General features: G+C 42.7%; 1 protein-coding gene across 4 annotated transcripts; it reads left to right on the top strand.

Annotated features, from left to right (window-relative positions):
* Positions 1-3695: 3695 nt before the first annotated feature.
* Positions 3696-47634, top strand: IL1RL2 (interleukin 1 receptor like 2). 4 transcript variants are annotated; one of them, XM_038550921.1, is made up of 11 exons: positions 3696-4091; positions 4709-4777; positions 5680-5914; positions 8400-8595; positions 16643-16802; positions 20723-20797; positions 28112-28241; positions 29008-29144; positions 30889-31032; positions 39940-40101; positions 41683-47634. In XM_038550921.1, exons 2-11 carry the CDS (start codon positions 4720-4722, stop codon positions 42045-42047), a joined length of 1662 nt encoding a protein of 553 aa, XP_038406849.1. In that variant the 5' UTR covers positions 3696-4091; positions 4709-4719; the 3' UTR covers positions 42048-47634. The 4 variants fall into 4 exon arrangements, with proteins under 4 accessions (XP_038406849.1, XP_038406850.1, XP_038406848.1 ...); XM_038550922.1 differs by lacking the exon at positions 3696-4091 and adding an exon at positions 4163-4383 and having other exon boundaries at positions 20726-20797; XM_038550920.1 differs by lacking the exon at positions 3696-4091 and adding an exon at positions 4163-4383.
* The last annotated feature ends 13636 nt before the right edge of the window (positions 47635-61270 follow it).

The following is a 61270-nucleotide window of genomic DNA, read 5'->3' as shown; positions in this document are numbered from 1 at the left end:
GCTCTGCTACTCTTCTGAATACACATCATATCCTTGCCTGAGGAGCAAATAGACAGAAGGTGAAACTCAACCAATCTGGGCTCAGCAGTGCCTCCATCACCCATAGATTGTTGCTCTACACCTGTTCTCAGGATGAGGCAATGAATCTGTGGAGGAATTTTTTCACTTCACCAAACTGTTGTGCCCAAGATTGCGAATCTGAGAAACCACCAAGGAGTTGACACTGATGCAAGTACACGAGTGTTTATTTACAAGCTCGAGCTTGGGTCCAAGTATACTCCATACAGTAGAGCAGGGGCTTGGACCCCGAAGTGGGTTACAGCTGGGTTTTTTATGGGCTGGTCTAGGGGATTTTCAGAAGGGGTGGAGGAATTTTTTCCATTCCAATATGGGGGAAAGGGTAGGAGGCTTTCTTAAGATCTGATATGGGATTCTCTGCCGAGGGCATTCTGAGCTTTTCCTGTAAAGTTCAGCTCTTATTCCCAGGGTCCTAAGATGGCTGTACTTGTGCTAATGCTAAACTTGAGGTGGAATGGCCTTAATTTTTCTCGGCCTCCACAAAACAAAAGAACAAACCAAACCAAACGAAACCAAACAACAAAACAATTGAAAAGAGTCCATTACTCATGGCTTGTGCTTAATGGCATAAACTTCCAAGAATGTTCCCATTGCAATTGGAAAAGCCTGGAAAGAGGAGGAGTCACTGGGAGGATGAGGATAAACTCCGTGCTCATCAAGTATCTGTTGCTGTCAGGCACTCTGCAAGGAGGTTTTTATAAATGTTACCTCTGCAAAGGGGGGGGGGGGTCTCATCATTCCTACCTTCCAGATAAGGGGCGCTGCTGGGGTTTGAATTTTGGTTCAAGGAGAGGGCAGTGAGGTACATCTGTGCCTCCTTTTGAAGGCAACTGCAGGAGACACCAGGGGTGGGATTTATTGAGTTCTCTGAAATCCACAAGAGGAAGACCAACAACGAGGGGGGTAAAAGGGCAGCACACACAAAAAGAAGTTTCCTAGAAAGACACACAAATGGCCAATGAACATAGGCAAAGATGTCCCATCTTACTAATGATTAGAGAAATGTAAAATAAAATCACAAGAGAGCTTCTACATCATTGGACTGGCAAAACTGGCAACATGGAAAAGGCAGCCTGACATTATCAACTACTGACAAGAACATTGAAAGAACGAGAACTTTATCTTCTGAAGAATGCTAATGTGGATAAAATGAAGGATTTTTCTAATATAGCCAAAGATGCATCTACCCAATGATGCTGCAATTTTAACTTGCTAGATAACTTCTCAAGAGTCGACACACGAGAACATTACAAAAATCTTTACCACGGCACTATTTTTTTTTAGAGGGGGGGAGGCAAAGGGAGAGGGAGAGAGACAAAAACTCTTAAGCAGACGCCTGCCCTGTGTAGATCCTGTCTCTGGGCTTCATCTCACAGCCCTGAGATCATGACCTGAGCCAAAATCCCAAAGTCCCTAGTCTGATGCCTAACTGACTGAGCCACCAGGGGCCTGACCACAACACTATTTTTAAGACTAAATATAAATTTGAAACCGTACCCAAAGGTATGGTTTGAAACATAAGTTGCAGTACATTCATACAATGGAGTATCATACAGTAGTGGCTTTGCATGAACTAGAACTTCTCAAAACATTTGCATGTCGTACTTTATATTGCTTAAGGGGTACACACTCACACACACACATCAGAATGGTAAGCGCAAAATAGGATAATGAATTTTTGGGTGGTGGGAGAGACACGTATACAGGAAACTTGGTCACTGTGATTTCTGAGGCTGGGTCTTGCTTACACGACTTATGACTTGTTTTGAATTACTTAGCTGTTAACTGTTGCATGATGCACATTTAAAAGGAACATTTTAAATGTGAAAATCAGAGAAGAATAATCAAGTGATTGAATTCAGGAAGTTCCTGCATAAAACAGCAATTTTCTCATGGCTGTAACAAAGCAAGCTTAAAAGCTCCATAAATAAATAGTTTGCATTTCTTCCTCCCCCTTTCTCATTAGCGAACAATATTCTGGAGTTTCTCCAAGCTTTTAAGGTAATTGAGATCCTAGATATGTGTTTTGGTTTTCCATTGTTTTTAATTGTGAAGTTTGTAATCCTGCCCGCATCAGTTCTGCCTTCAAAGCCATGAGGTTCATTCTCCCTATATCAGGAAACACAGTTGGCATAGAAACCGTCCCCGAAAGTGTAAGTTTCCATCCAGAGCCTCAGCAGCAAAAGGAAATGCCAGAAATGTCCCATGAAAGATGCTTCGAGGGGGGCGCACGGGTGGCTCAGTTGGTTTAACTTCTGCCTTCAGCTCAGGTCATGTTCCCAGGACCCTGGGATCCAGGAGCCCTGCATGGGGCCCCCTGCTCAGTGGGGAGCTGGCTTCTTCCTCTCCCTCTGCCGCTCCCCTTGCTTCTGCTCTCTCTCTCTCAAATAAATAAAATCTTAAAAACAAACAAACAAAAAAGAGGCACTGCAGGGGCCTGGGCAGCCCATTGAAACTTCATAAGCTTTGGGGCAACTATACTGATTGGACTTGGCACTCATGCCTATACTCAAACTATTAAAAAAATAAGATATGACACAAATTTGTTCATAAGGTAGAAACTGAAACAATGAAAATTAAGAAAAATTTGAAAATAAACTTCTAACACTGCTTGTAACAATAGTTCCATATGTGTCACTTGTCAATTTTTATAGTCACACCTTTGTTTTGTTTTGGGTGGGGGCATGAACCTTGCAAAATGTGTCTGTACAGAGGAACCTCACTGAATGCAGATATTAGGGGAAAATAATAAAGATCTCCATTTATAGCTTAACAAAGGGGTCCTCAAAGTGTGAGAGCTCCAAGGATCCTCAAGATCTGTGAAATCAAAACAATTTTCACAGTAATATTCAGACCTTACTTGTCTTTTTAATTCTCATTCTCTCACCTGAGTAGAGTGGACTTTTCCTGACATGTTATTTCGGTAAGAGCTTTGATACAAAAGGAGGTATGAGAATCTGTCTTCTATTACGTTACACATCAAAGAGATTTGCAAACACTAAGTAGGGGTATGTGGTAGCATGTAGAAAAATATCCCTTTTCTCAATAGTTCTGTTTGTTTTGGAAAGGTCAGTTGTTTTACATAAAACGTACACTACTTACAGCAACATTTATGTTAAGTTTATTGTTGTTATTTAAAATAAGTATGAAAATAAACGTTCCAAATGCTCTCCATTTTAATTTCTAATATAGTAAATATTGACAGATACAAGCCACATAAACAAGCACTTTGGAATCCCCAGTAATGTTTAAGAGCCGAGAAATGTACAAACAAACCACTGGCCTCGAGCCTGTCACAGAGGGCTCTGCTAGTAATGCAGTCGCTGAACTCCTGTCCTATTTCTGCGGTTGCTTCTGTCTCACCGTCTCTAAAACCACCACCACCACCACCACCACCACCACCACCACCACCACCACCACCACCACCAGATACAGCTTGACTGGGAATGTGCGGAATGGAGATCACATGTTATACATTTTTTCTAAGTCCCAGTATGGCCCTGGGATCTCTCTGGGGGTGTTTCCCGATGGCCAGGGCAACAATCCTGGTTGATATCATCGTATTTGGAAATTTCAGACAGGACCAGACTTTGGGCTCCAGGTGTTTCAGGATCACACTGGGACGTCTGCTTTACAGGAGTGAACAGCACGACTCAGGCAGATGCACGCTGCTCCTTGGAAGTCATTTGGGACGGCTTCCACTTCGGGGCATCCTGTACAGGGCGCGCAGGGCACGCAATAACTGCTCAAATGGGGTTTGGAAGGGAAAGAATTCATCTACGGGGACTCTTCGGAATAGATGCATGCGGACATGACTGCCCACGGAAGACCTGTGAGGCGCCAGAAACCCAGGTAACACGCCTCTAAAGCCACTTCTTCGTGTGATGCCACCGCTCCTTCCCACGCTCGCCCTGCCCACGGCGGCAAGGAAGCAGCCTGCACGCCTGGGTTCAGGCCTGTGCGCCGGCTTCTGCCTCTGCTCGGGATCCTGCGCGCTCCGGCCCGCCGGGCAGGTAGGCACCTGCTGGGAGCGTGGGCTGAGCCGAGCGGGCGGGGCGCCCACCCTCCGGGGGGCGTGGAGGGAAAGAGGCGGCGGGCAAACGTGTGCGCGACCCGGAGGCCAGGGATCGGGACTGCGGGGCGCCCCGGGCCGGCCCGGGAGACCTTGGGGAGGGGGCGGGGGGCGGATTCCCTCTCCGGGCGAAGGTGCGCAGCTCGGCCCACCTGCCCGGCCCGCGGCGCTCCCGCTCCCCCCCTCTTCTCCCGCCGGCCTCCGCCAGGTAGGCTGAAGCTGGCTTCTTGCAGGTGAGCGGCGGCGGCGGCAGCGGACCCCGGGGCGAGGGGCGCGCCTGCCACCGGGTGCGCTGCGGCGCGGCGGGGTCGGGGCGCACCCCGGGCCCAGCCGCCCTCCCGCCCTCCCGGGCCGCTCTGCACCCCGGCCCCCCCCCCCCCGATCCCTCTCCAGGCGGGATTCTGGGGCTCCCGCTCGGGGACGCGTCGGGGGAGTGTGCGGCCCAGGTCGGAGGGCTCCCCACCCAGAGGGGAGGCTCCGGTGGGCTCGCCCCCGGGACAGGCCTGGTCGCCCGCCCCGCCGCGCCGCCTCCTGTCGCTCCTTCTCTCTCCCTTGTAGCCCGACGGGGGATGCTGGCCCTGCTGCTCTGCGGCGTGTCCGTCGCGCTTCCGTCCTTTGTCCGAGCAGGTAGGTTCGGCTGCCCCCGGCCCCGAGGCCGCCCGCGGTCGCCCGCCCCGATGCGGGTTCGGTGCCCGGCGTCGGATGCGGGCCTCAGGCGTCACCGTGGGGTTCCGAGGTGACTTGGCGGGGGTGCGGGCGGGGGTGCGAAGAGGCAGGTCTGGATGCCCGACGGCCAGAACACTACTTTATCTGTGGCCGGAGGTCATTTTACGCCCCAGGGTAAAAACCAAGAAACCATCGCGCAACAGGTTTCTTCCGAGAAGATGCGCAGGGCAGTGCGATGCTAGGCAATCCCGGAGAAGCGAACTTCAAAATGAGCCGATTGTCTGACGCTCCTTTTCGGGACGGGGGACTTAACACCTTATAGTCAAGACAGGGTGAAATAGGGCAGCTCGGGCGGCTCAGCGGTTTAGGGCCGCCTTCGGCTCAGGGCGTGATCCCGGGGTCCCCGGGATCGAGTCCCACGTCGGGCTCCCTGCGTGGAGGCTGCTCTCCCTCTGCCTGGGTCTCTGCCTCTCTCCCCCTCTGTGTGTGTCTCTCACGAATACATAAATAAAACCTTAAAAAAAAAAAGACAGTGAGAGCAGAGCAGAAAGAAACAGGACGAGGGTTCAGAACAGGAGCGTTTACTCTGACAGGGAAGGATGAAGGGGTTTGGGCTTCTAGGGAGGACGGGCAGGAGAGAAATCATTCCAAGTGGGGAGGATGAGTCAGCGTGTTTTATGAACACATTTGAAGGCCTTCCAATTATGCTTTCACATCAGCAGACTATTTCAGGCAATTCCCACACTGAGAAAACTCCCCAATAAAATTTCAAATTGGCTAGAAAATTAAGGAGGCATTTGTTAAGACTAATCATCAGTAACACTAGAGTTCTCGTTCCTGATTTTCCCTCTTTCTTCCTCTAGACGCGTGCAAGAATGTTAGTATGCAAAACGAGGCACCTTCCGCAGGCCAGCCTTTTGCTTTTAATTGTACATACCCTCCGCTGACGTCTGGGAAGGTACATGTGACATGGTACAAGTATCCTAGCAGAATCCCAATATCCAAAAACACACAGTCTAGAATTCACCAGGAGCAAAACTGGATTTTGTTTCTCCCCCTGACCCCGGAAGACTCAGGGATCTACCAATGTGTTATAAAGTAAGTTTCTCATTTAAAATAAAACTCTGTCTCTCTGTTTCATACATGTATATGAATATGTATAATGTATACATATTCATATAAATGTATAATGTTATGATTATATACATATACAATTCTTTTAGGAGAATTCTTAATAAACATAGACAACTCAATGAGAAGATTAAAATAGAGTTTTATAATTGTTACCAGACGATTGCTAGTGAACATGTTTTAGAACAGATTTGTAAATCAGTTGTTGGAACAGGAGAAGCATCTTTTCCCATTAAAATGAGGCCACAAGCCAGACTGGCTTGCAAACCTGTTTCTCCCAGTGTTATTGCTGCCTTCCTTCTTGGAATGCCAGAAGTGTGTGTGAGTCGTGCAACTAGATAGGAATAAACCTCCTTTGAGCACCTTTTTTTTTTTTTTTTTTGAGCACCTTTTTTTGTAAGGGTTCTGTGATAGGAATTTAACAGCGACTAAGCATCAGCTATGTTCCAGCCCCCTTGCTAAGCCCTGTGCTAGGAAGCAGTGTAAGTGAGGAGCACAGGTCTGGTGGGAGACAGGTGAGGCTGGTGGGGGCTGTGGTGAGCCAGAAAGCACATGCCTCACCAGTGGTCTGTTCCGCTCAAGCCCGTTTTCTAATTTTTCAAGGGAACCTGGAAATTGTGTGTGTGTGTGTGTGTGTGTGTGTGTCTGTGTGTGTGTAACTTTTCAGTAAGCTTTGTGTGTGTGGCTTAAATAAAACACATCTGTGGACAAATTCTGGCTGAGGGCCTCAGTTTTGTTACCCTCCCTCACTGATGTGCTCATCCTTGGCAAATTATTTGATAACTCTGAACCTTGGTTTTCCTATCTGTAAAATGGAAGTATTGCCAGCCTGATAGGGTTGAAGGGACAGTTGGCTGAGATGATGTATGAAATTGGTACTCCAGAAAGGGGATCTTGCTCTCTCCCCGCTGCTTTGTCTCCATGGGGTTTGCCTCTGACTCTCCGTGGTTCACGAGGGGGCATGGTTGCGAACCCGTTTCCTGGCTCCTCTGCACAATTCCACTCACCATATGGATCAGGATGCTGATGTCTTGTGGAGGTCTGCAGTCCTGTTTGACTCTAGATTATGAGAGCTTGAGATGGTATGGCACGCAAATTCATCTGGATGTCTAGGCTGCATTTAAAATACTTAAATCTGGGAGCTGTGAAACCAGGAAAGAAAGCCTTTCATAGAAAGTAGACATAGATGCTGTCTGTCATGGAAGAAACACGGATTCTCACAAATCTTTGACATACAGATCGATGCATACTTAGTAAACTGCATATTTTTACTTTGAATTAATTTCAAATTCACACAAAATTTGCAAGAATAAAGAAGTCTCATCTACTCTTTATCTAGATTCCCTTACTGTTTAACATTTTGCCACATTTACCTTAAAATTCTCTCTCTCTCTCCATATGTGACTGACCCCTGAGCAACGTGGATTTGAACTGCACAGGTCCACTTACATACAGTACATTACTATAAATGTATTTTCTCTTCTTCTTGGTTTTCTTAACATTTTTTCCCCTCCAGCTTACTTTATCATAAGAATACAGTATATAATGTGCATAACGTTGAGAATATGTGTTCATCCATTGTTTATGTAATCAGGAAGGCTTCTGGCCAACAGAGAGCTATTAGTAGTTTGGTTTGGGGGGAATCAAAAGTTCTATGCAGATTTTCACTGGTGTAAGGGATCCAGAGCCCCTAATACTTACATTGTTCAAGGCTCAACTGTATATGTAGATTTACATGCAATATTTTTTGAACCATTTTTTCCAAAACATGTAAGTTGCATGCATCATGTTCCTTTTGCCTGGAGTGGTTTGATGGGTACTTGCTATCAATAAGAATGTTCTCTTACAGAATTGCAGTAGAGTTATGAAATTTGGGAAATTTAACTGTCATACAATATTTTTTGTCAATTCTCCACTCATATGCTAATTTTGTCAATTGTCTTGATTTTTCTTTATCAATGTTTTTTTCTTTCCTTTCTGGTAAGGGGGCCAATCTGGCCTCATAGATTACATTTGGCTATCAGGTACTTCCATTCTCTTTCCATCTGGAACGGTTCCTTAGTCCATTCTTCAAGACATTGACATTTTTAAGGGATATGGGCAATTGTTTTATATTCTATCCCTTGATTTGGGTTTGCCGGATACCTCTTCATGAGTAGGTTGAGATTGAACCTTCTCAGCTGGAAAACCACGAGGCTCACGGTGTCCATTTGCTCCTCACTGGTGGTGTTTAGCCTGACCACTTGGCTAAGGTGTGGTCCAGTATTTCCGTAACAGAAATATTGTTTTTATTCCTTTTGTAATTAATGATGTGTGAGATGGCATCCTGCCTTGCTTGAGGTAGAACATTCTCACCGTATCTTGATGATGATGTGGCCGTGTTTGAGAATGAACGGCTTCATTTGACTTTGTGGTTGAGTTCATGAGGTTTCAATTTGCCATTTTCTTACAGCAGTACAAACACCTGTCACAGAATACACGTAAACCTAACTGTGTTACGAAAATACTGGTGTGATATTTCTGGAAATGGTCAACTGATTTTATCAGACGAATACAAACAAATATTACATGCCGGAAGGGACGATAGTCTTACGTGTCATCTGAACTTCCCACAGAGTTGTGTTTTGGATTCAATAACGTGGTATAAGGTAAAGAAACAAAATAACTTTCCTCTTGGTATTTTTCTTCTTCCTTAAAACTCACTTGCTTTTTAGTTTTAAGTCGTATCTCTTAAGGCAGAACTGGTAAAGAGATTTGTGTATCTGAGACATATTTGTTAGGTGATTGTGATAATTTTACTCTGCTAATTATTGATTTTAGAATTTGTGGTTATTACAGTTTTATGATATTTTGTTACTTGTATTCAGCTCCTCTCCACAATTACAGTTTTCAGACCATCCTCAGTTATTTTTTTTTTCTGAATAGATTAATTAGTTTGTTTGTATGGGTGCTACATGCCCATGATTTAATAATCAGAAAGTATAAAAGTGTGGCAAGTGTCCTTCCCGCTTCTGAGCTCTATTTGCCCTGAACCCATCACACCTCTCCTAACACATGGCCACTGTTAATAGGTGCTTGCATTCTCTGCATTATTTTTGTATAATGCTGTACAAGCAGTGAAACTGTGTCCTTGTCCTTCTAGTTTTACACAGAGAACCCTAAACCTACCTTTCTGCACCTTGGATTTTCACCTTCAAACATTCTCTTTTCTTGGCTCTACTGGCAGATGATAGTGTCTAAGACATAATCCTAGGCACGGAGGAGCACAGGCTGGTTATTACAGATTGGATTCGTTTTCCTGTCACTCTGCTTGTTAGCACTTGCCCATACAACCATCTGGGTGGTGAGGTTCCTCTGTGGAAAGCTTTTATCTACCGATTCAATTTCATTAATGGAGATAGGCTTATGCCAATTTATTTCTTCCAGAAGGAGTTTTGGTAAGATTCCTTTTTTGGTAGGAAATCACTCATTTCATTAAAGATTTCAGATACTCCGGCATACAACTTTTATTATCATTGCTCTTTTCATGTCTGTTTCTGCAGGTAAGATTCTTCTTTTAATCCCTATTACAATGTATTTCTCTCTCTTCACTTGATTAGTCTCATAAGAGAGTTGTCAGTTCTATTATTTATTTTCAAAGAATCAAATTTTGGCCTTATGCATCCTATTGTATGCTTCATGTTCATTTACTTTGTTTCCACTTTCCTGTCTTACAGAACCATGGCAATGAGTATCCTTATCCCTGTCTTTTTAAATTTTTTAAGATTTATTTATTTATTTGGGAGAGAGAGAGAGAGAGAGAGTGCGCAGGGAGGGGTGGCAGAAGGGGAGAGAAGGAATCCTCAAACAGACTCCATGCTGAGCAGGGAGCCTGATGGTGGGCTCAATCCCAGGATCCTGAGATCATGACCTGAGCTGAAATCAAGAGTTGGTCCTTTAGTCAACTGAGCCACCCAGGCACCCTTTATTCCTGTCTTTTAATGCACATCTGCCAATGTAAGAGTTTTTTAGGGTACATATTGCTTAGCCTTCTGACTGTTAGACTGTAGGGTATGTATATGAATGAAGTATTCAATTTTATTGATGCTACCAAGTTACTCGACAATATTTTATATCAGCTTATACTCTTCCTGCAATATTCTGGGCTCCCTAACACCTTATGTAGAACTTTGCATTATAAGGTTTGTATTTTTAAAAATCAGTTTGATGGGTACAATTGTTACCTTATTGTTGTTTTAAATTGCTTTTCCTTAAAAAATTTCTTAATTTTTCTTAATTAATTTCTTAATTAATTTCTTAATTAATTCCATTAATTATTACTGAGATTGATCAACTTTTTCATGTTTACTGACCATTTTTGAATCCTCCTCTGAACTTCTGACTCTTATCTTCCGCCCTACTTATTTTTTTTCACTTTTCTTACCATTTCATCACCGACTCACAGGAGATTTTATATATTTGTGTATCCTGGGCACCAATATTTGGAATGCATGAACATTTTCATTGCAGTATAGCATATACATAGAAAATGCATAAAACAAAAATGGCCAAGCTTGATGGTTAATCAGAAGGTGAACATACCTGTGGCTACGCCTTCCAAAGATCAAGGTCAAGAACTAAAATACCACCAGAAGGCTCACTTCTGCCATCTTCCAAAAACAATGCCTCCCAACCCCCCTGACTTACAATAGCACAGATTAATTTTGCTAGCTTATGAACTTTATTGAAATTGAATCCTGTTGTTTGTAGCATTTTGTGTCTGGCTTGCTTGGCTCTGTAGTAAATTTGTGAAAATCATCATTTGAAGTTAGAATTCGTTTGATCATTTTTTTAGGGCCGTGCTTTTAGTGGTTCGACCAAACCACGTGGCCCTTTCACATCCCAGTTGACCACTTGAGAGTTTGGTGAGGATGCTCCTCATTGTGGAGCCCTGGCTCTAGCTTTTGTCCCTGACACACCATAGATCTGTCAAAAGCCTGGTCTGATCAGTCTGTCTGCCATCACCTTCAGAATCACTGGGGAGAGTTAGTTCTAAATACCTACTGTTCCATTAATGAAAAGTTCATCTTCATAGACTTTGTAGTTACCACCTGTGCCTTCTCCACTTGCAAGGCTAATAATACCTGTCCCTTAGGTATTAGCTTTAGTTCAGTAAGTTTCTAGTGAATAGGTGGATGGCTTCTGAGTTCTTTCTACCTCCAGTATTTTTCACTTTTTACTTGAGCAAAAATTCACTTTACAATTATATTTGTAGGAGTCAATATAACCTTTTTCCCCCAACACTTCCTTGTGTATCAACTATTGGGCCAGTGGAAAAATTACACAGGTATTCCTTTAATGTGTGTCAAGATATATTGTAAACACTCTGCATACTCTCTCTCATTACCCTCCTATTAGCCTTGGCTCTGACCACAATTTAATTATTAACAATAATCCTGTTCAATGTGGCATCTGGTTGGCTCAGTTGGTGGAATATGACTCTTGATCTCAGGGTTTTGAGCTCAAGCCACATGTTGGGCATGGAGTCTACTTGAAAAAAGAATTTTTCCTCAAAGTATTCTTATTCTGTTCAGAGGGTGTTGACTTCCAGGCTACAGTCCCCTCAGCTTCAGTTGGCTCTGACTGTGGCATTACCCTTTTTCCAAGTCCTGCTTTGGCTTTCTCTGATTATGGTGAGTCTTAGTTCTTCTCTGTGGCTTCTGTAGACTCTTCCTCAAGCATCCTGTCTCCCACCTTGCAGCCTTGCCATCCTTACCTCCTGGCAATGGACCCTCTTGACAGTAGGACTCTTATGGAATTTTTTCCTCCTGGCCTAAACCTGTTGTGGTCATAGATTTGAAAGCATTTGACATTTGTAGAGAAGTAAATTTTTAAAAAATGATTTTATTTATTTATTTATTCATGAGAGACACAGAGAGAGAGGCAGAGACATAGGCAGGAGAAGAAGCAAACTTCATCAGGTTTCTGCAGGGAGCCTGATGAGAAACTCAATCCTGGGATCATGGGATCATGACCTGAGCCAAAGGCAGATGCTCAACCAGTGAGCCACCCAGGTGCCCTGAGAGGTAGATTTTTAGAACCAACTTTGTTACTACCTCAGTGTTAAGAGGAATGGATTTTTTTTTTTTTTTTTTTTTTTTTTTTTTTGCCTTTTTTAAAAGCACTTGCTTGGACTAATCTTCTACTCACTGAATCAGATTATCCACGGATGAAGTTCAGGCATTTTTATTTTTAAATCTTTTTTTTAAAAGATTTTATTTATTTATTCATAGAGACACAGGCAGAGGGAGAAGCAGGCATCATACAGAGAGCCCGACGTGGGACTCGATCCAGGGTCTCCAGGATCATGCCCTGGGCTGCAGGCGGCGCCAAACCCCTGTGCCACCGGTGCTGCCCGGCATTTTTATTTTTAAAATAACTGCTCAGGGGCCCTGGGTAGCTCAGTTGATTGAGCATCAGGTCATGATCTCAGGGTCATAAGATCAGGCCATCTTAGGTTCTGTACTCAGGGAGGACTCTGCTTGAGATTTTCTCCCTCTTCCTTCCTCCCTCCTTCTCACCCTACCTCAAATAAATAAATGAATCTTAAAAAAAATAAAATAACTGCTCAGCTTGAGAAGACAAGAGGCTAGGAGCCAAGCAATATAAAGAGGAGAGATTCTGAAATTGTCCAACCTATCCAGATTCAGTGACATCAGTTAGGGCTCTGTTTTTGTTACGATCTAGTTGTCAGATGTTGAGTCGCTATTTGGGCTGCAGTGTTTTATTCTGTCAAATGAAAGTATTTAGAGCCTATTATCTGCCTGGATCTGTGCCAGGAAATGCTTCCTGGAGGAGGTGACTGTTGTGCCCTTAAAGACTGGATAGTAAAAAAAAAAAAAAAAAAAGACTAGATAGTAATGAAGCCAGTGGGGAGCAGAGGGAAGGATGGCAATTAAAAAAAAAAAAAAAAAAAGCAACAGTTGCAAAGGTATCAGGTGAGAGGTGAGAGAGAATGGTGTTTGGGGGCATTGGTTAGAGTTTGGGTTCCGTGTCAAGAGTGGAGTATGGTGATGTTAGGAAGTAGATCTTGTAGGCTAAGCTCCTCAGGTCGTCACTGCTATGAATACATTAGAAGGGTTTACAAATGGTGGCATGTGGATCATTAAGGCTATTTCAGAAATTTAGTGACTACATGGCCTCAATGTAGGAGAGTGTATGATGTAGAAGTGATGGAGTGAGGGGAAAGGAGGGGAGAGTATGTGGAGGGAACTTATTCCTGGTGGACCCTCTTTTCTCCACCAGTTGGAAGGGGATGTTAGGGGGAAATTTAGAAAAAACAGCGTAGGTAAATAAGTGAATGAGAGAGTCAAAAGCAAAGAATTTCTAGGGTGAAGATCATGAACTTGTTGAGATGCCAAGGTGAATGTTGATGGGATTGTCTCCTGTATTGCTCATCGGGCTGTAGGCATGGAGGCGGGGGTGATGGAACTGACACAGATGGGGTTTTGTAGGCTTAATATACTGGAAGAATCAAGGGTGACTGTACTGAGGAACTGAAAGGGGGGAGCAAAGTAATGGCCACATGATGGGAAAGAAAGGAAGGCTTGAGGGAAAGTGGTAATTCAAACAAAAGACAGGGATTAAGGGGACTGGTTCAAGGTGACAGAAAAATGAGTCTGATAGAAAGTTCAGGTAGAAAAGTCCATAATGAATATGGTGGCTAGCTGCTCACTATCCATGGTGAGCCTCTTTAAATCAGGGCAGCTATAAATAATAGAACAAAAAAAGAACAAAGCAACTCAAACACCACCTGTGCTTTCCCAGAGTTCCCTACAGCTCAGGCTGTGGATGTGAGTCAGTTTCTTCAGCTGGCTTCCCTTGAAGGGCTTGCGTGAGTATGGTAGATCTTCCTGCTTTTTCTGCCCCAGAGCACGCATGTGGGGATTTTCTGTGGCCGTGTCCCAGGGCCCAGAGTCTGGCTCTGTGGGAGTGGAGAGGCAGTGCATATGGCTTCCGATGGGTTTATTGGTGTGGCTCCTATAGAAGTGGCATGACTTTGCACACTACAGTTGCATAGTGGCGACCCCTGGTCCCTGACTTGGAGTGTGGTGTGTTTCAAGTCTTGATTTCCACCTTACAGCTATGGTGGAGGCAGCAGGTGTCCTGTGAGCTTAAGTCTGCAGTGAAATTCTGACTTAGATCTCACTCCCTGAATACCTCTGAAAATTTTGTAAGCCCCTAACATGCTGCTTTAAATCCCTTTCCCACCTGAAACAGGTGGAATGTTTTTTGTTTTCTGCAACTAAATTCAGTCTGAGGGAAATGGCCTTCTAGGTTTGTTTTGGAGAGTTAGTGAAATAACTTATCCATTGGGCACTTAGTTCAGTGTGGGCACATAGTGCTTACTTGATAAATAAATATCAGATATTATTCTTTGGTTAAAATGAGGGCATGGAAGAGATGGAATAATAAGAAATTATCATCAGAATGGTATATTTGTTTTTAGGAATTCAGAGACATAGTGGTTCTGGATAATGAAAAAGTCCAGCTTGTAGCTGGGAGAGTTGAAGACCGAGAGGAGTAGAGGTGGTCCTTGAAATTGAGATGTTATAGAGGGAAAGGTTCAGGTATTAAAATATCCATTCTCAGAGGTAGTGAAGTGTTCACATTTGGAATAGTATTTTTTTTTTATTCCAAATTACCTCTCAATACAATGATTTCTGCTCCACCACTGTGCTAATTCTATGTTTGCTGAGATCATTCTCAAAGACAAATATAATCATGTTATTCCCTTGCTGGGAAACCTTCAACGTTCATCCCCTTCTTCATGGTTTTCTGTTATTGAGCTGCTGGTTGCCTAACCAGTTCTGTAGGCACTGCATGTCAGCCAGAATGCTCTGGGGCCACTTTATGTTTCCAATCATTGTACAGATTGGGTTAAAGGTGGTCCTTCTTGGTGCTTGAAAGACAAAATGCATTCAAATGTTTGCTGCTATTATTATTAATATTTTAAGTTTAAATCTTATTAATAGGATGTTGCCCACAAATTTTTAAATAAACATCGAGGCCTTCTGAGAATTTAAATTCTGAAGTGACACATGGTGGATTACAGTAGAAGCAGTCCTGTGTTACCATGAAGGAAGAGAATGGCTCTTAAGCTATCAAGGCTGCGTTTTAATATGATGAAGTATTTGTACATCTTGAAAGAAAGAAGGAGTTGATTAGAAAGGGACTGATCAATGATAGAAACATAGAAAGGGGGGTTCAGAGATTGCTATTATATGAGCTCTCACTCTAGAGAAGAAGTTTAAGAAGTTTTCATAGTCAAAGGACTTAATGCTTTTTGTTTGTCTCTACTCTAAAGAAGGTGGCATCACAGTATTGGAATCAGATGCCTTTACCCATCTGATTCTTACTAGTAATTCCCATTCTATTTGGTAAGCAATTGTCTAATTATAATTGGGTTTCCCAAATAGGGAATGATGTAAGACTCCTAGAATTTCGAATTGTAAATAAATGCTCATTCTGGCATGAATGAGTTTCCTCTTCCAAGATGGATCCATTCACACCATTCCAAGGTGAAGAATGGGCTCTGATGCTGAGCTAGCTATAGCTGACTCAGTGACGAGAGAGCTAGACAGTTGGACAATTAAATTTTTATTAGGGGTTATAAGTTTGTCTCTATATTATGATTGTGAGCTTCTAAGGACATAGACCACATCTTATTCCTGCATGACAGGGCCTCTCACAGCCTAGCAAAGAGCAGGAACCTGAATGCTTGAACGAATAAAATGGACTTCTAACCCAAGAACTCACTGAGTAGAGTGGCACTTTCTGAGGAAAGGAGAAAAGTTTTGGGAGAGTTCAGAGTGGGTCTGTGGGATGCAAGAAGTGGCGATTAGCATGAGAATGTGAGTTCTGACAGGACAGATGGATGTTGAGGCCTGCCCTGTGGGTGGTTGCTGAGAATGACAAATGAGAAAGGCATTCCTGAGACTAATCAGGCCTCAAGTTGATTTGGTGTTCTTGTTATTGGGGTGGAAGCACAGATGATGTAACAAGTTACATGATATCTGCTCATAAGCCTAGTGACATACTTTGACTATTATTGTTCAAGCCTTCAAGCAGAATGTTCTTGAAGAGTTATTTTGGACCTCTGTAAAGTCCAACCCAATAGGTGAAGAAGGTGTATTTGGGCCTGGAAAGCAGTGGAAGCAGTCAATAATCAAGTGGGCTTGCGATCTTGGCATAGGGGCTTGGCGCCATGAGATGGTGGTCCACTGGGAGATATGGGCCTCTGTGGGTGGAGGGCATTCCTGCCTGTTCACACCCTCCTACCGCACCCCTCTGTGGGCCCCATGTAGTCCTCCTCCATGCGGTCTCCCTTCTAGCTCACCTATGCCTCTATCTTCCCAACTTCCATTAGACTTAATATTTACAGCACTCACTGTAGCCTGTAGCATATCCTTTGTCGAATCCGCAGATATCTTTTTATCTATCATCTATCTATCTATCTATCTATCTATCTATCTATCTATCTAGATACAGATATTGTCTTCAGTTAGATTATAAATTACCCAAGACCTAGGGATCACATATGTTTGTTTCTTGCATCTCCCTGCAATTCATAGGATGGTGCTAACTAGAAATGTAACTGATACACAAAATACTCTTTGAATTAAAATATACGTGTATATATACATTTATATTTAGGACTGTAAAGAGATTAAAGAAGGACGGTTTATTCGCTGGGGAATAAAGCTTTCGGTGAGCAATGTTTCAGCAGAAGATGGAGGGAACTATGCATGCCAAGCCCGACTGACACACACAGGGAAACACTACACTGTTTTAAACAGCATCACTGTGCGTATCAGTAAGTATGCTCATATCCATTGCCTTGGCTTCTTCTTGGCTTTGTGTGAGATGGCTGGCTTCTCGGGCAATGGTAATTCTTAATCTTGATTTTCTTGAAGGTTAGTGGGCTCTCAAACTTACCATGTTAGAATCAGAGGGTAGAAAGAAGAGGGCAGAGGGCATGAGCAGTTTAGTCTCCTTATCTGGAAAAACAGAACACTCAACCCTCTTGGTATGAAAATTAAATGACAGCATGTATGTAAAGTGGGTACTGGGGTGCCTGGCAAAGTGTAGGTGTTCAGGAGGTGGTAGATATTACTGTTCCTCTTATTTTCCTCAGCTGTCACTGGTATGACCACTTTGCTGGGCCATTCCAGCTTTGGCCTCCCCTGCCTGGGGTATGCAGAGCTCCAGGATACCTGATGCTCATGAAGTGTTCGTTCTCAACCCAGAGCAGCCAGTTTGCTCAAACATATGACCTGGAGATTTGAAAACAGAATCTTTAGGGTAAAAGAAATCCTAAAGATAATTTAACTTAAGCCGTTATTTTTTTTAAAGGTTTTATTTATTTTTTCTTGAGAGAAACAGAGAAAGGCAGAGACATAGACAGAGGGAGAGGCAGGTTCCCTGCAGGGAGCCTGATGCAGGACTTGATCCCAGGACCCTGGGATCACACCCTGAGCTGAACGTAGACGTTCAACCACTGAGCCACCCAGGTGCCCCATTAAGCCATGAATTTTATAGTCTCAGGAGGGGGTGACTTATGAAGATTACAAAGCTGGTCAGTGAAGAAACAGGACAAGGATGGAGGCTTTTGGTGCCCAGATGAGCACTGTTTCTTCTCAACACATTCAGTGAGGAGTTCTTGCTATGTTGCCTTTTGCTCTTTGTTAGTAGACAACTGTCTTTTCTGTTTACTCATCTAAATGGAAAGAACTGAAGACTGAGTATTTCTTTAACTGGGATCATCCTGTCTGTCACTAATTTCTATCAGACTTCATAATACTGGGTGGTACCTAGCAATTTCTTGGTGGTGTGGCTCTCTTGGGGCATGTGTTCAGCATGAGTGGCTTCCTACTTCTCACCTGGAACCCTTTAATTAAGAAAATTAATTGTATTACATTTTATGACTTCTATGCTCTTGAGTTTTGTGTTACCTGTTATCTCTCCAAATATATGCACAAAAGATTTTCTTCTTGACTATCATGCTTAGTTTTACATTGGTAGCTGAAGGAATTCTTTGAAAGACAGAATGAAGACTACGTCAAGAGGTCATTGAATTTCAAATAGTCTATATTTCATGTTATTGCTGTAAACACTTATTTATGACCTAGTTCATGCCCCAATTGTTAGAACCTGTTAATTAAACCAAACTAAACCAAACCAAAACCAAAACCATTGTTTCTTTTTTTGAGAAGCTCTCAGCTTGGTGGTAGTGGAGCTAAAGATATAAATGAATCATCATTTCACATTATGTAGTAAGGATAGAGTTATAGATAGAGTTGTAGATAGTGTCTGGGGGAACAGGAAAAGAATCAGGAATAGCCACAAGAGTGGCAAGGAAATGGTCTGAATTTTGAAGGAGTCAAGTTTATAAAAGTAAAGTGTGAGAGGCAGGGCAGAGAGTATAGTATAACAAAGCATAGAAGTGTCTACCAGCATAGTTTGCATTGGATTTAAAGCTAATTTTATTAGAGCATACGTAAGCATGGGGAAAAGAGTGCTGGGACCTGAGGCGTTAAACAGGGTCAGGATTTAGAGGCCCAGTTACACTGAGGCTTTGCCATGCGGCCGCTGAAGAGCCCTTGGATGAAGAGTGACGGGGCTTTGTTTGTGATGGATGAGACCAGTCTTGAGATGGTTGAGCAAGAGTTGAGGAGGGTCCTGAAACCTGTAGTCCACTTTGGCAGCTGCTGCAACAGCCAGTATTGAGAAGAGTGCTGATAATCTGAACTTGAGTGAAAGTAGCAGGCGATTCTTCAGGCAGGAATTTGGTGGCTCTTTGCTGGCCACCATCTTGTGCCTAGTAGAGACAGCCTGAGAAGAAGGAAAGCAGCCATGACTGCTGCTCTGATGGAGCTTTGAAGTCTGAGCAGGGAAGGGAGGCAGAGATAAATCAGATAGTCTGCTCATGAGATGTGTAATTACCAAGGAGATTAATGCAATGAAGGAGTGGAAAGTGTGAGATCGAGCAGACAAGGACCTATTGAGAAGGCAGAGGGTCAGGGAAATCTTCTTGATAACAGCGACACTGACGGGCAGGACACATTACCTGAGTGATGGAGTGGGTGAGATTTTTCCAGACTGAGGGAACAACCAAAGTAAAGGCCCTGTGACAAAAACAGATCATGGTATATGTGAATAATAGGAAGGAGGCAGGTTGGTTGGAGCAATGCTAGATAATAAGGTTAGAGAAGTATCCAGGACCAAGAATTGGTAGGAACATGGAATCCAAAGCAGAGAGTATGGAGTTTATTCTAAAAACAATGGTAAGTAGCCAGAGGGGTTGCAAGCAGGAGTAGCATGTGACTTGCAGGCCTGAAAGCTCAGCGTGGCTGCCTGTGCCCAGAATGATCACTATAGAACAGGAGTGGCAGGTAGGAGACAGGTACAGAAATGCAGGTAAGATATCAGGTAGGCACAGGCTACATGGTGGCACTGAAGATGGAGACATGTGGATGGGTTCAAGGTATCTGAGGAGGTCAACCTCACAGGGGTTAGTGTTGGATTGAATATGGCATTAGGGATGTGGCAAGGTCAAGGGAGCTAGGCCTTTTGGCATATGCAACAGACTGGATGGTGATATAATTCAATGAAATAATATAACTCTAGAGGGAAACTGGATTTAAGAGTGAGATCATGAGTTTGGTCATGGGTTTATGTTGAGTACTTGGAGGTGCCCACATGGAGATGTCAAGTTGACCATGGCCATGGTCTAGAGAAAGGTCTGGAGATGCAACTTGGCCTAGATGATAATGGAAGAGGTGGATATGAACAAGACTACCAAGGAAGGACTAGAAAGTGGAAAATAGAAAGTTTAGCCATGAAGAAGGAGGCACTCATGGAGACATGTTAGGAGATGAACTTTGTCTGACTTACTGATTGATGATTTGAAGAGGTGAGAGAAGAACTGTTGCCTAGAGTGACTTCCAGATTTTAGTTGTGTGTGATCTGGTGCAAAGTGATACATTAACTGGCTGGTGATGACCTCTGTCTGGGACACAGTGAATTTGAATAGTTTGTAGGACGTGCAAGTAGTATTGTCATTATAAAGGACACAAGGTTTTTCATTTTTCTAACCTTCCCTTTGATAACGTCTCTGTGTCCCATCCCAAGTAGAGAGGAAGAATGTGGGGTGAGGTGGTTGATTGTTAGATGTTGGTGGGCAAATGGGGAAAGGAAGTAGTAGAAAAACAAAGGGCTGGAAAGTCAACACGAGGGGAGATAGCTGTACAGCGGAGTGGAGGAATGAAGGATCTGAAGAAAAACGAAGAGAACAGGATATAAAGAATATGGAGAAGCAAGGGATGGAGGATGGAGCAGTGAGGAGCAAAGATAAAACATTAGGGTCATTCTCTCTCTCTGTCTAGGACCTAGACCAGAGCTTGGCCTAGGGCCACTGCTTACAAACTATAGTTAGATTATTAGGTAGTGAGATTTTATTACACAATCTTAGCAGTTTATATATAGAACCGAGAAGTGAACTCTCCCAGTAGCCCAGCTTTTAGGTTTTTCCTTAGCAATTTAATTATTTCTGGTTTGAAAATATGCATTTATGAGATGGTCATTCATCACACCATAGGTTTTGTTCTTTACTTGACTAATGTTTATTGAAGGCCTGCTCAGTGTCATGTTTTTCTTTACACAATTGTGGTATAAATAGTTGGGAATGTGTCATACATGATTCTAATGCAATTTCACGTGGATATGATTTCTTAGCAGAAACAAATGGATATGCAGAAAGAATTCCTAAAATCATTTATCCGAAAAACAATTCAATTGAAGTACAACTTGGTAAGTAAAATTATTGGAGTCATTGAAATCACTAAGGGCAGATTAATATACATGTTTAATATAGAACCAGTTGAATTTCATTGAATGTACTGAAACTTGATAAAACATTTTTAAAATTCATGTAAAAAAGGTTGGAAAAATTTAGCAAGAAAATAATTGCATAGAAGAAATAAAGAGACCTTTTCTAGTAAATATTAAAGTGTATTTAATTATAAAACAACAATAAATAAATACTGGTATTTGCATACAAATAGAAAGATTAAAACAACATAATGGAAAACAATAAGTAGATCCTAGAATAGAATATACAAAAATCTCATAAAGGAGATTTGTGGTTTAAAAATGTGTAGAGAACAGTATAGTTTATGTGTGATATTAGTATAACTTGTTAAATGTGAAGAATATGAGGCATAAAAATGGATTTTTGATGAATTAAAGAACTATGTATAAAAATAAGCCCACAAAAGTACCGTTAAAAACTAAGATAAATCTATATCTAACCTCTGAATGGTGTTCTTTCTATACATAAAATTAATAGAAGAAATCACAGAAGATTAAAAATTAGACTAACATAAAAACTGTAAATGTCTGTATATAGGAAAAATGGTAAAGTTAAAATGTGAATGAAAAACTAGGAGAGCATATTTGGAACAGAGACATCAAAAAACAGGTAATATCATTTCTGTACAAAAATACCAACAAATCAAGGAATAGGAATAAGCTAAATGAGATAAATGAATAATTCACAGGACCAAAAAGAAAAAAAACTAACGAAATATGAGAATATAGTCATCTGCAATAAAAGAAACATGCACTAAAACAATGATATCTGTGAAATTGGTAAGGATTAAAAATGTATAATACCAAATATTACCAAGGATAATATAAAGGGTATTCTAATACATTACTGGCCATGAATATGAGCAATCCCTTTAAACTATTTGTGTTTAAAGCTTTCCAAAGATTTTCTGTCTCACACAGAGTAATTCAAAATCCTTGCATTCCCAACATGGCTCTCCATGGCTGACTTCCCCTTGCCAGTGCTCACATTGGTAAGCTCACACTTGATTGCCCTGGCATACCTGCTGTTCCTTGACCATCTCAAGCACAGTTCTACCTCAGAGACTTTGCACTTGCTGTTCCCTCTACTTGAAATGCTCTTCCTCACACAGCTTCGTGGTCTCTTCCTTCACTTCCATCAGATCATTGATGAATGGCATCTCACTTGACCACCACATTAAAATAGCACACCTCTGGGGCGCCTGGGGTGCTCTGTCGGTTAAGAGTCTGTCTTCGGCTCAGTTCATGATCTCGGGGTCCTGATATTGAGCCTCACATTGAGCCCCATGCTGAGCTGAGTGAGGAGCCTATTTCTCCTTCTGTGCCTCCCCCTGCTCATGCTCTCTTTCTTGTTCTCTCTCAAATAAATAGATAAAATCCTTAAAAAAAAAAAAAAAAGCACACATCACTCACTGTTATGCTCTATCCCCTGACCTTTCTCTATTTTTTGTAAAGTACTTTTCACTACTTCACCTATTTTGTTTTGGTATCTCTAATTCTATTTAAATCAGTGTTCCTTAGGAGCTGGCTTTTTCTCTGGTTTGTTCCTTCCTATATCACCAGTGCTCAGAAAAATTTCTAGAACATGTTCAAGAAATAGTTGTGAGATAAATAAATGAATGGACTGGTATAAACTATGTAGAAGGAAATGCCAGTATGTATTCAGAACCTTCACAAATATGTATAACTTTTGTGATGTAAATTCTAGGTGGTAAATTCTAGATGGTAAGCCATATACAACAGAAACAGATCCCCAGGGCCCCAGGTATAGATAGATAGATAGATGATAGATGACAGATAGATAGATGATAGATAGATAGATAGATAGATAGATAGATAGATATTAATTGTGCTTATTATGTTCAAGGAAGGAAAAGAGATGATTGGGGCACCTGGGTGGCTCAGTGGTTGAGCATCTACCTTTGGCTCAGATCATGATCCTGGGGTCCTGGGATTGAGTCCCTTGTCAGGCTACCCACAGAGAGCCTGCTTCTCCCTCTGCCTATGTCCCTGCCTCTCGCTGTATGTCTCTCATGAGTAAATAAATAAAATCTTAAAAAAAAAAAGAAAATATATGATTGCAATTTTCAAAAGACAACTGTAAACTTTAAAAAAAAGAATATTAAGTTTGGAAAGGAACAGGTAACTAAAACCAAAACTCAGTGAAAGCTTTAGTAGCATATGAGACATCTGAAAAAGAATTACCGAGTGAGAATATAGGTCAAGAGAAAATGGCTTAAGCACAGAGAGACAAGAGACCAGAAGTTAGAGAGGTTACACAGAGCTAACATGAATATAATTGCAATCCCAGAAGAAAGAGAGAGAAAATGGGAGGAGAGGCAATATTATTTAGGTGATAATCTCAGAATGTTCCAAAATGTAGACATGTTCATGTAAAGGCCCCGGAAGCTAAGGAGACTCAACAGGACAAATAAGACCAGAGCTACACCTTGAAATACCATAGTGAAACTGCAAACAAAAACAAAGGAAAAATATCTTAAGAGTTGGGGGAAAAAAGAGGGAAAAAAGCCCTTTGTGCACAACAATACGCCCACTGTTGGAATTTTTCATGAAATAATGGAGGTTGTCAGCTGAAAAAAAAAATACTGCTAATTTTATAGTGAGTGAACATATGACAAACTAAAAGTGGCAAAATTTGCCAACCACAGTCTTACACTAAAGGAGCTACTCCAGTGTTCTTTAAGCAAGAGGAAATGATTCCAGATTGTGAATCAGCTGCGTAGGAAGGAAGGAAGGAGCAAATGTTGGCGTAAATATGAAAAAATCCAAATGAATCTTGGATGCATAAGGCAATAATGATGACGACTGTTTATGGAATTTAAAATATATATGAAATTGGAATTCACAACCACATTTGCCTGTATGCTGGAAGAAAGTTAATTGCTATTGCATCCAAAGACTTTAGATTCTCTTAGAGAAAAGAATATAAATATCAATAATATCAGACTTTGATAAGTTCAAAGATCTATGTTTTAATATTTACAGTAACCCTAAAATAGTAATAATTTGAAAAATACAGCGTTATATGGAACAATGAAAAATAATCAAGAGGAAGATAAGAAGGAATAAAAAGACAGCAGGAAAAAAAAGACTGATACAGGACAGATGCTACAAATAAAAAAATATTTAAGATAGTTGATTTAAGTGTACATTTGTTACCGATTGCACAATGGACCAAATGCTCCGAATGAAGATTGTCATACCGGATTTGAAAGAAGAAATCATAACTCTGGGCTGTTTATAGATGCTGGAAGAGAAAAGATTAGAAAATGATATATGGTATAAACACTAACCAAAATAACTTTGGCATAATTATGCTAATATCAAAGTAGATCTGAAGGTAGAATGCATTATTAGAGGTAAACAGAGATGCTTAATAATGATTAGAAGTCAATTGTGAACCTGTAGACACATAATAACTTGGCCTTAAAAGTGTGTGTGTGTGTTTCGTGTGTGTGTGTGTACACATGCAGAGAGAGAGTTAGGTCAGGATTACAGGGAGAAATTAAGTCCACACCAATAATGGAATAATAATAATGGCAGTTTGTAAGATAGCTGGTAGAACAAAGCAAACAAGACACCCTATCATGACAAACAAAATGTGCCCAACAAATGGCCTAATGTTCATATTCTAGAGTCCTGAGGCCAATGACTATAGATTACACATTTTTTCTAAGTACAATGAAATGTTTAATAAGTAGCATCTAGGTGGCTCAGTCAGTTAAGCATCTGCCTTCAGCTCAGGTCATGATCCCAGGGTCTTGGGATGGAGCCTCGAGCTTGTGCTCTCTCTCTCTCAAATAAATAAAATCTTTAAAAAGAAAAAAGAAAAAGAAAGGAGAAATGTTTAATAAAATTGACCATGTATTGGCTGTAAAGATTGATTTGCAAAAATCCAACAGATTGAAATCATGTAAACTATATATTCTCAGACATAAGACACTGATGTTGGAAATATGTAATAAAAAGACAATTAGAATAACTGTATAGGTTGGAGAGCAATCATATAAAAAACCCTCTAGCCCATGTATAAAAATAGAAATCAGAAAATAATTTGAGAATGAATACTCATGAAAGGATTACACCAAGGTTGGTGGGATACAAAGATTTGCTCAGAGCATGATTGATAGTCTCAATTAGAAAAGTAAGTTAGTTGAAATATCCATGAGCTGCACGCTCACCCCTGAAGACAGAAAAGGAGAAGCACATAAATCCAACAGAAATGGAAGAAACAAAGTGAGGAGTAATAGCAGAAAATAGTGAGATAGGAAATGAACATGCAATTGAATGATGAACAGAGAAAGATGTTGTTTTTTTGAAAAGTGGAATGTATTTGCCAACCCCCTGAATGATTAAGAAAGGGAGGAAGGCACAATCTGAAGGAAAAAGAGGCCATCACCATCGATCATATACAGTTGAGAAAGATCATAAAAGAATGTTCTGGAAAACCTAGCGCCAAACAATTTGAAAATCTAAAAAGAAGTGGGCTATTTTCCCTAAAAACCAGTGCATAGGATCTGGCACAGGAACATACAGATTCCAGAATAGGCATATGACTGTAAATGTAAAATCTTGTCACAAACAATTCTAGATCCACTTGGCTTTCCTGGTGAATTCTGCAAAGCATTTAATAAAGAAATTTGACATATTTAAACAAATTGTTTCACAGCATAGAAAAAGAAGAAACAGCCGCCGTTAACTCATTTTATTAGGTCAGGAAAATCTTGACACTCAAACCAACAAAAATGTTGTTACAAAGGAAGTTTCCGGCCAATCTCATTCATCAACATAGATGAAAAAATTTAAGCACATTATTAGCATATTTATTTGACAGCAAACCCAAAGGGTGATACATTGCAGTTAAGTTGGGCATACCTGAAGCAATGCCAAATTGCTTCACATTAGGTAAGTCATCCTTTTATTTTACATTAATAAACTAATGGAGAAAAAATAATACACTTGTAGATACCAAAAAGTCATTTCAAACACCTGAACAAGGAATTTATTATTAAAAAAAAAAGAACTTTTAAAACTAGGAATGTAAGAGAATGTCTTTCATCAGATTTTTAAAAATTTATCTTTAGAAGCCTATAGAAGAAACAGCATACTCAAGACTGAATTATTAAACATATTTCCTTTGTTTTGAAGGAGAGCCAAAATCTCAACAGATTTTATTTTTTGCTGAATTTGATAAGTCGATTATAATGTTGGTATGGAAAGGTAAAGACTGAATAACAGGGATCCCTGGGTGGCACAGTGGTTTAGCACCTGCCTTTGGCCCAGGGCGCGATCCTGGAGACCCGGGATCGAATCCCACGTCAGGCTCCCGGTGCATGGAGCCTGCTTCTCCCTCTGCCTGTGTCTCTGCCTCTCTCTCTCCCTCTCTGTGACTATCATAAATAAATAAAAATTAAAAAAAAAAAAGACTGAATAACAGTCAAGACATTTTTAATGACAAAGAACTAGCTGAGGGTATCTGTACCACCAGCTTTCAAGATTTATTAAAAGGCTACCATAGTTTAGACAGTGTAGTTTTGACACAAGGATAGACATTGGTTAGAATTGAAGGCCCAGAAATAGATCCACCATATAACGCACTTGATTTTGGCAAAGCAAATGCTGCTCCAGGCAAGGTGTGATCTTTTCAATAAATGGAACTTGACAATGGGAGGGAATACAAAATAAAAGAAAAATTGACTCCCTTCTCACACTACTTATAAAAATTATTTCAAGTGAGTTATAGATCTAAATATGGAAGTCCAAACGATGCATTTCTAGAAAAAAAAAAAACTTCACGCTGTGACAGTTTACAACAGAGGGTATCAACATGGCCAGGGAAAGTATAAAAAAAGTGCTCGACCAGGTGCAATCTAGGGAAATGCAAATTCAATTCACTTTGTGATGTCTCCACACATACATCGAGATGACAAAAATAGACTGACCACACTACACACTGTTGAGTGTGTAAAGTAACCAGCACTCACCCATACTGCTGGTGGAAGTGTAAATTGGTACAACTGCGTTGGAAAGCAATTCGGCCTCTCTTTTAAAGTTGAAGGTACGTGTGTCATCTATGATCTACCAATTTTACCGGTAGATAGGTGTGTGTACCCGTCATGTACACGGGTGTGTAAACGTGAAAGGTGTTCACTAGAGCCTCAGGAGGCACGCAGGAGGGAGCTCCTAGCAATCGTACTCGTTGAGGCAAACACTACAACGATGCAGATGTGTGCCTAGCGGCAGCCAAATAAATACTAATATATTCTCTTCTCTGACTGGAGCACATGTACGTGCAGCGGCATGGGTGAGCATCACAAACAAAATGTGAGGCAATGGAAGCTACAGTTCAAGTATGAGTGGGTAAGCGATAAAGTATAAAGTAGGCAAGGGACTGGTGAGAGGCTTCTGGAGTTCTGGCAATATACTGTTTTCTTGGGCTGAAGGTGGTGTGGATGTGTCTTTTACATTTATCTTCTATACTTTTTTTAGTACATATGTGTCATAGTTTACGATTTAAAAAAAAAAAAACACCTTATTTCCACCTAGAATAAAGAAACACGAAGTATACTGTGTAGAAATACAGTATTTTTTTAAGGTAGAGTAAATAGATGGAATATATTGGGCCCATGGAGCAAAATAAAATAGAAAATAAATAAATATAAAAATATAAAATTATTAAATATAATTTGTGAATGTGTGTGATGGAGTCAGGATAGGAGTCACAAATGGTGAAGTTGAAATTTCACTGGATTTAGAAATAGAAAACCAGGGTTCATGTCTCATTTCCTTCTCAAATGTGTGACCTTGGGCAAGTTACCAATCTGTCTGAACTTCAGTGTTCTCATCTGTAACATGGACACTGCTGCACCTCCTCTTTCCTGATTATAGGACTGTTTTGAAGATTAAAAGACTGAAGGAGATGATGTGTGTGAAATACTTTGCAAAGTTCTTTGCTAAGTTTCCTAAGACTGGTAGGAGTATTTGTGTTTCTGATATTGTAGAGGTCATCGGCCAGAAGCTGGTGATATTTGGCAGCATGTGGATATCTCTTTACAGATACACACCCTGGAAGGTCATTTGTCCCTTATGATCTGTGTCCAGGGAAAGAATAAAATAGAGGAGCACTGACCTCCAGGGGGAATTTTTAATAATCAAAAGATATTCAGAATATTATTTAATCAATTGCTTTTTTTGTAGGCTTTTCATGTAACATTTATGAATTCATTCTTATAGGCTCCGCCCTTACTGTGGACTGCAACATCACAGACACAAGGGATAACACAAATCTCCGATGCTGGAGAGTCAATAACACCTTAGTGGATGATTACTACAATGAATCCAAACGGATCAGAGAAGGATCTGAGTAGGTGTTGGGTTTTTCAGGCTTCCCTAAAAGCTGGCAAGAATTCCTTCACTTATATTACATTGGTGCTAGTCCTGCTTTTTAAAAATGCTTCTCACTGACGCCTCCTAACTTTTTTTGGCTTTGTCTCTCTAAGATCTCCTCAGGGCTATGCGGGGCAGAGCACCTGGTTCAGAGAAGTGTGAGGTGCTCATGTTCTCAATCCTTCCTACATCCTAGTTAGACAGAGAAGGCAAAGCATCAAGCATGGCCTTCACACACCAAAATCCATTACTCACAGCTACTCCGCAAAACCAGCCTCACTCCTGTTTGGTTTTATCATGAGCCATAGATCTTCAAGACTTCAGTAGTGAAGCAGGCAGCAGCCTGGGGACTTTGCGGGGAGACAGGATTTCATCATTGGCTACTGGCATGGTAGAAAGCCAATCTGTGGTGGCACGAATTGGGTGGCGTAAAGCAAGACGAGTGAGGCCAGAGGGTGGAAGAATTTGTGCTGAGTCCCGCAAGGTAGTGAGGATTAGTAGAGAGGAGCAGGAGAAAGCTCTGGAAGGCTGAGGATGCCGTCTGTCACAGTCCAGAAGAAAATAAAGATCTGGAACGGCACAATCCATGCACCTCGCTGAGCTAGTGTGTGAAGCCTTCTCAGGGTAACAGGATGGCCCCAAGTGTTCCCTGGAGAGAGAATTTTATTCTCAAGACTGAAGATGATACACTGTGTTGGGTAACTGTGACTCACATATAATTGATTGGCTTCTCTTTTTTACAGATCCCACATTCCTTTTCAGAAACATATTTTTTACACAGTGAACATAACCTTCTTGGAAGTGAAAATGGAAGATTATGGCCACCCTTTCATCTGTCATGCTGGAGTGTCAGCAGCATACTTTATCTTAAAACTCCCAGGTAGTGGTTTGGTGGGGTACATGCCGTTCAGAGGGTTCAAAATGATGACAAGGAGACATTGGGGGTGAGGCAGGAAGGTGATATTCAGGCATGAGTTTCTTGTTTGGAATTTGATGGTTTTAAGCTCATTTGCAGAGGCAGGGGGTGAGGGGGCATGCTCCGGAAGGCAATGAATGACCAACTCAAGAATTTCCAGCCATCACTCCTGTCTACTTACCAGGGGCTTTATGAGTCTCATAAATATTACATGACACGGTCTTCTTATCGTGACCATTGCATTCCCAAGATCCCTGAAGTCTCTATGTTACAGGTTCCCAGACCCACATCTTCCCCAAGGGATAGATGGCATTGTGGTTCCAAGAACTGGAGAAGGACAAAGAGAAGTGGAGGATGGGAGGGAAGGGCAGATCCATCTAACAGTGAGAAGCTAGAGGTTCGAACAGGTGGTCAGGATGGGATTGGACACCCGCACGCAGAGAAGAGCAGAGCAGATCTGCGGAGTAGTGCTGGGACTTAATCAACAGATTGCTATTTCTGTTGACCCAGAATGTGTTTTAGTTATTATGCTTTTTCATGCCATTCATTTAAAGATGTGCAGTAGTGCATAGGGATATCTTTGACCTCAAACCATTTGCCACATGATGTGACTTAGGGCAGGTTCTGATAAACTCTTTAGGGAGTTTTTTTTTTTTTTTTTTGTAAGTGAATGTGCTCTGGGGAGTTTCAAAGAAAAGAGAATTTCCCCTTCTCTCCACCCCCACTCCCACCACACCCCCATTCATAGACACCTTCTAGTGGAGACTAAAGCATTGGGAAGGGGCTGATGAAGGAAGTGGTGTGTGCAGTGGGTTCTAAGAATGGAAAGACTTTCTCTTCCTCTGTTCTTCTTCCACTTTTCAAGTTCTAGAGCCTCCTTCCATGGCCTGACCGGTTTGGGCTGCGGCAAGGGAGAAAGCTGTGTTGTTCCTCCATGGGACCCGTAGGAGCCTGTTTGCTGGGACTTGACATTCCAGAGGAACCGGTTCTGCTTCTTGGTCATCTCCCACCCATTGCTTTTGCCATAATCACTCCACAAAGTGTTTGCAAAGCAGAGCAGAGGAGACTCCCTTTCTGAGGCTGTGCCTTGCAGACAGGCGTCTGGCCTGGACTTTGAGACCTTATTGGCACAAAGAGAATGAGGGGGGACCCTGGCTTGCGGCTGGTCTGATGGAGAAGACAGAGTTGGCTTTCAGGGGAGGCAGCTGATGGCTCTTTATTTATGACGGTCATCCTGCTGCTCAATTCTGAGTGCCCGTGAGAGCAGTTATGACAGTGGAATAATCAGGATTGTGCCACAGAGCCACCGGGGAGGGCCTTCCAATAAGTGTGTTCAGGTTTTACCCTTAGAGTGTCCAATGTTGGCTAAGTGAGACCTGGCCGTGGGTGTTTGGTGAGCAGTCCTCATGCACCGGAGTCACGCCGTAGCCACCCCCGGGAGCTGGGATTCTGCAGAATTGCCCTCCCCAGGTTCCCAAGGGCACATTTGCTTCCTAAAATTCATGGGCCACACCAGATTATTCTATTCCCATGTACCTATCATATTTAACTGCCAGAAAAAAAAAATGTAAGCAGTATCCTCATTGACCTCTAATATGTTTCCATTTGGCGTTTGTAACGTGATCTGTAAAAAGTAAAGTATGTAATTGACTCTTTGTACTATAATTATCATTTGATTATTTATATATTTATTTGCTGTCTTTTGTAGCTCCAGATGTTCGAGCCTACTTGATAGGAGGGCTTCTCGCCTTGGTAGGTGCAGCGGTGTCTGTCACGTACATCTACAACATTTTTAAGATTGACATTGTACTCTGGTATCGGAGTGCCTGCCATTCTCCTGGGACCAAAGAAGGTAAGCGTGGGGAGCCACTGAAGAATGCCTCCTACTTGGCATCTGCTCATCTATATAACCATTGTAAATACACTTGATCCTATTTTACTAGCTTGCCTTTCGAGTTGTTGGCAAATTTGGAAGAAGGGCTCTCCCTGGAACATCTCCACGGTCACCAGGATCGTTTAGTCAAATGAGGCTTGTGGGCTAATCGTGGCTGAGCAAATCTTTGCTAAGTAGCAGGAGCACATCATCTTCTGGGTCCCACTGTGACCATTTCAGAGAGGTTCTCACATCTTCTGCTGTTTGCCAAAGAAGACAGCTTCTCCTAGAGCAACAGTGTGCTCTCCATCTGCAATACATATTCAACACCGTGGGCGTAGAAGCAGAGTTTATGGTATGGAGAGTGATGAGCTGCCTGTGGCTCAGCTCTTTCTAGACTGGGTACTTGATGCCTGACGGAATGATTGATTGATTTTAAATTTTATTCATTTATTCATGAGAGACACAGGCAGAGGGAGAAGCAGGCTCTCTCCAGGGAGCCCGATATGGGACTCGATCCCAGGACCCCGGGATCATGCCCTGCACCTAAGGAAGGTGCTCAACCACAGAGCCACCCGGGCATCTCTGCCTGGAAGATTTAAGTCCCTGACTCCCAAGGCTGGAGAGAAACTTGGGGTTTGCGTCTGGTTCTCCACTTACTTCCATATGATCTTAGGAAGTATTGGCTATAGAATGAAAGAAAAAAACAAGGAAGAAAGAAGAGAAGGGAGGAGGGTGGGGAGGAAAGAAGGAGGGAAGGAAAGGGAGGAAGAGAAGAGGGGACAGAGGAAAGGGGTGGGGGGTAGAAAATGACCAGACCCTGCCTCACAGAGTTTTGTAGCCACAATTGAGTTGAAGTCCAGGAACACCCTGAGCAAGGACCTGGGGCACAAGGGGCATCTTGTTGTCTGAGGGCCAGAGCCAGCTGCCTCTGCCACTCTGCCCCAGGTTTCAGTGTGGTCTGTTCAGCAGACGTCCTGGCAGCACGTCTGAACACACAAATGCCTGAGTGTGATCCTGAAACTGAGGAATAGGCACTTCCCATCAAGGTGGTGGGGTTTTTCAAGCCCCGATGCAGGGCTTGAACTCACGACCCTGAGATCAAGACCTGAGCTGAGATCAGGAGTCGGACACTTAACCCACTGAGCCACCACCCCTGCCAACCATGGTGGTTTTTAAAAGTCTGTGCTATTTTCTTGTTGTCTCAGAATGGTGTGATCTATTAAGGCTTTGAAAAAAGTATTATGTCTGCTTTAATGTCCCCTGATTGGATGGAAAATTAATACATGGCTGAGAGAAGTCTATGCATTTCATGTGCATGGAAATTCATTTACGCCATTCAAATCCAGAGACTAGCAATGTGGACAAGAGCTAGAATTCAGAGAAGTGGGTGTCCAAACACGTTTTATTAGTACCTACCACTAAGAAGGGTATTATTCACGTCAGGTGCCAGGTTTGCATATACAACACACAGTGCAAATTGCAGCAGATGCCCTAACTTGGGCTTTATTTTTAAGTTCAATTTCAGAATTCAAAATTGGCAGTCATTGAGCAACGTAGGAGGCAACGCATTCTTTTTTGAGGGCAAAATTCAGTCGTGGAAACCCGACTGCACATCAAGTGCAACGTGAAGCAGCCTAGTGCTGTGGACAGTCAGCTGGGTGTGTGTGGGGGTCTGTCTTTGGGGCGGGGGTCCCCGCAGAGCCTCCCCGTGGCTATGCTCCCACCTGCATCTGTGGCAGAGGAGGCCAGTGCACCACCACTTATCTTTTCTGACACAGGCGTGTGAGCAATCCGCCGGCTTTCTGCTTATCAACTGACTGGAACCTGCAGGGGCGTGAGTGGTGTTCCCAGATCTCTGGTCCTGGTGCGTGTCTCACTCCCTGACTCACCATGACTCCCAGGAGCATGAGAGCCAAGGGCCTGTGCAGCTGCTTGCTGGTGAGGTCGAGTTTAGCAGGAAGAGAAAGAAGGAATAGTGATTCACCCCAAAGCAGGGGGTGAGCAGCAGAGCTGAGCAGATGAGAGACACAGGGAGCCCCACCCTCTGCTGAGACCAGGCTCCAGCCCAAATTCAGGCTGCGAATTTGGACATAGGGGCTCACAGTCAGCCAGGGTTCCTCTTTTTTTCCCCCTTAATTCAGATAAGTACTTGCGTACTTTATGACTAAATCTCTGCAGCTTCACCTAGAGAACTACCCCGTAATTCCTGTCTGAGTGTTGGCTTTGACAATGAGCTAGCGATGAGACTTAAGATCTGTCCCGGGTGCTATTTCCAGCCTTGTGATCCTGGGGGATATTTCCTGGCTTATTGGGGAAACTGTGGAGCAAGGGGTGGCAAATACAAATGAGGAAATCGATCAATTGTGTCCTTCTTATGGTAAATCATTTCTCCAACTGGATTAGTTATGCTTTGTAACATGAGTAATAGGTGGATACAATAGCTCACAGTTTTGTTGAGTCACTGACAGTCCTACTCCACGAGTTCTGTATGTTCTCCAGTAAATTATAGGAGCTACTTTAAAAATTCTCCTTCTAGGTATGCTTGTGTGTCCCAAAATACAAGGGTGAGCTTGCACATCTCCTGGGGAGATTTGCATATGTCTCACTACCTTCCTAACAGGTTTGTGGAGAACATGCCTCTAGAATGGAACGATGAAAAACAAAAAGAAGGTGGAGTGAACAGAAGGTAAAATGGTGAAATGAAGCTTGGAGATAGGACTAAGCACAAATCTTGGACACTTTTTCGAGATGAATTGGCTTTAGAAGTAAAGGCAAAAGCAATGACAGGATGTGTTGTGTGCTGTTCACAAATACCCTTTAATTACTCATGACAGCACATGGCTTTTTCTGGGACAATTTTCCAAGGAAAAGTTTATGTTTAAAGGGTGTAATGAACATAATGAATCTTGTCTACAACAACATTCCTGTGGTAAATGTATAGCGTGTTTAATGTGGCTTTTCTTCTAGTGTCTTCCATGTTAGGGCTAAAATGCCAAACTTCGTGCAGTTGAGGTAAAAAAAACAAAACAAAACAAAAAAAAACAAAAACATGTGAAGGCCAAATTGATTTTGTTTGATTTTTCCATTGGTCCGATTTGACTACTTTTGAAATTTAGCAATAACCTAAGAAAAGAAAGTAAGAGGGGATAGAATAATCTTTAAAAGCAATCTCTCATAAACCTTAACATATACAATACATTGTATTTCTGCCAATGGCCAATAAAGGCATATGCAGATGTTTTATCAAAAATAGGACTGAATCCCCTCAGGAAATAGAAGGAGCTTGGCTAGAACCTAGATAAACCTCACCCCACTGCTAGATAGAGGCAGGCTGTGGGAGTATCTGCCCCCAGGCCATTTCCTCAAAGAACTTCCTAGTAGGGCTACATTTCTACAGTTTTCTGGGTGAAATAGACAGTTGGGGGGCATGTCAAGCTCATCATTATCTATGCCATTCATTGTTACCTTCCCAATTGCTCTTGTAGTTACTATGGCCAGGAAGCAAATTACCTATAAGCTTTGTAGCATAGAGCAACCATTTATTTTGCTGGTGGGTTCTGTGGGTCAGGATGTGGACAGTCACAGTGGGGATGGCTTGTCCCAGCTCCATGATGTCTGGGAACCCAGGTGGAGGACAGGCAGTTGATTTTGCCTATCAGTTGATGGCCTCAGTTTCCCCAGCAGCACTCCATGCGGTCTCTGTGTGGGCTACGTTGGGCTTCTTCATGGCAGGTTGATTGGCTTCCAAGCGCTAGCATTCCAAGAACAAGAGAGCCAGGAAAAGCAGTATTTTTTCTTATGACTCAGATCCTAAATTTCTAATGTCAGTTCTACTGGTCAGGGCAGCTACAGAGTCCTAGACAATTTTAAGGGAGTGGAAATAGATTCCACCTCTTTGTGTGTGTATGTGTGTGTGTGTGGAGGGGGGTGTGGTCACTTCTGAATGAGCATGTGGAACTGGAAATACTGCTGAGGCTATTTTTTTTTTTAAATGCCGTCTAACACACTTGCACAGGACTAATCAAGGATACACACTTTGTGAAGTTTCCTCCTCCCGATTTTCATCTCAGCCACACCACAGGGAGTGGTGGACTTGGGTTTGCACCAAGGCTGTGCACTTGGCAGCTGCAAGACCAGAGAAATAGCACAGCCTTGTCTGCCTCAAGTTCCTTACATGTGATTCGATGGTACAAATGTGACACTCACCATGATCGTGACAGGCAGAGCCGTGATGTGCTGGCAGGCAGTTGTCTTAGAACGCCCTTCCAAACCACAGGCCGACTCAAAAAGCTAAATGGCCATAGCTTGTTTTTTTTGCTCTATTGGTCAATAAAGGAGGAATTGATCATTTGCAAGTTGGCGAGAACCCACTGCATTTTGAGAACAAGCCACAAAGGTAACATTTCTACTCCAGAGCATAGAAAGAAAAAAAAAGATGACCAAACAATTGGGAACATTTTATAGTTTGATTTTCTAAAAGGTTTGAGAATCCCTTGCTACTCAAATCTCTTCTGTCTCGGAGTCTGCATTTGCACACCATGGAGCACCTCTATTTTCAGACACCCTGTTTAAAAACAGGGAACATGGAACACTGTCAAAAGGGAAAATTCACTCAACAAACAGTTCCTTCCCCCCTCCTTTTTTTTTTTTTTTTTTTTTTTTTTTAATGAGAAACAGAAACAGCTTGAGAGAAGAGAGATACCAATGGCAGGGTTTCAGACAGAGGTGGTGATGAACACGGATGCTTGCTACAGTTTATAGACCAAGAAATACTGTACTTACTGGGGAGGCTTTGCTATGTGGCAGGGAGAGTACCAGCTCAACCAACCTTTTATCATAAAAGGATAAATATCATCATATTTTTAAGTGAGGAAATTTAATTTTTCTCAAATGTTTAAAAACAAAACCTTTATGAAATCTTAAAAAAGTATTTTTCGTGTTTCCCTTGGCTTTAGAAAGTCATGTGTATGACATGAAATTTAATTCAGAAGAATATCCACTTACGGAGTGGCAGTATGGACTAGTCACATTGACGATGTTACAGAAGGAGTTTAGACCCAAATTAACGATCATCCCTTTGGTACCTGCCTTCTGACCCTAATTTATTAAAAAGCTGAATTTGCATGTGGTCTAAAACTTCTCTCTCTCCCATGTAGATATAACAACCTCCTTGAGCCTCTTAAAATCAAGCTCCTTTCAGACATTTGGCAACTACCGATAGAACCTCCTCTGTCTCAGGTCCTGCTCTGCACTGAGGGTGGAACCACTCCAAAAAGAGCCCCCATTCCCACATGGCTTCCTGTCATGATAGGGGGTGGGGAGACTGAGGAAGGGTGTGCATGTGTGCGCATGTGTGTGCATTGCCATTTCCCATAGGATGGCCAGGAATGGTGGGCAGAGACTCAAAAGTTGTCAGTGGTGGTTGGTGTGAGAATTTACGGAATGAGAAAAGGCTACACATAAACTCTGAAGTTCTGTACATATATAACTACAGATGTTCCCTGGCTTATGATGGGGTTATATCCTGATAGCCCCATCATACGTTTAAAAATTTCCTAAGTTTAAGATGCATTCAATGCAGGTAACTCAGAGAACATCACAGCCTAGCCCAGCCTGGCTTACACGTGCTCCGAATACTTATATTAGCCTACAGTTGGTCAAAATCTCTAACCAGAGCCTATTTTTTAATGAAGTGTTGACTGTCTCATGCGATTGATTGAATACTGCCCTGAAGGTGGGAAACAGCATGCTGTGTGGGTACAGGATGGTTGTCAGTATATCGATTGTTGACCCTCGAGATTGCCTGGCTGAGTCGGAGGTGTGGCTTTTTGTGCTGCCCAGCATCAGAGAGAGGATAGGACTGCACATCACTCATGTGGGAAAGATCAAAATTCAAAATGTGAAGTGCAGTTTCTCCTGAATGTGTATTACTTTTGTACCATCATAAAGGCAAAAAATTGTTAAGTCTAACCATCTGAAGTTGGGGACCATCTGTACTATTATTTAGACAAAAACTAGAAGTATACAAGATTTTACTTTTTTTCTTTGGGGCAGGGGGTGGTAGGGTTCAGAGCCAGCCCTCTTTTCAGGTCTGGTCAATCAAACAAACTTTCAGAAAAAGGGAATAGAAAGGAATGGCTCCCTCTTGAGTCCCATTAGGTTGGCTGTGAATTTTCAAATAGCTTGGAGCTCAAAAAAGATCACATTTTCTTTTCTTTTTTTTTTTTTTTTTTTTTTAGATCACATTTTCTAATAGAGGCTCACTCAAACCTTTGAGCCCTGCTACAGCTTCTTACTCATTCTATGACCCCGGAGCAGAGTATAAGCATTCCCTATCCAAGCTCTTCTCTTTGTTGGCCTCTTTACCCTCCATTTCTAGTGTCACATTTCCCCCCAAACCCTTTAAAATCCAGGAGGTGCCTCCATCCTTTGTGAATTTTCCTCAAGAGCTTCAGCGAATTCGGATTCTTTCTGTCTCTCCGGTTCATTCAGCCACTTGTTATCTTTGTAGCACCCCGTGTTTTTACTTCCAAGTCTCTGAATGGTCTTTCCAGTTAGACCTTGAGTCCTGTTCATCTGTACAGGGGTGAGCACAGTGACTGTTACATGTGGTGGGTTGCTCAATGAGTGCTTGGATCATTTTGGTGATGACGAAATGGGCTGTTGTGTTGGACCTCACTGTACTGCACAGCAGATTCCTGGAGTTTGCTAAGAGGCTTGGTCTCTACAATGCTGTGTGCAACTGCACTGATGAAATTCATGGGTGGTCTGAATCACGAGAGACTTGGCCCATTTTGCCTGGTGCAGTTATGACAGTCCTATGCACAGGACCCATCAAGAGCGACATGGATGGAGACTCCTGCTTTCAATTCTCATTTTCACCATGTGGAGGGGTGGACTTAGAGTCAAAGGAGTCAGGTTGGACTTGGGGCTGTGTGACTTTGGAGACGTGTTTCTTATGTAACAGGGATAGGACCATCTTCCTCATAGGTCAAAGATGAAGGGGCAGGAAAATCAACCATAACTGACAAATCATTGGAGGCTCAATGTAGACAAATCTGAGACTTAAAATCTTTAGGGGGACCTAGTTAGAAGGGGTCAAAAACCACACTTTATGAGTTTTACCCCTAGAAGCCTGACCTGATTCTGACCATAAATATCAAAGAAAAGTCTCCTTGGGGACACCTGGGTGGCTCAGTGGCTGAGCGTCTGCCTTTGGCTCAGGTGTGATCCTAGGGTCCTGGGATCGAGTCTCACATTGGGTTCCCCATAGGGAGCCTGCTTCTCCCTCTTCCTGTGTGTCTGCCTTTTATGAATAAATAAATAAAATCTAAAAGAAAAAAAAGAAAGAAAAAGAAAAGAAAAATTTCCTTGTGCTTCCAGCAGAGGGAGTAGAAAAATCATTCTGAAATACCCTACCTAGAGCATTGTTCTTATTAACAAGGTCTGCCCTTAGGATAAACTAGTTAATGAAAGCCTTGCCCACTAGTGTATTATCAGAGCCTAAATGACCTGTGCAGAGGGAAATACCCAACTCCAGCCCAATCTGGCCATCCTGCCCCACCTAAGTGGGGATAAAAAACTGGGAAATGCTTGTGATGTTCATAGTTCAGAGTCACTAAAAGAGCCAATCACAGGACCATACCCTCCCCTTCCCACACACCTCATCACCATGTTACTAAAGGCCAGTTTATACTTTCTTTTTTTTTTTTAAGATTTTATTTACTTATTCATAAGAGACAGAGAGGCAGAGGCACATTCAGAGGGAGAAGCAGGCTCCCCACAGGGAGTCTGATGCAGGACTCGATCCCAGGACCCCAGCATCACTCCCTGAACCAAAGGCAGATGCTCAACCGCTGAATCAGGCACAGGGACACCAAGTATCGGCATCCATATACTTTCTTTTGCCAGTACATTCTATCCAGCTATCAGGAAAAAGTATAAGGCATATTAAAAGGCAAATGCACAATTTGAAGAGACAGAGCAAACATCAGAGCCAGAAATGGCAGGGATGTTGGAATGATCAGACTGGAAATTTAAAGCATCCATGATCAGTAAGTATGCCAAGAGATCTAATGCATACAAGCAGACAGTATACAACAACAGATGGGTGATATAAGCAGAGAGATGAAAATCCTAAAAAGATCTAAAAAGAAAGCTAGCAATTAAAAAAAAACTGTAACAAAAATGAAGACTGCCTGTGATGGGTTTGTTAGTGGGGTGGACATGGCTGAGCAGAGACTCTCTGGGCTTGAGGATATTACACTAGAAACCTCCAAAAATGTAAAGAAAGAGAACAAAGACTGGGGAGGAGGGGAGAACAAAGTGTCCAATGAGTGTAGGACAACCACAGAAGGTGTAACATAAGTGTGATGGGAACACCAAAGGAGAAGAAAGAGAGAAAGGAACAAAGTATCTGAAACACTAATGACTGAGAATTTCCACGAATTAATGTCAGACACCAAACCGCAATCCAGGAAGCTCAGAGAATACCAAACAGGAGAAACAAACAAAAAGCTAGGCATATCATTTTCAAACTACAAAAGAATCGAAGATAAGGGAAAAAATCCTCAAAGAAGCCAAAGGGAGGGAAAAAATAACACCTTACCTATCGAGATACAAAGATGTGAATTGCATTCAGCTTGTCCCCCAGCAATAATCTTTATTGCTAAAAAAGACCAACCACGCAAGCAGAAGAGCAGGAAGTGAAATATTCAGTGTTGAGAAAATGAGAAGCCTGGTGTGGCAATGCTTGGCACCAGGTCAGCCCACCGGGCGCTCTGAAGTCATTGAACCCAAGGGAGGAGGACATCACGGTAGCCACTCAGTTGTGCTCTGTTAAAATAAGATAATTTGCTAGGAATAATGCCTTCTCCTTTTCAGATGGCAAGCTGTATGATGCCTATGTCTTATACCCCAAGCCTCAAGGAGAAATCCAGAGCCATGATGTGGACACGCTGGTGTTGAAGATCCTGCCCGAGGTGCTGGAGAGGCAGTGTGGATATAAGTTATTCATATTTGGCAGGGATGAGTTTCCTGGACAAGGTATGCTTTGAGTGAGATGGAAGAACAGCAAATAAAAAGAAAGGGAAATTCTTTTTTCCTTCACTTTACAAATGGTGGGGTGGGGGGCTCAGCCCACAGTCCCTGAGACTCAGGCCTGTAACAGGATAACTGGGATTCCTGGTTGAAATAATGTGATTCTCACTGTGAGTAACATTAGCAGGTGGCGGATGACAGCCTTGGCTGAGAGACCAAAAGGAGAAAAGAGGTCATTTGCTCTCATGTCTTTGAGACTAACAGCTGATTATTCTCCATCCGTTTGAATATGTAAATCAGCTCATGTTTAATGCTGATTTTATAAACCTTGACTGCCCAGGCTTCTCCTACCTAAATAAAATAGAGTTTATTTATTTACGTCTCCTGCTGAACAGGAGTGCAGCTTTGGGCAATGCAGGTGACATCTCTGAACCTCAGTTGTCTCATCTGTCAAATGGGGAGGAGAATGCTTCCCTGACCTGGGCGGGAGAATGAAATGAGGTAAATCCTGAGCAGGGACCAGTATGGAGCTTAGTGGATATCAGATATTCTACAGATAAAGTTTCCCTCTTGGCCTACATGTTTTCTTTCTTGGAATGCCATACAACAAATGGCTGAAATTTGAAATAAATATCCTCCACTAGTCAAGAGGACACCATGAGTACAACATTTGAGAGTGGTCTGTTCTGGGTCATTTGTAAAGGTTGCTGGATTTGTAGGTTGCTCATATCCACGGGGAGCGACAACTATATCTCAGCCCGCATCTTTTCAAGTTATAAAATCAGCCTCCATTAGGAAATGAAAATTGGATCTAGTGCTCGCCATAAACAGGTGGAAGAGCTCACATTTCATCAGCATATTCTTTCACTCACTTATTCAGCAAATATTTATTGAGCACCTGCTATGCGCCAGGTAATATTCTAGGCACTAAAAATGTAAAAATAAACCAAAGAGAAGAACATGATCTTGGGGAGGTCACAGTCTAGTCTTGTATTCGAAGAATAAGGAGGAAGTAAAAGTTAATCTTTATTGCTAAAAAAGACCAAGTTTTGTCCATAGCTGGGTATTTTAAGAACTCTCAGGGAATGTTATTTAGTTTCAAATTAGTCCTATAAATCTTGGGCATTTAAGTAGCTACAAAGTACAAGAGGAAAACACAAAATAAGATTAATACAACATTGGAGCTATCTATATTTTCCCTGTTAAAATCTATTTAAAAAATGTGCTCATTATTTAATATATACTAGACCTTTAGTTAGGTTGGTGACACAAAGTTAGGCATGATAAGATCCTTGTTCTGAGTAGGTCGTGGTCTGGAGGTGGAGCCAGTGAGCAGAGGAAAGTGACCTGTCAATAACTACCAAAAAATATGACTTACGAACACAAAGGACCAATTCTTCAGGGAAAATCAGGAAGGTTTCATAGAGGATATGATAAATGTTAAAAAAAAAATGCTTTTGTCCTCCATTCCTAAGTCACATTTATTCTGAAGTCCATGTTGTCTTTCCAGGGCCCATTTCTAATATTCTCAGAGATGAATTGAGGCTGTTTCACTCATGAGATAGTATACATCTTCTTTATTTCCAGCTGTGGCCAATGTCATCGATGAAAATATCAAGTTGTGCAGGAGACTGATCATCATCTTAGTTCCCGAATCCCTGAGCTTTGACTTGTTAAAGAACATGTCAGAAGAACAAATTGCAGTCTACAACGCACTCATCCAGGATGGGATGAAAGTCATTCTGATTGAACTGGAGAAAGTCAAGGACTACACAGCCATGCCGGAGTCAATTCAGTACATCAAGCAGAAGCACGGGGCCATCCAGTGGAGTGGGGACATCACCCAACAGTCACAGTGTGCAAAGACCAAGTTCTGGAAAAAAGTGAGGTATCACATGCCACCCAAGAGGCTTCCACCATCTTCTGCCCAGCTGCTGAAGCACACGTCCTGACACCTCATGACTGGCTAGTGGGGGGCCGGTGTGGGGTTGGTTACCCATGATGGTGTTGGCAGCATGGAGTGGCTCACGGTTGGACAAGGATGCATTGCATTTGGGCCGACGACTTGAAGCTTGCCATTGTGTACTTGTTGCAACAGGGCCTCTGTCTGTTGCTCGTTTTAATCAGAGCTCCTTTAGGGGAAGATGTCACCTTTCCAAGAGGCCCTCATTCACTTATGGGGTCTGATGAACCCTCCCTGAACACAAAGTAGATATAGCATGTGAGCCCCTGGGGGATGGGACAGGGAGGATTATAGAGTGGCAGTTGAGATGTCAAGAAGTTTGGTGCACAGTGTGACACCCATGGGGCCAGATAGGGAAGCCAAGGGATGGCAGGAGGCAATGTGTGGTCCTAGGGAGGGTTGGCAGGGAGAACAGCACTTTTTTCATGACCACAATCTTAGTACACTGATACTGGAAGTCACTTAGAGGTCATACAAGTGTGGCCCCACTGGGATTGCCCATTAACTACCTTCCCATTGGGCCCCCTTGAAAGACTTTATCTGTCAAATCAAAATAAGTAACATTTCACTTGTTTTTCCAGCTGGCCTATGAACGCCAGGATTCTGAGCAACATGTGAGAGACACAGTTAGCACCTGGACATGATGCAATTCTAGGCCATGTGAAACAAATTAATCTTTCAGCATCCCCTCATCACAAGTCAATTTATGGCTTAGCAAACAAGGCCCAAGGATTTTTGATGCTAAAAATTAGCTGTAAACTCATTATGACTTTCAAAGACTCTGACCTGAGGAGCTTAGATAAGAGTCCAAGTCTCTTGTTCTGTGGTTGATGATATCAAGCCCTAACAAGTGGCCTGCTGTGGTCAAAATGTTTGTGTCCTGCAAATTCACATGTTGCGATCCTAACACCCAATGTCATGGTTTTGGGAGCTGGGGCCTTCGGGAGGCGATCGGGTCAGAAGGGTGGAAATTTCATGAATAGTACTCTCATGGAAGATACCCCAAGAAGTCCCTTACCATTTCTGTTATTTATAAGCCACTCAGCCTGTGGTATCTCATGATGGTGGCCCAAACTAAAGCATGGCCCTGATGAAGTGTCCATGGAGGCTGGATGGGGGTCGACCAATGGGCAAGATAGGAGATGGGGAAGGGAGAAGAGGAGCAGGAGGAATGAGTTGGGAGAACAGAGACCCCAGCATGCAGGAAAGAGTAGTGTGTGGGGCGGGGGGGGGGAAGGGAACAGAAACAGTTAGCTCTGTGTCCTCCTTTATAGGCCTCTGATGTGTTCCTCATTCTGTTCCCCCTCACCCCTCAGATTTCTCTTCTCTGCTTAGTACCTGGAGATCGCTGTTGATGTTGGAGAAGGCACTTTGCTCTTCACTTTGTCTTATGTGGAAACCATCCCCTACAGCCTCCCCCTTCTTTCCAAGCCCTTTCTCTCCAGAGGATGAAGAGAGGCAGAGCAGCCCCATGAGTCAGGAGACAGGGTGAGACCATAGAATGTGTCCTCTGTCAGGCCATCCCAGCATGCCTATGAATTTTAGGAAAAGGTTCTCCAGGATTCTCCAGTGACTAACATTTTATAAACAAATGACTATATCTACACAAGTTGAGGCTATCAGAAAAAAAAAAAAAAGCCATTCCATCAGAGGCAAAGATATTTTCTGAAAATCTATGGCAGATGGCTCAGTAGTTTAGCACTGACTTCAGCCCAAGGCCTGATCCTAGAGACTCCAGATCGAGTCCCACATTGGGCTCCCTGCCTGGAGCCTGCTTCTCCCTCTGCCTGTGTCTCTGCCTCTCTCTCTCTCTCTCATGAATAAATAAATAAAATCTTAAAAAAAAAGATCTATGGCAGATGGGAGGCCAGCAGTATTGGTGAATTTTTTTTAATTGGAATTATTTTTTAAGTCAAAAACTTCCTTCCTCTCCAGTATGTGCCCTATGTTTCTTTTTGTTTAAAAGCATGCCAAAGTGTATTAACATGATAACATTAATGAATTAAATCAGCACATTGCAATTTTATTGTTATCAAATATGTTTTGTGTCCTATGGAAGAAGCTTCTTTTCTCAAGGGTTCCAGCCTTTTATGGAACCTACATATGTAGGTTGGAAACACCTACAGCTGGAAAAACAAGTGAATTTTATGTATTTGGACATGGTGCTGGTGTTCTCAGGCTTGAATATATTCTCTTAGTGACAGACCATGTGCTCTGAATCAGGATTTGTACAATACAGCCACATGTATTAAAAGACGGATAAGGCTTGCCTTATCTTGGTAAATTCTGTCCTTTTAAATAGTGGCCCTTTCTGATAATTTGATATAATGATGTGTATATCTCCCTAGAAAAAAAATGCACATACACATGAAATTTTGACTGCATTTTGAGAAGGTTGACAGAATTTTTCAAACTCCTCAATGGAGAAAAAGGTCCACAGGCCCTGAGAAAAGGACCCCTTCCCCAGAGGGACTTTCACTTCTGTACTTATAAGATGTGATCTCAGAATTTTATGGGACTCTATGTAGAGGTCCAGTGATAAATGTACTGAGTGAGCCTTTTGGGGTCCTCCTGAAAGTTGTTTGGAAAGTAACACAGATTTGAGATTTTCATCCTATTTTAGTCATCATGTAGCCCAGGGCTGCCTTACTGGTCCGCCACAAATGAGTTGCAGGTCTTCAAGGACAGTTACTCTTGAGATATTTCCTCACAGTGTGTCTGGAGCTGTAGGCCTTATCAGTCTGTGCTCTGTGATGTGAGAAAGATTGGGAAACAGATCCTAGTCAGATGGGATCCCGAAAAGTGAAAGGAGTAAACTAAATACTTGATGGCAGAGTTGGGACAGATGACTCTGCCTTCTCACTGTGCTGTGGCTCTTACCCTACAGCAACTTTTCTGACCCTCTCAGTCCTGTGACAACTGCCACTCTTTGGAACTAACTTCTAGAAACCTTGGAATGGACTTTTAGAAGTACACATAATCACTTCTGAGTGATTTCCCTTGATTTACTCAAGGCTTTGTCAGGAGGGCACATATTTTTGTTTTATTTGGTATTTTTTTTAAAGATTTTATTTATTTATTCATGAGAGACACAGAAAGAGAGTGGCAGTGACACAGGCAGAGGGAGAAGCAGGCTCGCTGTAGGGAGCCTGATGTGGGACTCAATCCTGGGACTCCAGGATCATGCCCTGAGGCAAAGGCAGATGCTTAACTGCTGAGCCACCCAGGCATCCCATTGTTTGGTCTTGCTTTTGCTCAGCAGGAAGCAAAGCTGTAGCATTTAAGTTCACATGAAATTTAACATTCAAGATTAAGAATTCCTTCAATAACTTTTACCTTTCTTGAATGGATCCTTCTGACTGGCTGGAGGTTTTAAATGAGAGACATCAATGGAGGATATTATGTCCCTTCCTGGGAAAGCTTTATCACATCTAGCATTGGATTTCACTGAATTTCATCTCTTACCCAGAGCCTCACTACTTGGGAATCTGGGGATCTGGGGCTCTGCCTCGTGGGGAAAAGCTTGTGTTTGAAACTCAACTTTTCCACTGTCTGTGGGGCTTTTGAGAATCTGGTCAACCTCTCTGAGCTTGTCATCATTCAGGGATGACACGAGGATAAAAGATGTAACATATGTGAGTATGGGTATGATAAATAGTTGTTATTTATGAACAGATTGGACATACTTGAAAGTACTCTGGCCATGATATTCAGGGGAAGAGGTTTAATTGAAGGGGAAAAAATCAATTGGCACTGAATGTTTTGCATTAGGGAGCTCATGGTTTTGGAACATCTTAAATTTTCTACTAGCTTCTTAAAGTCACACACAAAAAAAATACCCCTGGAGACAGGGTGCTCCATATTGGCATCTTTGGGGTCTATGACTATGTCCCATGCTGTGGGGACTCGGCTGGAGTAACTTTCCAGACCACCCTGCCCTGTCTGCTGGCTGGTATCCTCTTCCATGTATCCTCATCCATGTTTTCAGGGACCTCTAGCCTTCCTGATCCTTGGGTATTCACACAGGATATCTATTCCAATGGAGTTTTTGATTATTGTCCTTACTCACTGCTTGGCCTTGATTGTGGGGAGCTCAGAGAGTTTTGAAGCCCGGTCCTGGGAGGTGGGTGCCAGGAACCTTTAGCCATACTCATTCTACCACACAATATCTCAGGCCAGAGGAGTATTTGAAGGAAATACCTGAGCTGAGGAGACCCAACTGATAATACTGTCCCTATCCTGGGCTTCCGGAGGACAGCGCTGTTACTCCTCCCCTGGCCACATGCCAGTCCAATCATGTCTCAGACCATGTTCAATTCTTCCTCAGACACTCAGCAGCTGTGATTCCAAGCACTCTGTTATGGTACTTGGGATTGTTCACTTCTTGCCATAATTTCATCCGAACACTCCTCAAATGAGACTTGACAACTTGTCCTGAAGATTGTTTCCTTCAGAGCCTTCCAGAATTTCTGTAGCAGAGGTTCAGAGGCACTTGTCAGTTGGGGTGGTGGTGGTGGGAGAGAAGGGCTTGAAGTAGCGTTTGTGTAGCTGGGCCTTGGCCAAAAATGGAGAAACCATTAATTACTCATGTCAGAGAATGGGATGATTCCAATTGGAGACTTCAGGGAAGGGGTGCTGGAATTCCACGGAGGTTCCTCCATCTCATCCATAATCAGTCCCCAAAATGTGCATTTCCACTGCTTTGTAGGTGTTCTTTGACATTAAGTCTCAGTATTTAGATACATAATTAGGCTGTGTAATCAAGAAGTGTTAAGCCTCATACTAAATATTTGCCATTCTGAATACTCAGTGATGCCCATCTCATCCTCAATTTTATTAGTATTAGTTTACTAGTTTCAACAATTCCATTGTTAATTTCTACTAGTTTTTAATGGATAATGGGATACCGTGTGGTAAAAATATAAATAACTGAATTAGCTCGGCTTTGCCATTGAAATGGTGTTTCGAAGGTTAAGACACATTTGCCAGCTGATGGACTCATGTCTAAGTCTGCATAAGAAAGAAGGTTAGATGTCCGTGGATAACTGACAAAAGGTGGATTATATGAAAGCTGAAGGCCTCCACTAATTCTCTCATGTTTCTACGGTGGGGCTGAGGTAAATGGGGCCTTATCCCCATTCTTTGGGTGTGGGCCCCAGTTCTCCTCAGGCTATCCTGGGGGCAGGGGTGAGAGGTGAATGGGTCAGAGAAAATATGAAGTACAGGTGCCAAACCCCTCAGTCACCTTTTGGCTCACCTTCCTATAATGACTGAGTCAGCCCAGAACCCACTTCCTTTGATTTCTCCCCTCAAATACCATGAGTCTATTCATGAGAAAGTCCTGAGTGAAGACTGGGTCGCATCAAATAAGGGTCCAGGAAGGTCTGGTCTTTTCCCAGAAGGTCAAACAAGATGAAGACACAGAGGCGAAAGTGCTCGGCGTGCCTCACAGAACTATAAGGAGCCATCTGACCTACATGGGGTTGGGGGCCACTGTCCCTCAGAGCCTTTGGAATCCATTGACCTTTCCTTGGCTCTTGATGCCGATTCATTTTTCAATAAACTTTCCTTCAACACACACTTTGTTGGGTTGATTTATCCAGGGCTATGTCTGGAAAATCAAGAAAGTAGAAAAATTTACCCTGGTTTCCTTAGAATTAAAGAGTCTTCTATCAATGGCAAATCCATGACATCTAGCGTAAGTGTCGGGGGTGAGGGAGGAGATGCGCACTGGCTCTCACAGCTGCAGAGCATTGGGTCTGAATGGCTGGAGGCCACCTATCTCAGATGGAATTCTTCTGGGGCCCTTGACAGATGGGAACCCTTCTTCCCTCCATACCCAGCTAGCTTCGAAAGGGTGCTGCCATTTGCTTTATTTTATTTTTTAAAGATTTTATTTATTTATTCATGAGAGACACAGAGGCAGAGACACAGGCAGAGGGAGGAGCTTTCTTTGGGGATCCTGATGTGGGACTTGATCCTAGCACCCTGGGATCATGACCTGAGTCAAAGGCAGATGCTCGACCACTGAGCCACCCAGGCATCCTGTCATTTGCTTTAATAAAATCAAACCCTGGTCATCTGATCTGAGAGACAGAAAGAGAGAGACGAGAGAGAGAGAGAGAGAGAAAGATTTTCCCCTTAAGAAGGGAAATTAGATCTTGTAGCCCCGGCTCTTGTCCTTCAGAGGCTCTCCTATTAACAACAGTTGCCACTTGCCCACCTTGGATGCTCTGGCCTATCGACCCTTGACTAATTCCTATGAGCACAGCTGACATCTGCCAAGGCCTCAAAAGTTTGTACAGGAGGAGAAGGGATAACAGAAGAATGGAATCCACAGGGATACAGCATCAGATGGTTTGGACTATAAGATGGAGGTTTTCTTGTCTCCATCAGACTACTCAGCCCTCACCTCCCACCACTTCAGAAGAGGAGAAAGCACATCTTTTCCAATTCAGGCCCAGAATGGGCTCAAGGGAGACAGGAGTGCACTCTCCCACTCAGCTGAAAGACCTTGCTCCAAAGCGTTTTCCCGGAGTATGCTGTGTTTTGCTCTGTTTCTTCTCTCCTACGTGATGCCAATTTCTTGCTGAGCAGTGGGGCTGGTGTGGGGATTCTAGTAGCTCAGTCCTGGGGGGAGACCTGGATGTGGTCAGAGCTGGTGGGGCATCACTATGGGCCATGGGAGGCTCAATCCTACCCGAAGCCTGTACTGGTACAGTGTATACCCCTTCCCCTGTCTGCCCACATGAAGACACTAAGCTGTAAGTCTCGGAACTATCAGAAGTCCATCAAGTGAATTTCATTCTCACCTTTGAAATACAAATCATAGTTTTATTTGTTTAGAACTCATATGAAAATGACATTTAAACAAAATCAATCTAGAAATTAAAAACCCTTTTCTACTACAACCAAGTAACCTGTTTGTCACCATTCAAATATTTCTAACTTGATTATACCACCCTGGTGGTTGTGCCAGCTGAAAAGCGGGGTGAATCCCAAGCTGTAATTATAGTTACAGAAAAACGTGAGAATGATGCATAGTGACTTTCCCTTGTCTTATTCAGTAGCTGTATTACTTCTTAATCTGAGTCACTGACGCCTACTGTTTTATTTGATTTATTCACATTGCCCTTGAACTTATTTGGAGAACCCTGGAGACCAAAGGTTTCGTTGTGGTGGTTCATCACACCCTCATTTCTCTGACCCTCCTTGCTCCCTATTTCCTACCTTCTATGTTATCGGCGGGATGTACTTGCCTTCTCCTTATCACCACCACCCCCACTCTGGTTAGCATCTTTCTAGAAAATGAAAATATTTGTAAGACATGAGGCTTGGACATGGGCTAGATGATTTTTCTTTTTCTTTTTTAAAAAAGATTTTATTTATTTATTCATGAGAGAGACAGAGGCAGAGACACAGGCAGAGGGAGAAGCAGGTTCCCTGTGGGAGGCCTGATGTAGGACTTGATCCCAGGACCCAGGATCATGCCCTGAGCTGAAGGCAGACGCTCAACCGCTGAGCCACCCAGGTATCCCTGGATGATTTTTCGATACATCTATCAAAGGTGGCCAGAGCAACGACTCACCTTTTATTCTCACCATTTTGCAGACAGAGCCACGTGCAAGACAGGCCAGAGGTGCATAACTTGGAGTCCTTAAACTTAGGTTATAGGTGAAATGCTGGCATATGCTACCAAATATTTTGAGAATTGAAAACTACAGGAAACTACAGGATTATTAACATTTTATACTGTAACTCAGCACACACACACACACACACACACACACATATACATAGAATGGAAAAGAAACTCTGTTTCTTGTTCTGGGTTCAATTCTATTTTGTTCTAGTCTGGTTCAGTTTTTCGAAATGCAAGTCACAGCCCACCAACTTGTTTAATGACCGACTTCTCTGTTTCCAAAGCAATTTGTAAAACGTGGCTCCAGCTTCCCCGACTGTTGGTGACCCGGTCAATCATGACATTCTGCTTTTTTTTTTAATCAACAAGACTTCATCGAGAACTTATCATGGCTCTTCTTTGATTATCTAACTTCCAGGTCAATTAGCTTTGTTTGTTATTTTAAACGACTGCAGGACAGCAGAAGTCTCTCCCCAGCAGCAGTTGGAAATGAACATAATTTCCTGCCTGTGTAAAAGGATGACACCTAGAGGAAAAGAAAGCAGCCCCTTGGGTGACAAACCCTGAGAAAGAGAAAAGCATGCCTTCTCAAGAGACACAAGGAGAAAGTGAAACTCATGCCTTAACCTGGCCAAAAAAGAAAAAAAGAAAAAAGAAAGAAAACGAAAAAATAAGGAGACAGCTCACCTCCCCCCAACCGCACACGGCGCCAGTGCGCCCTCTGCTGGCGGCCGAGGCAATGCCCTCCACTCGCTCAGCCCACCTGCAGAGGCAGAAATGGGGGTTCACAGGTGGGCACGCAAGGGAACTCCGTGGGCTTCCCCAGGGTCTCTAATTTAAGGCCAAGAATATCTTTCTTCTTCTTCAGCCGTGGGAATTGTGATAGGGCCATTTTCTTTGTCACTGCGCTCCTTTGGGCTTCTGGGACAGCAGCAGCCTGTCCCAGAGTGGGGGGCAGGGGGTGGGGGAGGTCCTCCTTCTTCTGTGTCCAAGAGCCAGGGGTCTAAGCGTGGTGGTTCCGGAAAGTTGCCCCGACCTTAGACTGCCTGGGCCGCAGTCACAACTCCACCACCTACTAACTGAGTACACCTGGGAGATGGGCGATTCCCTCAGGCAAGTCACAAACTCTGTGCCTCAGTAGCTTTGTGTGTAAAAAGGGGGAATCAAAGTACCTACGCTATAGGATAACCAACAACTAAAATGCTTATTGGCACCCAGTAAGACTTCAATGAACATTGGCTCTTATTACATTGTAATAATAATACCCTCTTAGCCGTAGTGTTGTTTTTACTGTAATTATTATTTTGCACTTATTTATTGTCATGACTGCATTAATGCTCATGATGATGATGTTTAATTTGTGGAGCTCTACATGCTTCGCAGGCGTTGATCCACTTTGCAGAGGAGAAAAGAGAGGCAGACTATGGGTTCAAGGGATCTGATCTCTCTGCTCCATCAGCCACAGTGTTTCAGTTCCAGAATCCAGAGGAGAATAACATTTCCCTGGTAGTGTGGTTACCAATATATGTGAAAAGCACTTTGAGCCCTAGACAAAAACTGGTTGTTGGTATTGCTGTGAATATGGCAAGCCTAAAATTATCTTACATACTTTGTAGAGTTAATTATAGAGTAGTTCCACCTTATGTTTATACGTGCCAAATAAAAAAAACCGGGAAAATACAAAATACAAAAAAATATAGATATATTTTATATTGACTCAAAACAAAGGAAAGGAAAGATGGACATATTTTACTACATAATCATATATAAAATAAAAAAGCTTTGAATAACCTGAGACACTGTATGCAGAAGTATAAAGTTACAGATTAATATCCTTAATGCCCACTAGAAAAAGAGCCAAAAGAAATGAACAGGACATTTACAACATTAGGACTAATTCATATAAATGCCTAGTGAGTGAGAAAGTGTATAACATCACAAGGCATACAATGCTACTAGTTAATGATGTTCAGAATGTGCCAGATTCCATGCTAACCTCTTTAAGTATATTATCTCATTCACTACTCTCAATTAGCCTATACTTTCTCTTTTTTAAAAATAAAGAAATTAAAGATGTAAGAGAGTAGGTAACCCACCCAGGGTAACACAGTTGTAAGAAATGGCCCCAGGGAAATTTATCATTGATTGTTTTATAATACTGGAGCATTACCGTTAAGCTTTTGGTATGATAATGGTACCATTTTTATGCTTCCAAAAGAGTTCTTGTGTTTCAGAAGTGATATGCTGAAACACTTAGGATTAAATACCATGATGTCTGAGATTTGTCTCAAGATAATCCAATACAAGGAGGTGTGGAGAGTGTGGGAGAATTGATGAAACCAGATGGCCATGAATGAGGTTCATGGGGGTCCAGCATACTATTTTCTCTATTTTTGTATATGTTTGAAATTTTCTCCAAAATAAGTTTGAAAAATAAAGTAGTTAAAAAGAAGATATTTTTTAAAAAACAAAAACCCAGGGTGCCTGAGTGGTTCAATCAGTTAAGCATCCAATTCTTGGTTTTGGCTCAGGTCATTATCTCAGGGTCCCGGGATTTAGCCCCGCATCGGGCTTTGCACTCACTGGGGACTCTGCATGAGATTCTCTCTCCCTCTCCCTCTGCCCCTCCGCCCACTCATGCTCTTGTGCACTCTCTCTCAAAACATTTTTTTTATTAAAAAATTTTAAAAATTAAAAAACAAAAACCCAACTCTAAGACACTCGAGCAAATTTGCCTGTCACTGTCCTATAGGGTAAGATGAAGCTAGGGAAGGAGGCACTGGGTTTTGTTTTGTTTTGTTTTGAAAATATAGACAGCTTTTTTTTTTTTTCATGATTTTCTGCTCACTGGAAAAACTCATAAAGCAGGAAATTATTTAAAACCCATATTTATTAGCTTTTTAGTGTATATATGAATATATACAAAGATTTTATCTTGTAATATATACCAAATTGTTCTCCAGTAACATACTAATATGCCAACATAGCAGCATAACACAGACATAGTTATAAACTAAGAAACATAGAACTACACTTTTTATTGAGGTATAACTGACATATAACATTGTATTAGTTTCAAATGTACCACATAATGATTTGATATTTGTATATACTATAAAACGATCCCTATAATAAGTCAACATCTGTCACCATACAAGGTTATGATTTTTTTTCTTGTGGTGAGAAATTTTAGGATTTACTCTCTTAGCAGCTTTCAGATATATGTTTGTATTAACTATCATCACCATACATCACTTTAATAGGATTCCATTGGACCGACATATTAACTTTAGTTAATCCTTGATTTGTGGATGTTTAGGTTGTTTCTCATTTGTAACTTTGGCAAACAAGGTGCATTCATCTGATGATTTGTCTTGAATAAATTGCCGGGAATAGAATTTCCAGATTAAGACATCTGGTATATCCTTCCAAATTCCCCTCCAGAGACCTTGTACTAGTTGTGACTCACACCATGTTGATTAAAGATGGCAGAAGGTGAAATAATCTAAGGTATCTCAGTGAAGAATTTCAGGCTTATGCTTGAGTTCTTATTTTGGTAACCACAATGGGAAACTTCTCAATTTATATGTTTTTGTACATTTCGAAGAAACGATCGGCAAGATGGCGGGAAGATGTTTTTGAAATGGTGGCACCCAGTAACACCATCTCTGGTCTCTGTGCTGGGGTGTGGTTGTGTAATTCTCAGGCCTGTCTCCCTCTAGTGCACCTGTCAGATGTGCATGCTCGGTCCCTGGTGACCCCTATTAGGTATCTTCTCTAGCAGGGCTTCATTATGGTGGCTGGGGTGCTCCTGCAGGTTTGGGGTCTGCTACTCCTCCAGCCAGTTGAGGGAATCTTAAAAACTTGAAGGGCCATTCTACAGGGGTGAGGAACAACTCAGGATTCCACATGGAAAGAGAGAAACATCTAGCCTCCCACTAACTACTCTGGTAGCAGAAGTTACTTCAACAACAGTGATGACAAAACCCCACCCAGGGCAAAAAAAGTTTCATGTTATGTTTTGGGGTCTTTTGCATTAAAGACCCAGTGAGGAAGACCTCTCTTTCCAGAGAGGAAAAGGACAGAGGTCCCATCTGAGGCAGGCAGGGGGCGTTGGAGAGATGCTCTTCTCTGGGGAGGTCGATCCCCTCAACCTAAGAGAGGGCTTGGGGTTTTAGGATGTTCCTGGCCCTGATGTCATCCTCTTGATTTCGCTTCCCATACCACAACTGACAGGATGCAGATTTTTTTTTTTTAAGTTCATTTACTTTTTTTAAGTATCTTTGCACCCAGCGTGGGCCTCCAACTCACGACCCGAGGTCAAGAGTTGCATGCTCTTCCAACTGAGCCAGCCAGGTGCCCCCAGGACACAGAAACTCTTGGGAAGAGATATTTGAGGCACTGAGAAGGTCTTCTTAGTAGGCACTCGATGTCTCGAAGGCCATCGAGTTGACTTACTTACTCGAAGTAAGTCAACAGAACCAAATATCTTATTGAGGGTGGGTGGACAAGAGCTGGAAGTTCACCTTCACCCCTACCTCCATGCCTGAAAATCAGTTCCCTACTGTTTTCCAACTTTTCTGTTTCAAGCAATACCAGCTACCTTTGAAAATCCCCACAAATGACTGCGAATGATAGGCTTTGTCTATCTTCTTCAAGGTGAAAATAAAGCATCATATCTCTCAATTCTGACAAGAGCCTGTTTGTGTCCCAACAGGTACAGCCATTGCCTTGTCTGGAGTTGAGGTCCTGCCCCTGCATAGTCCCCCCCCGCCCTGCCGCCCCGCAGTAGGACCTCACAGGGGTCTGCCAAAAGAAAGAATAATGGGAACATGGGGCCCAGGAGCATCTGTGACATTGGATCCCGGTCTCGTTCTTGTACAAGTTTGATTTGTGAATCTGCATAATGGCTTCCATGCAAAGTGAGGAAAACTTGGCCTGATTTTATTTGTATCTATACTCTGAGATTGGGGTTTGAAGGACAAATGTCAAAGGGGAAGCAGACTTCTATTCTACTGCTGCGTTACCTGGTATCAGGACTTGGCGCAGGGGGCTCCGGGGAGAGCAGGGGGGCAGCCCAACACTGGGGCTGTGCCTTCCGCACATCTCAAGGGTGTGGCCTGAGACAGAGAATCCAAAAAATGTGCTTTGCTTAAGTTCCTGGAAGTCCTTAAACCCCCCTGCAGGTGAGCCTCTAGGAGGTCCCAAACCCTTAAACTCCAGGAAGCCGGAGGCTGCCTGAGAGACGCCCGCGATTGCTCCAAGTGTCCTGCAGAGGGCGCCCTAGCATTTTTTTCCTTCTATTTCAAAGGGCTTCTAAATAAAACTGACTTGACACAAAGCAATAGAAATCTCTAGTGGTGACTAACGTACGGGGAGTAGATTGGCACGCTGATCCTACATTCCTTCTTCTTGCCTCGGAAACATGCAGCCTGGGGCTTCTTGTATGAGTGAACGGGTAAGTATCTTGCTCTAAGACTGTTCTGGAGCTGTCTCATCAAGGAATGGAAAGTGTAAAACGAAGCCTCACTTTATCATCCCAACCACCAAGTAAGACTGTCGCGGCAGGTCCAAGGCAGGTGTATCCAGGTAACTGAGATCAGTGAGTGTGGTACAAATATATTTTCCTCCCAATGCTGAGCCCCCTTTCCCCTTTTCCCTTAATGATAACTTGGCTAGATTTTATAGCATCGTAGTCACTTTTGGTATTTTGGAGTCATCTGGGTTTATAGGATGCAGGTCTAGTCCATATTAAAATATGAGTCATTTGATTCAAAGCCTTTCTTTTCCTTTTGCTCTCTGAGGAGAGATGGGAGATGAGCCTCTGGTGTCTGGAGTGAAGCGGGATGTGGGGTGCTGTCATGCATCTGTGTCCTTGTTCTGTCTCTCTGGCCCTAATCAGAGCAGCGAGAGACGGAAAAGAAAGATGTCTACGTCTTTGACTGCACATGGTGGCAGTTCCCTTCCTGGGACATCTCAACTGCTGTCCTCGCTCATTGCCCATGGGCCTTAGGTGGGGGAATGGTGACACTCCAACATCCTACCTACCAGGAATTCACATCTGGCTATTTTTCCTATGGATGAGCAGTGGAGACCTTGTACCGTGTACCCATGAAGCTCCCACCTTGGCTTCATGCCACAGGCTAGGCTCAGGGCAGCAGGTTCATGCGGATCCTTTGTTCTTACTTCTTAGAAACCACAACCTCTGGTGACCTGTGTTTATGTGGGAGTAGGAGAGGGGCATGCATCCATGCCCTGCTCTACCTGCCCTGGTGCTCCCCAAACCACCTCTTCTCAGATCTACTTTTCCCTAGTTCAGAGGCACAGGGGCAGTTGTATAAATCTACCAGCTAAGCAGACACAGCAGGAGTTGAAATCCCATCCCCTGACCTCTCTGCAGATGTGGAGTGGGTTGTTTTTTGATGAGGGGTGAGGTGCTGGGGGGTGGCGAGGGGATAGGACCAATTCCTTTCCAATATCTTTCTCTGTGGGCCTTTGGCTGGAGCAGTTTGTATTCAGGTTATGGGGAACTAAGCACATTCTCAGTCTCACCCTCAGCTGAAAATCAGGAACAAGACAAAAAAATCTTGCTTGGGTACCTTGTTCCCAGATCTTCAGATGAAGAAGAACAGAAGAACAGAAGATTTTAGGTGACATGGTTGGCACTCCATGATATGAGAGTTAGGTTCCTTGATCCAGTGTGTTTTGTGGTATCACCTAGGGAAGCACAGGGCTAGAGATGGTTTCTCTTCCCCCACTGTTCACTGAACTCTGACCCTACCCCCCTACAAATTAGTATCAGGACAAGAAAGGAGATGAAAAGGGCCATGAGAGTTGAAGCTGGATTTGGGGGGAAGCCCTGACATGGGTAAAATTCAAAGCAATGGTGTTTTTCCCCCTTTTTTAAAATTTAAATTCAATTAGCCAATATATATATATATATTAGTATATATACTAATGATGAAACTACATCATTAGTTTCAGATGTAGATTTAGATTAGTTTCAGCTGTTCATCAATTGCATATAACACCCTATGATTATTATATAGTGTGCCCTCCTTAATGCCTATCACCCAGTTACCCCATCCCCCCACCCATTCCCCCTTCTAGCGACCCTCAGTTTGTTTCCCATAGTCAAGAGTTTTCAAACAATGTTGATGGAAAGTTTCAGAAGGGTATCTACCCTGGTGATACTAGTTAGACCTAGTAAAGATACAATAACATACACAACAGTGAGAGAGATTATTTACAACTATGCACAAATGTTATGAAATTATGAACATAGTTGCTATCTTGGTGGTGGGAGACAGTGAAGTTGGCCTGAGTGCACCACATGGGAGTGTCCGGTGGTATCAACAAATGTTCCATTTGTTAAAAATAAAGAAGGAGAAGGAGATCTGGAACAAATGTGACAAACTAAAATTTGGGGAAGCTGAGTGGCAGGTGCATGTATGTTCATGATATTATTCTATGTATTTTCATGTGCATGAAACACTTATTATTAAACTAGATTTGAAAGGGTGCAGAGTTTCAGCTGGGGAAGATGAAGAAGTTCAGGATGGATGGTGATGGTGGCTGCACAATGATGCAAACATACCTGGTGCCACAGAACTGCATGCTTAAGAACGGCAAACCCCACATGTACATGTTACCATAATGAAAAACTTGAAATTGGTCTGACTCTCTATGGTTCTGGCATTCCTATAGTATGTGGATGAAACAAAGCAGAGGGTAGCCTTAGTTGTGAGCTTATCATAATCTTATCCATCTTGAGCCCTCAGGGAGGATCTTTTGATCATCATATGTCCTTGTGGGCTCAAGCTTATGATAACAGCATGTCAGTGGACACCAGAAACCTTTGGTTCTATGCTTGTTATTGGTTCTTGGATGTTCTTGTTGCCTATTACTTAATCCTGTGTGTCAGTTAGATCTGGCTTTCTGCACAGGTGACTAGCTCCCTCGGAACATTTTAGCGATTCTAAGAATGCTATGTTGCTCCAAAAACTTCTCCATCAGTCTGCTACCACATACCTTCCTGGAATTAAATGAAAACAAGAGTAGGTGCATGCAATATCAACAAGGGTACAGTTTTGTTTTGTTTTTATTTTTTTTATTTTATTTTGTTTTTAATTTTTTTTATTTATGATAGTCACAGAGAGAGAGAGAGAGAGAGGCAGAGACACAGGCAGAGGGAGAAGCAGGCCCCATGCACCGGGAGCCCGACGTGGGATTCGATCCCGGGTCTCCAGGATCGCGCCCTGGGCCAAAGGCAGGCGCCAAACTGCTGCGCCACCCAGGGATCCCTTGTTTTGTTTTTAAATGAAAAGATCTCCAACAACTACGTTCGCACACTTGCAGGCGTCAACTCAGTTGATTACACTGCAATGTGATGGGTAGCTGAGACAGAACAGAGAGGTGACATGGAAGCTTTGTTACAGGAAAAGAACAAAGAGCTGACATTTAATACGGGCTGCTGTGGGGAGAGGGTAGTAGTGGGTACCACACTGGAGGCAGTATATGTACTCTTTGAAATAAAGAGAGAGCAGGACAAGATTGGTTAAACGTAGGTGCTTTGCACAAACACGTGAGCATGTCACAGGAAATTTACACCTGGTGTCTCAAATGGCACTGCCGATGATTATAGGGATTAACATTTGGTTGAGCATCTACTACGTGCCAGGCACTTAGCATACAACTCCCCACACCACCCTTCTGAGGTACATTTTGTGGATAGATAAGTGGAGCTTCAGAGAGTTTAAGTGCCTTTCCCAAATATACCATACGAATTGAATATTGGGTTAGCCAACCCCAAAATTCAATATGCCATGATGCCCTTAAGTGATGGTTTTCTTCCTATTTTTGCTTATTCCTTGACAAAGTCTAGGCTTGCGGTAGGCTACACTTTGGGCCTGATCCATACATTTTTCTATCCTTCTTTTGATTCCTTTAGGAAACTACTTCTTACATACATATGGACCCCATGGTCCATGACCCAGGCTCTATCAGTCCTAACACGATATGGTCTGCACATAATTCAACAATAGCAAATTTTTATATACCTATTTCATGTAGCCTAGTCAAATACATGCTTTTAATACTCAGAAAAATAAAATTAAAGTTGAACCAACAATGTCATGCTTCCCTATCCCTCCCTCATGATCCCCTCCCTCCACAAATTTTGAGAATAAATGAAAGAGAAAGAGCTGATCCCTGCTTCCAGTGGAGCAGCTTGGAGGAGACTGGCGAGTTATTAGTGGGTCTCTTCTGAGGACGGTGGGCTCCGTGAGAGAGTAGGGAACAGCATATTTAGATTCTTGGAATAATGCTTCAAGTCACAAATAACTTTCTTAGAGGAACAAGCCAAGCAGCCACAAAAATGGGGGTGAGCACAGGCACACATTGGTGTGAAGGAGGGTTGCTATCACTGCCTCCTACCTTCATCTGTCCAGAAGTGGAATGTCCAGATGGTGAGCATAGCCCATCTTGGTACCAACTAGGATGGGGTGGGGGAAGGAATGTTTTTAGGTTTTTCTTTTTATATCTGACACATCCAAAGGAAGAGAAGTCACTTTCCTTTTCTCCAGTAGCTGGTTTAAAGACTACTAAAGGAGAGAAGAATGTACCATCCCCAAGTATGCCATTTTTGCCATATCGATGATTTTAAATTAAAGATCCTTGAGAAACAGCCAGTGTAAGGAGGACACTCTGACCCTCCTTTGTTCCCCTGAAAGTGAGAAATAAGTTCCCCATGAAAGGTAGGAGGGTTTTAGAAGGCATCCTTATCACCAGAGGTAGGGAATTCGCCGCTGAGAAAGCTGTGTCGACAAGCCTTGTTACCTCTCCACTGCTTTACACTCCAAGCCCAAATGCCTTTGTCTTGTCAGCTCTTCACAGAGTGATGGTTGGTCTAAAAGGTAGAAAAGCTGCTTGCCTACTTTGATCACCTCTTCGGTTCTCATATTTTTGTGGGGCTCCTGCACATATGAAATTCAATTTACTTTTCTCCTGGGGCTCTGTCTTATGTCAGTGTCATTATCACATCAGCCAACAAATTTAGGAAGAAGCAAAGCATTTTCTGCCCTTACAAAGCTTGAATCACTCTACAGGGATGAATTTAGATGTGGCATTATGCAACAACAGCTTTCCATAATGAGGCCAATTCTGATTGTGGTGGTGGCTTGGTCTTTGGGTTTTTCTCTGGTGTTAGAAAGGAGGGAGCCTAGGGGAGTGGCCTTCTGGGTCAGTGGTGAGAATTGTGCCATTTACTGTAGCTAGAAGCATGAGCTGGAATGATCGGTGCATGGCCATGTCTTGCTTGCCTGCTTGTTTGCTTTCTCTCTCTCTCTCCTTCTTCCTCACCTGGTTTCATATTGCTGTGGAAGACATGTAGGATCGATTATAGAAACATGACAAGAAAATTCTGCTGATGATATGCACTTGTTTGTTCTGGCCCGGAAGCCCTGATTTGCTTACTACGTTACCACCATTACCATGTGTGAATTCACATGTGAAGAGGTAAGTTTGTTTACTCTTGGTCTTTCCTGAACAAACGAGCTGATTTTTTCAGTGGTTGCAAACCACTGGGCTCACTCATTAGCTGTCCCCTGCCTTTAACAAAAGGAAAATAAAAATTAAAGTCGATGAGCAGATATTGTAGAGGAGAAAGAAGAATCACGAGGTACCCCTTGGGGGTAGTTTAGAGGAAACCGTTGAAGATCAGAGAGGTCAGAAAGAGATTTGGATCACTGATGCTAGAGATAAGCTGAAGGGCAGGGGCCACAGAGTATTCTGAACAATAAAACAAGAAATTCTAGCGAAGGCCACTGTCACGAACCCGCTGTGCCTTAGAAATCTAAACAGATGACCGACTTACAAAGACTTTTGAAAAATCTCCGTATTTTAAGTTTCTTTGTGCCCATGTTCAAGCGGACTGATGGAATCGGACCCGAAGAGCAAAACTATGAACATTAAACATCCCTAGTAGTAGAACCACATTGTGTTTAAAAGGCATTTTGAGTTGAGGTCAATAAACTGGTCTAAAGGCTAAGGACTGAGGGCTTGTAGAATGGGTCACCCCAAACATGCTTCTTGGGCACCAGAATTATTTGAGCTGATTATTTTTAAGAAATGACAGAAGCCCTGAACCCAGGAGAAGTTCTCCTTCTGTGTGGAGTATTTATGTTTCTAGGGGGAATCTTCATCTGTCAGTCTCCCTCTCTGTACCAGGAAGAGGAAGGAGACTCTAAATCACCAGAAACACTCACCAGGAGAGGAGACACCCTATCAGAGTCTGCAAGGCCACCTACCCTTGTTTTCTGTACTTTCTCCTAACCTCCTATAACCACATCCCTTGCCCTCTCACCCAGACCCCAACATCTTTCTTTTGTCTTTAGCTGGAGACGGCCTTGGGCTGTTTCAGGGAGTTTTACTCAGTTTCCTGGTACCTCCCATGTATACAGGAGGTATACAGGTCACCACACTTCTGTTTGTTTTTCTGCTTTGGCTGCATTCCAGACATTTGATATGTGACGTTCTTCTGGTTATGACTGTACTCATCTGGGGATGTTTGA

This window comes from Canis lupus, chromosome 10 (assembly GCF_011100685.1).
Source record: "Canis lupus familiaris isolate Mischka breed German Shepherd chromosome 10, alternate assembly UU_Cfam_GSD_1.0, whole genome shotgun sequence".
In the NCBI taxonomy this organism is placed as follows: domain Eukaryota; kingdom Metazoa; phylum Chordata; class Mammalia; order Carnivora; family Canidae; genus Canis; species Canis lupus.
This window is presented reverse-complemented; position numbering and strand designations above follow the sequence as displayed.

What these genes read in the sequence shown, in the direction of transcription:
- IL1RL2 (XM_038550921.1), top strand. Translation starts at nt 4,720, where the DNA reads ATGCTGGCCCTGCTGCTCTGCGGCGTGTCCGTCGCGCTTCCGTCCTTT. An exon ending in ATTCAATAACGTGGTATAAG is followed by an intron (nt 8,596 to 16,642) that starts GTAAAGAAACAA and finishes ATTTATATTTAG; the next exon opens with GACTGTAAAGAGATTAAAGA. An exon ending in TTCAATTGAAGTACAACTTG is followed by an intron (nt 20,798 to 28,111) that starts GTAAGTAAAATT and finishes TCATTCTTATAG; the next exon opens with GCTCCGCCCTTACTGTGGAC.